Source organism: Bombus pascuorum, unplaced genomic scaffold (assembly GCF_905332965.1).
Source record: "Bombus pascuorum unplaced genomic scaffold, iyBomPasc1.1, whole genome shotgun sequence".
In the NCBI taxonomy this organism is placed as follows: Eukaryota; Metazoa; Arthropoda; class Insecta; order Hymenoptera; family Apidae; genus Bombus; species Bombus pascuorum.
Window position 1 is genome coordinate 1 of NW_026869779.1, and position 56041 is coordinate 56041.

Sequence of the window (56041 nt, forward strand, 5' to 3'; positions counted from 1 at the left end):
GAATATGTGCCGTTTAGTGACGATGCTGTGTCTGAGGAAAGCTAGTGATGAGTGCGTCTAGCGCACGGGACCATCGGATTTGTTAATGATATTTTTGGTTAGGAAAGTGAGGGCAGTAGACATTGTATCTTATGTGTTTCTTAGCAGCCCTCGATAGAAAGTTGATAGTAGGAAGCATCGTACGTGAGAAAAACTAACTTTCCCGTGTTTTCTCGTAGTGATTCATATACCGTAGAAAACGCTTTAGTAAAAAGATCTTTGTTCGGTCTGAAGGACTTTAGCTAGAAAGTTCCTGAGATTTATGGTCGGCTCTTATGACTATTGAAGGTACGAAGTAAGGATGTGTTGACATCTGGATGCCGTCTTGCCCATGGTGAGTGGTCTGGGTTATGTAGAGAGTCTGAACAATACTACTGGCGCAAAAATAAAGCGCTACAGAGACCTCTCGAAACGAATTTCTTTGTGTTTGCTGTTACTTTTCTAGCGATATATTTATTTCAAATCCCGATTGCCGCTCATAGGTTGGAGCACATAATAACCGGAGTACGAGTCTCCCTTGATATCATTCAATTTCTATATGAAACTTCTTCCCCAATTTTTATACGTATAGAAATAATAGCACGTATGTATTTAAAATGGACATATTGTATACGTCATGACTTATGACTGTTTAGTGTAATAATAACGGTATCTACGTGTAGATCTTGCCTCAGAAAACATGACATTTCGAAAAATCGACTTCGATTGCGACGAACCAAGTATCTAACTGAGGTCGGTGATGCGTGTGATGTCGATACCCAATCTTGCAGAGACTCCTCGTAGCGAATCTGTTGACCAACTGAACCCATCTAACATTTGTTACTACCCTTTTCACACCTCAGAAATTGGGGAAAAATTAGTACTGACGAATAGGAAGAAATCGTAGCGTTCGTGAGATTTTCGTTTAAAGGATTTTTTACTTCGCGTTGACCCTAACTTTTCCAGAATCTCAATCGAGCGTACGATCTTTAAATAAATACGAAAGAAAATATGTTGCGCGAACATAAATCTTTCTCTCTTAAATGGGATATCTTTGTATGATGCTTTCACACTCGTAGATCGAACGCGTGGGAAGAAAATATTGAAATGAACTATTGCGCTGTAGCGTGCGCGTTTCTATGTGTTTATGTAGGACTTATCGTTGCATAGGATCTTTTATGTGTGTAAATTTTTGTCGGCTTCGGCTCATTCCTTGAAGAAGATGACCGGATTCTATCGGCTGTGATGTCTTAGCTTAGACAATTGTTGTGTCAATTCTTTACCTACACGACAGACTGTGCAGGGTCACTCACGGAACAAGTCAATTACGATACAGCTTGATTCCGTTCTTGTTTGTTCTTCCAGAACGTCTCTACTTTAGCAATTTCAATCTCCATTTTATTAGTCTTGGTTTGGACTACCATCCGATCTGACTGTCTCTGACTGAGGCAATTTAACAATTTTTTAGCTTTCATTCCTGTGCTGACGAAGAGTAATCTACGACGCTGTTGCCCACATAACACGATATACTTATAACATGAAAATCGTGGTCTAGTACAGGTCTAGTCGGTGGTGAGTGAATATTTTCTAACACATACAGTTACGAACAGCGGAGTATATACCGCAGATATTCCTGCTCGGTTGCTCGATAGTTGCTGTCTGTTTTAAATAAAGTAAATACCGAATATAGTTACCGTAGTATTAGTTGTTTGAATCGTCCATCACGGTTATTTTCAAGGATATGCCAAAACGAGATATCCATGTCGAAAGGAGAGCCACGGTCCATGCTTCCATGTCGGTGATGGGAATGGCTTCGGGCCAACGCGAAAAACGGTCGATACACGTTAGACAATATCGGTATTCTTGCAAATATTGCATCACGATAATGTCTATGTGTATGTGTTCGAATCAGCCTGCTAACTCTTCGAATGTTTCAACGGGCGTGGATAAGTGCCTGATGACCTTACATCGCTGGCACGGGATACATTGCCGTGTCCAGTTTCGATAATCCTTGTTTATCGACGACCAGACGAAACGCGTCGTCACTAGTTTTTGCGTGGCGCGTATCCCTGGATGGGAAAGCCCGTGTAACGAATTAAATACACTGTATCGCAGAGATTTCGGAACATACGGTCGCACAGTTTCACTAGATATATCCCAGTATATTTCTGCGTGTTGGTCGGGAAACTCGGTATCGTTCTCTTGCGCGGCTGCTAAAGTGCGGTGGTCGACTGATTTCCCTATCGCTTCGATCCGGGATAAAGCATCGACTTCATTATTATCTAGCCCCTTTATATACCGAATATCGGTTGCAAATTGATCAATATAGTCTAGGTGTCGAAACTATTGTGGTGAGCCCTTCTCTAGATTTTGGTTGAACGCATATGTCAAGGGCTTGTGATCGGCTCGATCCCCTTATTTCTGTTATGATAATAAGGGTGTTTTGATTGAGGATACACTGAGTTAATACGTATATAATAACGTTTGTTCCACCAGCTTTGTAAAGACGGACAGTTACACCGATGCGTCGGTACAAGTTTAGTAAGACATCGTCCCTAAGTTGACATCGTGTGTTATTATTTCCGCAGATTTCACTCGCGACGTATTTTAATCACAGGCACTCAGTTCAGCGGCGTATCGGTTTTCGCACGCGGACACTGCTTCTTGCGGCGTGTAGCCTTTTCTTTTTATTTTAACATACAAAAAACTAAATTCCGCGTCTTATTGTTTTGTTGATCGCGCATTAAGTCCCGCAGCGTATTGTTTTGTTTTTCGCGCACTAAGTCAAATGGCCGTTTGGTTAGAGACAAGTAATGTGTGCGTTTTAGAGCCCGACTTTTTGGTTAACCGCGTTATACCTGGCGTAAAGAACTCATACTGGCTTCGCATTCAGATGTTCTCATTCGACTCTCATCTCCTTTCCAGCACCCCCCGCCCTGGGAACGGCACGCATAGATGGTCGACGCGCGACTTGGAAAAACCCTGCTCTCTCCTTGCGTGTCATTGCCTGTCAGGCGGCAGCTCGCGTATGCGTGCGTCGCGCCGCGCCGTTACCAGCGGGGGTCACGAGGAGGCGGAGCTGCCAGCATATAGCTCGGTCTCAGCAAGTTGACTCTGCAACCGATTATCCCTGCACTGTCTCGACACCCACTTTGTATGGATACCACCTGCATCGTGTTTTTTCTGTGCTCAGGTTCTTTGTTATTGTTGTTTTCCCGGTTCTATCTTGTCTATTGTTTTATCTTCAATCCATTGTGTTGTTTGTTATGTCCGTTTATTTCTTCGCTGCGATTCTTCATTTAGTTGTTGTTGTTGTTGCCTCCGTTTTTCGATGAAGTCGGTTCCCCTTTGCCCCGCTCAGGTGCCCGTCGCTCCAGCCTTTCACTTCCCCTTAGGGGCTGGCTTGTCCGCTCACCTGGTTGCGTCGATCTTCTTTCTTATTAAGATGTTCTTTGTTTTCCGATTCAGCATGTCGCTCCAGCCGGCTGCGGCGTAAGTGTATTTTCTTCCAGTCGCGGGGAGACGCGATCGCGAGGAAGCACGTCAACTGGAGTCGTAAATTCCCGTTACGATTACAATAATCGACACCACGAACTGGTCGATCCCCTTATTTCTTTTGGGATAATAGGGGTGGTATAACACTGCAATTGACTTATATTAACTTTATTTCCAACAACTTAATACAATCAAATATTACGTCGTTGCGTAAGATATACGTGTTATAGACGATTGTTGGATGGGTGAAGGCCCGGTAGCGTGACACTGACTGTTCTCAAGTCAGAAAATCAGTGTTGAGAAGCGGAATGATCTATGGAGAAGATCGAGTCCGTATGTTGATCTTGCTCGAATGTAGTAGAAGCAGCTGATTGATCCGTCGATGACTTGGTAGTTGTCAACTTGGTTCCGGAGTATTGACTGAACTAAAGTCGTAGAAACAGTTGAGATGACTGGCAATCTGCTCTCATACAATTACGGAGGAAAGCTCAGTGCGGGTGTGTCTTTAAAACTAAGAACGCGGATTCGTTGCTCACACTTTTCGTTAGGAAAGTGAGATAATAGTTAGGTAATGATCCATATGCACCACCCATAAACCGAAAATACTTGCAAGATTAGAAATTACGTTGGAAAGATTCTGTTTATGGTGATTCCTTAAGTTTATCGAGGGTCTGTGTAACCGTTCGTGGGCCTTGGCGGCCAGACCGCGGGGGACGTCGCACGGACCATCTCACGCGACGTAACAGACAATTTATCTTGGAAGAAAAGGGATTTTTCTTTAAAACAATATACTCATAATTTCTGCAAAAAAGATATAAGCGTATTTAATGGGTATAAATTTGACCTATTTTTATTTGATTTAAAATTTGATCTATTAATTTCAGTTGAAATTTCGCAATTGATATTGTTTTGTTGACTTTCAATTTGTACAGACAATATGAATTCCATAAACACATATCAATCATATGGAAGAAATATTTTTTGTATCATTTCCTTCTTTTGCAAGTAGAATTTATAGTGCTGATGACCGTGTCTACAGCACCCATCGATTTATTATAGTCGTGTATACAAGATGATTTCTGTAAAATTTCTTATGCATGATAGTCTTTTGGTACATCCACAAATTCTTTTGTACGTATTGTTGAAATTATGAAAATCTCTTTTTTATCGTGCCATTTTATGGTTAATATATTTGCAGACGAGCGAAGGCACGCTTCTCCTTTTTGTAATTTTTCGTTCATTTCTGGTATTCCTTTTCTCCTCTCTTTTACGGTGCCACACGCGTTTATAAAATTTTTGTTTTAAAAATTATTGATATTTCAATATCATCCAAATCGTAGAGAAATTAGCTTCCAGACAAGTTAGCCAAAATGGTGAATATTCTTAAAATTTCCAACAATTCATGTACTTTCACGAGGATCCATCAGACTGCATATAACGAAGTGCAGGTGTTCTCAGTAGCATATAAAAATACATTATAGTTGCAGTCGTAAATTCTTTATCATTGTTTATGCATGTGCGCAGTTTTATTGAAATATTAATCCTGAAAAGGGAAATAGATGGCGCATACTCTACTTTGAATTCATTTAAAAAAATAATACAAGTAATGATTTGGATCTAATGAATCTCCACCAAAGTTGATCGACGATTAGACCTACTTTGACTCTATGATTCTTCGCTAATTCTAACATAAACAGGTCAACTGAGAGTCCATGGCACTCTCATCGCGTCCTACAGATACAAGAGATTTAAAAGCTATGTGCAACTTGTATATAGTATATAAAATTATGTAAAATATTTGTATTGGTATGTAAAATAGCTCGTGCGATACAGCCCCATGCAATGCCCCGGACATTACCGTTTGAAACGCCTGAGCTGGTCCATCTGACTCGTTGTAACATTTAGCCAAATCGGACAGGCATAAGTCGGGATAGGATTATTGCCAGCAATTTGTACAATAGAAGACTACACTTCGCACAGAGATGCTTCGAGAAGAACGAAACATTCTTTGCAATAAAAGTCTTTTCTGACTTATTTTACATTTGCGTCTTAATGTGCCGTGTAATCTGTAATTTGCAATACAAATATGTACCGAGATATTTGACCATCTTCTTAGGCGGAACGGATAGGGGCTATTGTCGATGATACGATATCAGAGTGAATGTCGGGTCACATCACGGTTGAAATTAAAATGTCTAGACATGCACAGCCCGAAAGGGATAGACTCCCACTTTGTAGTATTTATACGGAACTTTCAGTTACCACAGTAAACCATAGTTCGATCGAAAACTTTCTGTAGCGTGGAATTAATTTTTGACGAATACATTTAAGCCGTGAAAATTAGGTCATCAGCAAATACCAACGCGCAAAGGTTAAGGTCGCTATTGAGATGGAAGAGGTTCAAAGCATGACTAAAATACAAATTAAACAGAATGGAGGTGTTGAATGTTCCCTGTTGCACCCATCATTCACCCCGAAGACGACATTCGAGCTTGCGCCATCGTATGAAACGCCTTCCGGAGATTATGGACAAAATCATCGGAACTACATGTTTAAGGAAACCGTATCGTATCAGCTGTTATAGCAAACCGCTGCATCGAAACATGTCAAAAGCTCTTTCCAGGTCTATAAAGAGAGTTTTGCTACTAGCAGATGTCTGACACGAATTCTATTGTTGCGTGGACCTTACTGTATTTAATCCGGAAGTCAAATTGTTGATGGGGAAGAATGGAAGCCTCTTTAAAAAGAAACAGTATGAGTCTCTGTATCAGCCTCTCTAAAACCTTATTAATGGATATTCTGCATACAGCAAACTCATTGATCCGTACTTGGCTGGATTTGGTTTATTCTTATCCTTCCCCAGCAAGAGAACTACTTTCCCATCTTCCATATCTTAGAAAAGTATGCAAGTTCAAGAGATCATTGAAGATTAAGGTGAAGAGGAATGTGTACCTTTGCGGGAGCTATATTGGAACTGCGTTGAAAATATCGAAGTCAGATTACCTTGTGGCGACACATGAGTCATAGGACGAGGCGAAGCGAGAGCGATGCATGTTGTGCCTCGAATCACGGGTAGCGCTTCGACACACGAAATCTAGCCAAAAACATTGTCGCCGTTGAGGGCAACCTTCGTTCCAAACCGCATCTAAATCATCTGACTCCTCCCGACCAGTATAAATAAGCGGATACGATCGCGAACGAGATAATTGTCGAGCGATTACCAAGTTCTTTTCCGAGTTGCACGAATTATTATTAGAGAGCTATTATCGAGTCATCCTCGAGGTCCATTCTATCTTGGGGAATACGTTGTACGAATGTCTATTGACGGTATCAATTATACTCATATTTAAATTATTTATGCTAAATAAACTTGACAGTTGCAGCAGAAATCATTCTCGTATTAGAGATATCGATCCATTCCTCATCTGCCATAATCTTTTCTCATTCAGAAACTTAAATTGAATCGTTAATGAATCTACCGATGTGAAATAATTTTCTGAGAGATCGGAGCCGAAGCGGTTACTAGCAGCGATTACTACTGTTTCCTCGGGTGAAGATACAGACCTTGTTTCAGCGGCCCCGACTTAACGAAGATCCGAATTTTCCAGGTTATGAAATTTGGAAATCTTAGAAGACCATCATACACATTTTGGTGTACAATTCCAAAATTTGCTCCTAGTAGTCTTGTGGGATTCACGAAGTTTATCGCGCGGTAGAAAGGAGATCGGACAAACAATACCTCGCTACATACAAATAATAGGTGCTAAGTAATAGAAGTAACGAGCGATAGAAGTTTAATAAATTTAAAGTGATAAAATAGCACGCGAGCACAATAGTAATTAAAGACCTGTTCGAAGAACAGTTTATAACTTGAAAGGAAGTCACGGCACACGATCGTGAGTAACAGAAGCACGTGTTGCGTAAACGTTTATTCTTGGCATGTAATCGCATTACTAGTAAGTTCTGGGGAGCCGGCAGCACCGGAGACCGCACGATCTTGACTCATTTGTCAGTTTGGTACCAATAACGACGCATCCTCTGCTTTGTCAAACTAAGTTATTCAACTGTGAAAGACGGTAAGAATCGTCTGAAGAAAATTTGAGGGCGCCGATCAAGAGGTTAGCCCTGTTGCCTAGCACTCGTCTAACTTGCGGAAACATGCTTTTGGAATCTTTAATTCTCTGGATCCAGAGAACTCAGGGATCTATCAGAATCCTTTCTGATACGTCTTTTTATGGTTGCATAGCACTTGTCGTGTTCAGTGAATGATGGGATACAGTAACATAGTTTGCCGAAGCGCTTCTTCAGAGATTTGGTGTTTGTCTTGTAGCAAACCTCCGAAGTGAGAATCCAGATATCTCTCAACGTAATTGAAATCCCATGCGAGAGCTGAAATGGAGGCTCCTAGGACCGAAAGAATTTTATTATTTGTGGTCTGTAGGACGATCTCTATTTTGTGACTGTTGTCTCAGTGTTTTTATCCTCGTGGACAAAGGTATCAAATTCTGACAGCTCGGTGCAGAAAAACATCCATCTTTTCCGCGGGTACCAAATCCAAGAACGACTGCGCCTTGACAAATCAAATACCATCAAAATCAGTGTCAGTGAACTGGAGGACCATGTCCATCTATTACTCGTTACATCCATGTCACAGGTTCTCGTTTCTGTTATTATTTAACTTGCTGCTCCAGGGAACGTGTCTCGCGTTATAATCACCACCAAGCATGAAAAAATTTTATCGCACAGATAGAGTTTTTCGAAAAGCGTGTCTCATTCCGCGGCAAAGACGTAATAAGACATGTAATAAGACACAAGCTTAAGAGCCTGCAACGTAAATAGAGTAAACATAATATATGAAAAGCCGCGTTTTGTTTGCTAGGTTTATCGTGACAACTGAAAGATCCATTTTCCCTTTGTCTGTATGACTAGTGATTATTACTTCAAAGTTAAATGATATCGAAATGAATTAAATGATAAAGCGGTTCCGTCCCCGAACTTCGAGTTCAGATGGTCACATTCTTTCGAAATGAAAACCCTTGAACTGCACCTTATGCCTCTCCGTAATCTTAGTTTTTGCCAGCAGGGCCACCTCAAACGAGTGAGCTTGCAAGGGCTGCAGCAGTAGTAACCTACGATTATTATATTACGAGACAATTAGTTTCAGCGCTTAGGGTCTGGCTACTGGCCGACCGTGCCATACCTAGAGTGGAAACTCATACTGGCGGCGCGTCCGGATGTTAGCGACTGTTTACTACTTTCAAGCGTCCATCGCCTCGGGTACGGCGCGCTGATGGTCTGCGCGCGGCTTGGAAAAACCCTGCCCTCCCCTTGCGGGACACTGGACAAGTTGAACCAACCCTTTCGGGCGACAGCTCGCTTAGCCGGCGCTTCGCGACGCGTGCAGACGGCAACGTTGGAAGACCAGAAAAATAAAGCTCTTCTGTATCACAAAAGAAAGATACGTACATATGTGTTTCCTTATTCTTTCAAATTTTGGCGCTGCTGCGCCAATTTACGGCTATTAAAATATGGAGAGGACTTGGAGAGGTATTATAAGGAACTTTATTCTAATATTCACGTAATTGCTCGCCACGTGTGATACTCGCCAGAGATCTAGGGCATAAGATTTTCACACTGCGCTTCTCTCTTTTCTCTCAACGGTGTCCTAGGCCATCGTACGACGCTCGCATACATACTACCAAGGGGATACATACTTGTGTGTGGTTGTGCTATACGTTACCTCCCTCTCGCGCGTACAATACAAATGTACCATATGCCGCTCTTAGTTTGAAAAACCTGACTATGAAGTGGGAAAGGTGATAAATGATGAACTTTTGACAATACTGATAACGAGTCAACAGTTCAGTACTTTCCTCAGAATCTTGAGGGAGAAAAATTACCTAGAGAAAATAATAACAAATTTGTTAAGTTTATTAATATATTCACATCGTAGACCGTAGGCGATACATTGTATGTCCCATGAGACATGCGACATGCCGCGAGACCAAGCGCCGATTTTCAAATTTTATAGTTGGACATGGATACACAACTATCTTGCGACTATACTATTATTATCAGTACCAGAAATGCGTTCGGTTGCCGTCGATCGTTTGGTAGTCGACATATTATCTTTGAAGAGAACGCTTTGTATATAGTAAGTATCTATACTATTAAATTACATGTATGCCTTTAACATTATTATTTTGTATAGTGCTTCTCCCTATAATATATATTAATATATAATATAAAATTTAAAATTTATTTCTGGTGACTTAAAGGACATAAGTATAACTTGTATGACTTGTGTATGGCTGTGCATTACGTTATTTGCAAATTAATTGACAACAGTAATTAATTTAAGTTTCTAGTATTATCGTAATATTAAATGATTATTCTTAGGAAGAAAATTACTCTGTACGTGCACATATCTTAAGTTGCTAAAAGTTAAATTACAACAAGACATGTAATGGATTAATAGTGTACGATAATTAAAAAGAGTGTCATTTTTTATAAATTACGAAAAAGTTACTTATATCTGAACTAAGAATTGTCATAAATATCATAAAACGGAAGCAGAAGAAATAAAATTGAAAGAGAGAATGAGAAAGTGTAATATTTTAAACGTGAAGGTTAGGTGTTAAATTCTACTCAAATCAAATAAAATATTTAATTAAATATGAAAAAAAGTTAAAGTATTTACTTAGTTATGTTTATTCCAAATTGTTTGTTTCGATATAATTTTTTCAAATTATTAAAGAATATATACTTATGTAAATAAGAATATTACTTTCAAAGTCGAAACAATCATATAAACATTGATGTACGTGCATTATAAATTCATAATTTTATTTTATATACTTTGTTTCAGATAGAGAAATGAATATTTTTTTGCTCATTAGCAGTTGGTAGATAATGATGTTAAATCATGTGACGTAATTTGATATGCTAGTTCCCTTAGATGGGAACACTATCATGCATGTATACAACTTTCCAGTGAAGCAAATAAGAAGAGAAACCTTTGTTTGAGTTAATGAATTAAAAACTATTTGAAAGTGGTCTGTAGAACAGTATAAATCAGAGAGATAAGGACCGAAGTTACATAGTCACAAGCTTTCGAAAACTTAAAAGAATTATTTGATAACGTGGGTAATTTGAAACCATGACCGGAAATTGAATAACTACGAGATTCAACTGATTATGTGTACAGTGGTTTAGAAATAAGCGCAGAAAGAACGCAGTTAGAAAAATTGGATAGAGAAGTACATCCGAAAACGTTGCTTCGTCATGATATGAAAGGTGGCTGCCTAGAAGACAGGTAATAGAAATCGCTATATTTATTAATTCATATATTATGCATAATATACCCGTGATTTTTCAGATTTATATATGGATCAGAATCTTATGATTCTTACCTATTTTATCACTGGAGTGTTATTGACACGTTTGTGTATTTTAGTCATCATTTCATAACTGCGCCACCTTTTGGATGGATTAATGTAGCACATAATCATGGTGTAAAAGTTCTTGGTACTGTAATTACGGAAAGAGAAGGTACCTGGGATGTAATACTTGAATCTCAGGAAGAAGTAAGAAGACTTGCAGATGCACTAATACTTGTTGCAAAATTTTATAAATTCGATGGCTGGTTATTAAATATTGAAAATACCATTAAAAGTGAGCAAGTTAATAATTTAATTTATTTTGTAAAATATCTAACAGAAAATATTCATGAAGCAATTAGAAATTCTGAAATTATATGGTACGACGGCGTAACCAATGAAGGAAAATTAAATTGGCAAAATGAGCTTAATTACAATTGTTTCTGTTTGTAAATTTTATTTAATGTTCTGAATACAATGTTTCAGAGATTTCTTTTTAAACTGCGATGGCATTTACTTGAATTATAACTGGACGAAATCAAAATTGGAAAACGGTTTGGCACTTGCAAAAAATCACAGCAGAGATATTCATGATATTTATGTAGGACTTGATATTTGGGGAAGATGTTGTCCTGGTGGTGGTGGATTTAATTCAACATATGTAATTACAATATTACTTATTTTATTGTAGCGTATAGTCATTTAATATTTCATTAAACCGTTATAATCTACAGGCTTTACAAAAAATATGACACTAAGGACTTTCTGTTGCGCTTTTTGGTCCAGGTTGGACTCACGAATTTTTCGTATCTAAGACATTCCAAGAAATAGAAGATCTATTTTGGGCACAGTTGTTTCCTTATTTATATGTTCATGTACCTATCTACGAAGAAGAAGTATTCAAAACATCATTTTGCCGTGGCAGTGGTAGCTTGTATTATCGCTGTGGTCAGGTATATTAAATATCTCACATTATTTTTAACAAACTGAATTTATCATAAAAGATATAACTTAGAAAACACGAAGTTGGCACCCTGCTGGGGGTAGCCACCCACACGCTATGTTTATTTTTATTTTATTTTTTTTATTACCGATGAGATATAACACTTTACCAAATGTCCTTCAGGACAAATTGTAAAAACCAAAATAAACTATATATATATAAATTTCATATATATATATATATATGTCGGGGTGACGTTAGGGGCGTTTAATGAATCTTCACCAGTGTTGTTCATGGTTGTCGCACAGATATTTATTACACAAGTATGGCTGATACAAGATTGACAATCGGACGCGGTAGCTGGACGCTAATGACAATGGCCCTAGGTTCGATATAGCGAATCCACGGTCAACGGGATAAAGAATATACTTTGCTTCAAAGTCTAAGTCGGACTCAACTTACTACTCGTGATACTAGGAACGCTTGATTGACTCTTAGCTAATCGGATTGCCAGAAAAGAATGACTTTCCGTCGCGACGACGCTGCAGAGGAAAACTATGACGGGGTGTGCCTAAGGGCACGAGATCATCGGATTCGTCAAAGAAAGCCTCCACTCGGAGGGTGAGGGAAATAAGCGCTGCTGTTAATTGGTCAATTTCTATGTTGGCGGTTAGAAAAGGATGCTAGCCGCCCTAGAGAGAGAGTTCCTAGCAGGCAACGTCGTACGTGACCAAATCAGGCTTTCCCATAACTTCCCGCAATAGGTGACAGATTTACAGGCTGATAGAATAAAGACTGTTTGTCAATCTGAAGGACTTTAGTTAACTAAGTCCTAAGATTTGTAACGGTTCCTCAGGTTATCTGAACATAAACTGTAAACGATGCATCGGCATCTGGCGATCATCTGGCCCAAAGAATGGGGTCTGTGTGTGGCGAGCTGCGGGGCTGTTGGAATGTCTTATTGTCAAGTGTCTGTACTGCCAATTCTTTAAAGGAAAGCTATGTTACTTTATATCTCTGTTAGGTGGAATGTTTATCCCGTGACCGTGGTTACGCTCGGCGACCGGTTGTCGCCTCGAGCCTAAGCTCATTGTCTCAAGTTTCGAATGACTGTGTCTGGGTTATTTCGTAAATGCTACAGTATTCGGGCTTTTCCAAATAATTCCAACGGGGGGGGGGGCCCGGTGTCCTTTCATCTCCGACATATATATATATAAACTGAATTTATTACATGAATATATTATAACTGAAATGCACATATTTTATGCAGGCACTATATGAAAAGGATGGGAAAAGATTTAAACACAAACCATTTTACAATTTATCCTTGCAAAATCCACAAATATCAGTACCTATACCGCACATGAAATTTACATCATCGCCTCAACTTCCAGAACCGAAAAGTGAAAACGATCGAAATGAGTGTTCAAGAGAACCGATACAATATGTTTATGAAACGAGGAAGAATGTTATTCGAGTATTAAAAAATGTTGTAAATATTGAAAATAAAATGCCAATACATCGAACTGTCAGAATTTGATATCTTTGTCCACGGGGATAGGACCACTGAGACAACAGTAACAAAATAGAGATCGTCTTCCAGACCATAAATAATAATCTTTAAAATTGCTACAAGACAAACACCGAATCTTCCGCACTTTAAATCGGCTGAAGAAGCGCTTCGGCGCTCTATGTTACTGTATCCCATAGGTCATCGAACACGACAAGGGATATAGAACCATAAAAATGCTTATCAGTAAGGCCTCTGATAGATCCCGAGTTCTCTGCACTCAGAGAATTAAAGATTCCAAAACCACGTTTCCGCAAGTAAGACGAATGCTATACCTCTTGATCGGCGCCCTCAAATTTTCTTCGGACGATTCTCACCGTCTTCCATAGTTGAATAACCTCCTCGTATGACAGAACAGAAGATACATCGTTACTGGTACCAAGTCGACAAATGAGTCCACTTCGTGACGTCTCCGGTACCGCCGGCTTCCCGGAACTTACTAGTAACGCGATGACATGCCAAGAATAAGAATAAACGTCTACGCAACACGTGCTTCTGTTATTCACGATCTTGTGTCGTTTCTTCCTTTCAAGTTATAAACTGTTCTTTGTACAGGTCTTTAATTAGTATTGTGCTTGCGTGCTATTTCATCACTTCAAACTTGTTAAACTTTTATCACTCGTTCCAACAGCATTTGTTATTTGTATGTAGCGAAGCATTCTTTATCCGGTCTCCTTTCTACCGCGCGAAAAGTTTCGTGAATCCCACAAGACTACTGGGGACAAATTTTGGAAGGGTGCGCCGAAATGTGTATGATGATCTTCTCAGATTCCCAAATTTCATAATCTTGAAAATGCAGATTTTCGTTGAGCCGCTGGAACAGGGTCTGTACCTTCACCTGAGGAAACAGGACTAGTAACCGCTCCGGCTCCGATGTCTCAGAGAATTATTTCACATCGGTAGATTCGTTAACGATTCAATTTAAGTTGCTGAATGGGATAGGTTATCAGGCTTCGATATCTTTAACGCAGTACCAATATAGCTATAGCTCCCGCAAAGATGCACATTCTTCTTCTCCTTGATGCTCAATGATCTCTTGTACCAGCATACTTTTCTAAGATATGGAAGATGGGGAAAGTAGACTAAAAGACCAAAAGACTATCATGCATAAGAAATTTTACAGAAATCATCTTGTATACACGACTATAATAAATCGATGGGTGCTGTAGACACGGTCATCAGCACTATAAATTCTACTTGCAAAAGAAGGAAATGATACAAAAAATATTTCTTCCATATGATTGATATGTGTTTATGGAATTCATATTGTCTGTACAAATTGAAAGTCAACAAAACAATATCAATTGCGAAATTTCAACTGAAATTAATAGATCAAATTTTAAATCAAATAAAAATAGGTCAAATTTATACCCATTAAATACGCTTATATCTTTTATGCAGAAATTATGAGTATATTGTTTTAAAGAAAAATCCCTTTTCTTCCAAGATAAATTGTCTGTTACGTCGCGTGAGATGGTCCGTGCGACGTCCCCCGCGGTCTGGCCGCCAAGGCCCACGAACGGTTACACAGACCCTCGATAAACTTAAGGAATCACCATAAACAGAATCTTTCCAACGTAATTTCTAATCTTGCAAGTATTTTCGGTTTATGGGTGGTGCATATGGATCATTACCTAACTATTATCTCACTTTCCTAACGAAAAGTGTGAGCAACGAATCCGCGTTCTTAGTTTTAAAGACACACCCGCACTGAGCTTTCCTCCGTAATTGTATGAGAGCAGATTGCCAGTCATCTCAACTGTTTCTACGACTTTAGTTCAGTCAATACTCCGGAACCAAGTTGACAACTACCAAGTCATCGACGGATCAATCAGCTGCTTCTACTACATTCGAGCAAGATCAACATACGGACTCGATCTTCTCCATAGATCATTCCGCTTCTCAACACTGATTTTCTGACTTGAGAACAGTCAGTGTCACGCTACCGGGCCTTCACCCATCCAACAATCGTCTATAACACGTATATCTTACGCAACGACGTAATATTTGATTGTATTAAGTTGTTGGAAATAAAGTTAATATAAGTCAATTGCAGTGTTATACCACCCCTATTATCCCAAAAGAAATAAGGGGATCGACCAGTTCGTGGTGTCGATTATTGTAATCGTAACGGGAATTTACGACTCCAGTTGACGTGCTTCCTCGCGATCGCGTCTCCCCGCGACTGGAAGAAAATACACTTACGCCGCAGCCGGCTGGAGCGACATGCTGAATCGGAAAACAAAGAACATCTTAATAAGAAAGAAGATCGACGCAACCAGGTGAGCGGACAAGCCAGCCCCTAAGGGGAAGTGAAAGGCTGGAGCGACGGGCACCTGAGCGGGGCAAAGGGGAACCGACTTCATCGAAAAACGGAGGCAACAACAACAACAACTAAATGAAGAATCGCAGCGAAGAAATAAACGGACATAACAAACAACACAATGGATTGAAGATAAAACAATAGACAAGATAGAACCGGGAAAACAACAATAACAAAGAACCTGAGCACAGAAAAAACACGATGCAGGTGGTATCCATACAAAGTGGGTGTCGAGACAGTGCAGGGATAATCGGTTGCAGAGTCAACTTGCTGAGACCGAGCTATATGCTGGCAGCTCCGCCTCCTCGTGACCCCCGCTGGTAACGGCGCGGCGCGACGCACGCATACGCGAGCTGCCGCCTGACAGGCAATGACACGCAAGGAGAGAGCAGGGTTTTTCCAAGTCGCGCGTCGACCATCTATGCGTGCCGTTCCCAGGGCGGGGGGTGCTGGAAAGGAGATGAGAGTCGAATGAGAACATCTGAATGCGAAGCCAGTATGAGTTCTTTACGCCAGGTATAACGCGGTTAACCAAAAAGTCGGGCTCTAAAACGCACACATTACTTGTCTCTAACCAAACGGCCATTTGACTTAGTGCGCGAAAAACAAAACAATACGCTGCGGGACTTAATGCGCGATCAACAAAACAATAAGACGCGGAATTTAGTTTTTTGTATGTTAAAATAAAAAGAAAAGGCTACACGCCGCAAGAAGCAGTGTCCGCGTGCGAAAACCGATACGCCGCTGAACTGAGTGCCTGTGATTAAAATACGTCGCGAGTGAAATCTGCGGAAATAATAACACACGATGTCAACTTAGGGACGATGTCTTACTAAACTTGTACCGACGCATCGGTGTAACTGTCCGTCTTTACAAAGCTGGTGGAACAAACGTTATTATATACGTATTAACTCAGTGTATCCTCAATCAAAACACCCTTATTATCATAACAGAAATAAGGGGATCGAGCCGATCACAAGCCCTTGACATATGCGTTCAACCAAAATCTAGAGAAGGGCTCACCACAATAGTTTCGACACCTAGACTATATTGATCAATTTGCAACCGATATTCGGTATATAAAGGGGCTAGATAATAATGAAGTCGATGCTTTATCCCGGATCGAAGCGATAGGGAAATCAGTCGACCACCGCACTTTAGCAGCCGCGCAAGAGAACGATACCGAGTTTCCCGACCAACACGCAGAAATATACTGGGATATATCTAGTGAAACTGTGCGACCGTATGTTCCGAAATCTCTGCGATACAGTGTATTTAATTCGTTACACGGGCTTTCCCATCCAGGGATACGCGCCACGCAAAAACTAGTGACGACGCGTTTCGTCTGGTCGTCGATAAACAAGGATTATCGAAACTGGACACGGCAATGTATCCCGTGCCAGCGATGTAAGGTCATCAGGCACTTATCCACGCCCGTTGAAACATTCGAAGAGTTAGCAGGCTGATTCGAACACATACACATAGACATTATCGTGATGCAATATTTGCAAGAATACCGATATTGTCTAACGTGTATCGACCGTTTTTCGCGTTGGCCCGAAGCCATTCCCATCACCGACATGGAAGCATGGACCGTGGCTCTCCTTTCGACATGGATATCTCGTTTTGGCATATCCTTGAAAATAACCGTGATGGACGATTCAAACAACTAATACTACGGTAACTATATTCGGTATTTACTTTATTTAAAACAGACAGCAACTATCGAGCAACCGAGCAGGAATATCTGCGGTATATACTCCGCTGTTCGTAACTGTATGTGTTAGAAAATATTCACTCACCACCGACTAGACCTGTACTAGACCACGATTTTCATGTTATAAGTATATCGTGTTATGTGGGCAACAGCGTCGTAGATTACTCTTCGTCAGCACAGGAATGAAAGCTAAAAAATTGTTAAATTGCCTCAGTCAGAGACAGTCAGATCGGATGGTAGTCCAAACCAAGACTAATAAAATGGAGATTGAAATTGCTAAAGTAGAGACGTTCTGGAAGAACAAACAAGAACGGAATCAAGCTGTATCGTAATTGACTTGTTCCGTGAGTGACCCTGCACAGTCTGTCGTGTAGGTAAAGAATTGACACAACAATTGTCTAAGCTAAGACATCACAGCCGATAGAATCCGGTCATCTTCTTCAAGGAATGAGCCGAAGCCGACAAAAATTTACACACATAAAAGATCCTATGCAACGATAAGTCCTACATAAACACATAGAAACGCGCACGCTACAGCGCAATAGTTCATTTCAATATTTTCTTCCCACGCGTTCGATCTACGAGTGTGAAAGCATCATACAAAGATATCCCATTTAAGAGAGAAAGATTTATGTTCGCGCAACATATTTTCTTTCGTATTTATTTAAAGATCGTACGCTCGATTGAGATTCTGGAAAAGTTAGGGTCAACGCGAAGTAAAAATCCTTTAAACGAAAATCTCACGAACGCTACGATTTCTTCCTATTCGTCAGTACTAATTTTTCCCCAATTTCTGAGGTGTGAAAAGGGTAGTAACAAATGTTAGATGGGTTCAGTTGGTCAACAGATTCGCTACGAGGAGTCTCTGCAAGATTGGGTATCGACATCACACGCATCACCGACCTCAGTTAGATACTTGGTTCGTCGCAATCGAAGTCGATTTTTCGAAATGTCATGTTTTCTGAGGTAGAGTCTACACGTAGATACCGTTATTATTACACTAAACAGTCATAAGTCATGACGTATACAATATGTCCATTTTAAATACATACGTGCTATTATTTCTATACGTATAAAAATTGGGGAAGAAGTTTCATATAGAAATTGAATGATATCAAGGGAGACTCGTACTCCGGTTATTATGTGCTCCAACCTATGAGCGGCAATCGGGATTTGAAATAAATATATCGCTAGAAAAGTAACAGCAAACACAAAGAAATTCGTTTCGAGAGGTCTCTGTAGCGCTTTATTTTTGCGCCAGTAGTATTGTTCAGACTCTCTACATAACCCAGACCACTCACCATGGGCAAGACGGCATCCAGATGTCAACACATCCTTACTTCGTACCTTCAATAGTCATAAGAGCCGACCATAAATCTCAGGAACTTTCTAGCTAAAGTCCTTCAGACCGAACAAAGATCTTTTTACTAAAGCGTTTTCTACGGTATATGAATCACTACGAGAAAACACGGGAAAGTTAGTTTTTCTCACGTACGATGCTTCCTACTATCAACTTTCTATCGAGGGCTGCTAAGAAACACATAAGATACAATGTCTACTGCCCTCACTTTCCTAACCAAAAATATCATTAACAAATCCGATGGTCCCGTGCGCTAGACGCACTCATCACTAGCTTTCCTCAGACACAGCATCGTCACTAAACGGCACATATTCTTCATCGTTAGAAAAGTCAACATGTCAGTAACGAATCAATCACTTACTATCTATCACTTACTACAACAGCGTTACCATCATCTTTCACAAAGTTGTTGGAATAAACATTATTTTACACGTGTTAATTCAGTTAACTCAATTAAACCACCCCTATTATCGTAATAGAAATAAGGGGATTGATCACTTCGTGCCGTAGATTATCTAATCGTAACGAGTCGACCACGAACCTCCGAGCTAGACCGACCTCTCAGCCCAAAAAAAGGGACTTCTGGCTTAAGAAATTTTGGGGTTAGTTTCAAGGATGGATGTTTGGGTTCCTTACAAGCTAAAGGAAACTGACTTGATTCGATGCACCATCATCTGCATGGCACGATTGAAACGGGGAGAGAATAATGCACATTTGGGGCAAATCGGAATGAGATATGAGAAATTCACTGTTTGCACAAATATTAAACGTTGCTATTTTATCGTTTGTTTGCAAAGGTGTATCTGAAATGACTGGCATTTCCTTGAGTCCAATTCGCGTTAGCTTTTCCTTCTGACATGCATCGCAATTTTTGATACAAGTCTCTACCCTTTCCATTAATCCTGGTATTTTCTATTTTTCTTTAATTCTTTGATAAGTTTTTTGTACTCCCAGGTGTCCTATAGTTTCGTTATGGTTTTCACATAGAATTGTATCTACTTCTTCTTCTGTCGACTCTTTTATTGGTTCCCATGCAAAACTTAATCTTTTGTATGTATCATTGAAATAAAGAATTATGAGTTTCAACTGAATTTTTACAATATACCGACCAAGCCGTACAAATATACTGTGATATAGCTTGTGAAACTGTGTGACCGTATGTTCCGAAATTTCTGCGATACAATGTATTTGATTCGTTACACGGGCTTTCCCATCCAGGGATACGCACCACGCAAAATTTCGTGACGACGCGTTTCGTTTGGCCGTCGATAAACAAGCATTGTCGAAACAGGGCATGGCAATGTATCCCCTGCCAGCGATGTAAGGTCACCAGGCACATATCCACGCCCGTTGTAACATTCAAAAAACATATTAACCAATCAACAATATACACAGAGACATTATCGTGATGCAATACCACGTTTTGGCGTACCCTCGAAAATAAGAACCGATCAAGGACGTCAATGTGAATCAAAACTATTCGACGAATTATGCAAGCTGTTCGGCATCAAATACCATTGTAATGGTTTTCTACTGCTTTCCTTTTCAATAATGAATATCATCTATTCCTTTTGAAAAGGTTAAACTGTTAATATGACTTCAAACATGGTATACCTTGCTCCACATCACATTGATATAAAGAAATATATAGCAATATAAAAAAATTGAGAGATTTTAGATAATTTTGTTCTTATAACACTTGGTATAGTATTAACATCATGCACAATACTGAACACAATAGAATCTAGTTAATTAATATAAATACTGAAGTATTTATATATAAAATTCAACAAGCATGAAATTTGTCTTTTGCATTTGAAATTTGTAAATAATAATTAGGAAAGGCAATGAATAAATGGAATTCATCACCTTCTTTAAATGGAATGGCGCATCCTATAATTAAGAGTGGATAAAAGAAACGGACTTACCGTGGCAGCATGGCGAAGAATTTATGAAGTCTTGACTTGCTCAGAAATCAGTTTCAATCAGCAGACTCTTCAAATAATTTCCTAAAATATTATAGTCAATTAGAAGAACGAAGTAACTGTCGAAGTAAGAGCTTGAGGAAAACTAATATTAAAAGAAACAGAAATAAGGGAAGATTTGCATGCGAAAGGATGCGTAAGTGTTCATTGACAAAAATCAAATTAACTGATAATATAATTAAAAAGTGAGAAAAAAATATCGTCCCGTTCATGTCAGGGGCATAAATGCGGGATTTTTCATCTAATTGTTTCTGTATGAACTGAAGTATCCATTGAATGTCTCCCTTTCCTCTTAATTTTATGTGACGATGACATATATAAAGTCGATTACAAAGATGTTGGGTCACCAGCATAATTTTGTCTTTTAAGCTCTATATTTTGAGTAAGTGTGCAATTATATAGAAAAATGTATTGAAGTATGTTAGAGTATAATATAGAAAATCTATGAATACCAAAACGACTGATTTATTACATATGTTTCAAGAAACATCAGAAAAATGCAAAATTTTATATCACAAAAATTTGAGGCATTTTATTACTTTGTTACAAAGTAAAAGTTATGCCTCCGGTATAATTCTTTAGTATTTCGTTAGATATTCTTTATTTTTAATTATTTCTCTTAAACGATTGGTATGTATAAGTTACTTTTGTGTGTGTGTGTGTGTGCGCGCGCGCGCGCGTGTAATTGTGTGTGTAAAAATATACTATAAACAAAAGATAAGAGTTAGATTTCATTTGAATCATTGTACCTGTCGCTATAAGGCTGCCGGCAATTAATTCCGACGCGTACGTTGTCACAGACGCACAATTATAGGCAGAATTCACTGAAGCGGTCTCGACAACTTTTTGCGCATATTGGGGAAACTATGGCCAAACGGCAATTATATATATAGACAAAAGTTATACAAAAAGTTAATTTCTATAACATATTCAGAAATCATCGAAATCAGTAAAGTGGAAATCTTTGAAGGTAGTTTCCGAAATATTATTAAAAATACTTTCGATAGTGTACATTGAACTTTGCCTATATAAACGTTACTAATATAACCGTCTTAAAGCAATATTACGATACGTTAAACACTGTATGTAATTAAATAAACAAAACAGTGTACCGCCTAAATCTTTCTCACGTTAAACTAAACTTTAGTAACTACTAACTAGTAACTAAACTTTATGCAAGTTATGTCAGACTTCAAAAATATACAACCAATGCATGCTTTTGAACCAATGGATTCCTAAACATAAAATCGTTATATTTCGTCTTTATCCATCGAGTACTACCAAAAAACACAAAAAATGTTTGCAAGAAGGCGATGTTCTGAAAGCGATATTGCACTGCACGCTACCAAGTGTAAATCTGTATAATACGGAAGTAGAATCTAAAACACTCCTTAAGTGAGCAATGTTTCAATAACCGATTTTACGTAGGATATCCTGTAGTAACGAAACCAATATCGCTATTGTGTTATATTCGTCGTTAAGTATAAATAGTACGAATATAACCCCTTTCTGTTTTTGGTTCTTTTTAATATGTGGACTTTTCAAAATGGCTTTTAACACTGTTAAGCTCGAATTATAGTTTTACTCAACGAATACTTAAATCTTTAATGGAAAATACGAAGAGAATAATCTTGCAACTCTTGAATACAGTCCTACAGAAGGAAGAGATACTTTTAAGCTATTAACCAAGTATAGTGGTATAACATTCTAGAAGTGTATAACAATATACTGCCAGAGGATCAAGCATGATTCGAAACTAACAAATTCTGCGACTACAATATTTCTAGTGCCGGAGATTAATATAACAGGAATAATGGTGAAAGGAAAGCACACTATTATTGGACTCAATACTTTATAGATGTGTATTTTGCAGACAATGTAATGAGAAGGTCAGGAAACTTAATACATTTACATGGTAAAGGCGGCATATTTTAAAGTTATTGTATGCAAAACCTCCTTGAAAAGATAGATAAGCTAAAAATATTAATATAGAGCAAAAAGGAAGAAAATAGAGAAATAAGAATGAAATAAATGAAATTCAATGAAGATATATCTAGGACGTAGCTATATTTACAAAAACAGACACATTCCAAGTAATAACAAAGTAAATCACATACACACATATACAGGACATATATATCTATGGACATATAGCTAGGATTAGGAGAAAGTAAATTTTTCTTTAAAGGAAAGATGGTTATGTATATGAAAATCAACAATGTATTGAAAATACAAAAAACAAAAGAAGAAAACTGTATTTGTTATTACGACTTACTTTTACATGTAGAATAATTTCCTATCCGGTTACTGTACTACCCCATTCATCCTGGAACAAATTTTTAGGTTAAAATTATTTATACAAAACTAATATGTATACGAATCTTTTCATTTTATAAAATTGTATGTACAAAATATTTACCTTCGCTAAATCTCTTTATATAGAAACTTTGCAGCTCAAGTTTCTAATCAAATTCAATTATCCACTTAATACTCATTACCAAGTAATGCTTGGTAAATTAACAAGTTATAACGTTCAGTAAATTTTTATACCATGTACATTCTACCTTGACTCGAATACGAAAGACGATTGAACAGCACCGATGTCTATAATATCAGTGAAGACAAAGGAGTGGTGCTGCTTGCTGATTGGCTACGCTTTAGGACTACCGGTGGAATATGTACACAATCATTGCGCAGAAGTCACCTTGTGGCACACTTGTAAAATCTAGATGTGATTCTTTTGTTAATTTTCCATGGTTGTATTTCAATTTGAAGATTAATTAAATAAATGTTTAATAACGATTTTAATACCGAAAATAACGATTATTATACTCCGAATTTTTATATGGTTATAGTATAGCAAAATATATGAAATACATGTATGTGTTATGTACAACGGCACACGAAGGTATTTGAAAGCTCGCTACTGAAATATTAAAGACATATATGTGTGTGTGTCTGATGCTCTTGATATTTCAAAGTATTCTCATAACTACAGTAAGATACAGATATCAACATTATGCGTGTAAAATTTGAATTGGATAATATTTGTAAAAGTTAGAGAATACTCGTTACAGTAACACGCAAAAACAGAGTTATAAAAGTTTCTCTATTTCTATTTCTTACCTCATTTTAATATTTAGTTCGATCGCTTTTGCCTCGAATAACATCTCTAGGACATTGTGACATTTATGTCAATGTTATTCCATATTTAAGTAATTATCTGTTTTCATATCGTTTCCTTACTTATTTTACAATTATTTAGTCTTCTACCTATTCCATCCCATAAATATCATATTGGGTTTATATATTGGCTCTGTGATGGCGTGTGTTGCACATTTTTTTTTTTTTTTTTTTATTTTATTTTGGTTATTTTACAATTTGTCCTTGCGGACAAAAATTAAACAACAGATATTACAATATTTATTTCTTCCTTATGTAATTCTGTACTTATTTAAATAATAATGTAACCTGTAGTTTATTTAAATATGAACAGTTTATTACATACAATCACAAAAGATCTATATTTTTATCAAGCCTAGGACTTTGGTTATCCGAATTGATCACGATCTGCTGTCGAATTGAATTTTTCCGAAATATTATCTATTCCATATATTTCATCACTTTTTCTTATTTTAAATAAAAGACAGAAGGTAATTTAGTTTGAACTATTTTATAAATATTAGTATTAAGGAGCGCCAAAGCTTTTCAATAAGAATGTAATAATTTCTTTAACATTCTGTTCTTGTTTCTCAATGTCTTTCAATGTTTCTCAAATCTTTTCTTGCAAGGGAGCATCTTTAAATTTTTGATTACTTGATGTTCTGATCATCGAGTCCGTAATAATATTAGAAAACATTTACTTACGATAAGAAAGGAAAAATAATTTTGAAATTATCACATAGTACATGAACAAGTAACACGAGCATGCTTAGTATCTTGATTGGTTTGGATTTCTATACATGAAAAATACACGAATTCCATTGACCGGCCGAGCATACATTTCTCCAAACTGCATAGAAATCGGCGTAAAAGTGAAAACATTTCACTTAGAAGGTCATACTTGTGTAACTCTTTCCGCGGGTTTGCAAACCGTAGAGAATTGCAGCGCTGCAATTCAATGTTATTCGATGTTTTCTGGCGACACTCTAATGAATACAATTATTTCAATGTTCATGTGTACTCTGTTATTTGTATAAGAGACAAAAGTGAGTCTCATTGTAGAATAAGAGAGTTCTTAAACCAATTTCATATATTTTAAGAAGACACACGTTTTATCTTTCACATTGCATTGTGAATCATAATTGATTTAAAAATGTTTCAAAAAGTTGATTACTATGTTTTAGAAGGATTAAGTTCTAAAGTGAAAGTAAACTAAGATAACCATGTATATGTATAATTCTTTGCAATAAAAGGTTTCCCAAGCTTTTTAAATATCCTAATAATATAGATTGCTTTCTAATTTTGAAGACTGTTTAAAATTTTACACATTTAAAAAATTAAAGAAAATTTTCAAATCAGAGTATCTCATATACTTCGTGCTTTTTAATTGGTATTTTAAACTTAAGTAATTGTAATCTTATCATACTTATATAACTCTATATACGATTTACATTTATATATTAAAACTTAATTGAATCATATTTTAATTGTTATCATGCTAAAACACATTATAATATAAATCGATTTTAATGTTTCTCAGGTTTGATTACCTTGGTATTCGTCGTTCTACTGTCGCCCTTCAAGTCTCTCGGCCAAGGTTTGCAGATGTGCGTAGGCGTAGTTGCCAGTTTCACAGGACTTGCTGGTATTTTTGATGCGTTGTGGACGCCGCGCAACAAATTTTCCGGATTTACCATTGCTTTCCTGGTATTCGACCTCGTTAGCTTTGCCCTTTCGCTAACATCTTTATTTGTGATCGTCGTTCACATTTACACAAACGTACGTATTGTCTGTACTTTCACCGGTACTGTCCTTTCCTATTTCTTTTTCTCTGCTGAACACTATGTTGCACTACTCAAATGTTAATTACTATTTTTCTACGTTACTTTTGTTTTCTTTTCCTTCAGTTAAATTCTTCATTATTTAATAATCTATATAAAATAAATCTATAAATTTTAATATGTCATCTCCATAGACGATAGCACAATAAAATAAAATAAATATAGCATGTGGGTGGCCACCCCCAGCGGGGTGCCAGCCTCGTGTTTTCCAAGTTATATCTTTTATGAAGATAGACATTTATACTAATGTGTTTTTAAATACTAATACATTAGTTAAATTACATATTCCATAAACAAATGTAATCGTACGTGTAATAAAACTATTTATTATTTATCTGTTGAAAGATATATAATAAACGTAAACATATTGAGTAATAAATATATAATTTTATTATACCATATAATAAAAATTATTCTATATTAATTATTACAATAAATTATTCCATATTTTATATTCTAGTGATAATAAAGATTATATACCTATAAATCGTAAATATATATTTTACAATATAATATGCACTAAAATTCCTTGTTGAAGATAATTACCATATTTAAAGTCGAAAAAGGTTCATAAAATGCCAAAATTTATAGAAAGTCTAAGGTGATTAATAACCCAGATTAATGTAAATAATCAAATGTAATTGTCGCTAATGACCTCGTAATTAAAGTAACATCAATCATTAATAAAATGAAAGTACCTTATGCCATTACAAATTGCAAAGACCATCATTTATAATATACTTCTAGTATGTTATAATTTTTTGTTTTTGTTTATGATTGTCCAATGAATCTTCTTTTTCTCCTTTTTCTCCTTTTTCAATCTATTTAAGAATAATCGTGATATATCTTTGTTCTCTAACACTAATATCTTCTTTCTAATTCTTCCGAGAATTTTACGCAGTTTACATGTCTTTTACATCTCTTGTTATTTATCAAAATTGTTAAATGACAAATTGATAAATGATAAATTGATAAATGACTACGAACCATTGTCTTTTTACAGAATACAGACTCTGGAAGCTATAGCTGGTTCGTGTTAATCCTTAGCATCAGTGAGGTATTGGCAGACTTCATCCTGGTACTGTTTAGCTGCCACTTTTATGTAACTTTGCATCGGAGGGTGCACAGCTGTTTCCAAATGGAGACAATCGACGACGTAGTAAACAATGACGAAATCGAGATGCATGACGTGGTCCAGCACAGCGAGATGCCGGGTATTCAACCGCCTTGGTTGGTGTAGCCGCTTATGCAGGTGAGGCCGAATCCTCTCCCACGACCCTTCTCGGCTACTTACGGCTCGACCTTACTTAAATCGACGCTCATCGCTGAACCGACGCCCAGCGATGATCTGACGCCCAGCGATGAACTGACGTCCAGCGATGAACCGATGCCCATGGCTCGACCATCTCGTAGAACTTCCGCTATTATATCACGAAGCTGGCAATACCCTCATCCATTGCACGAAGTAGGTATTTCATTCGTCATCCTTCACGCTAGAAGATAAGTATCGCCGTGTAAAAATAGCCATCAGTATCTTTGACATCGATTTCTGCCGTTTCCCTTTCCATATATAATTATATGCGTAACCACGGAAAAAATTCTTGAACCGTTCTTGTCGCTCCTAATTGCTCTTTCGAAATCTTTTTTGGCAAATTTCAATATTTGTGAAAGCGAAACGTAGCGAATTCTATTTCTTAAGATTCCTTTTGTACTTGATTTGATACGTAAGTGTTCTTAAGATTGTTGAAATTCCATGGAAAATGGTTAATCCCCTACTTACTGTGGCTATTTCATACGACTCGTATGTCATTTAAACGTTTCATTTAAAAATGAGAGTATGTGTCAATACTTGTCATGGCCATTGTATTTATTTGAATTCATTGAGAAAATAATTGTCATATAATTAAACCATCAGATTTAATAGAGGTGAAATTCATTTAAGAGATATGTCACTTCAAAATTTTTCTTGTATCTTCTTCGAAACTACAATGCTCTCTGATCCAGCTATCGCGAAATTTCTAGAACTATACATCAAATTTTCATCAAATTTTATTCTGCATAATTTACTATTATTTTTGCAATTTAAAGCTTTATATCTTCGGAAGAAATTCAAAACCAATAATGTAATGGCACAAACTCTCCTATCCTACCATACTACCATTATATTTATTATTTCTTAAAAACAGACCAATGAAAATAACATACAAAATTGTTGTATTTTCATTACTGCAAGGAATAAGAATAGGCACATAGAATTGTCATTTACAAATCAATTCAGTTAATCAGTTAACTATTTAGTATTTTTTGATCTTTTAAATAATTAAATATAAAAACAAAAATATATGTGGAATGAATATAAGTTTTGGAAATATACTTATTATACACATATATTTACAGAAAAAATTTCTTTAAAAGAAAATTAATTTAGATAGAATATCATTTCATATATTATCATTTATATTCTTTAACGATAGTTAAAGGAATAATGAATAATGGTATTTAATTTTACATTCGACCCAAACAGAGATTTCAACAACGTACCAGACGGCCGATAATGAGAATGCCGACTATCGGCGAAGAAGAGGAGCACCATATACACTTGTATAATGGTATCGACGGTACAGCGGCAGAAGACTTTGTGCTGATATTGATTGCACCCGGCCGACAGTGGGACAAATAATTTCCGACAATGAAATGTATTTAAAACATTAAAACTAATTGATTTTCAAAATTCTTCTTTCATTAACGTATCTAAATTTGGTTGATCTAGTATTAAAAGTAGAAAGTTTTTATCATTTCAATTATCAACGCTTTGAAAATTTGTTAGACAATTGTTGTTGTTACACATAGATACATAGAATAGATATATAGATACATGTCGTGTTACTCGATGTATAGATATGATTATATTTAATAAGTAAGATTTAAAAGTTAGTAAATTTATATATATTTTCTGTTGTTTATCATGTAGCTCTGTGTATTTGTTGTGAAATAAATTCCAAATATAAACTATAATTGTGATATTTCTCGCCAGTCACTATAGGTTCTTACAAGTAATAGCATTTCTTTGTTTAATTAATGAATATATTATGATTTATTTCTTTGCAATATCATAAACGGCATAAGTTAACTTAAGGAAATTGTATTTTCGTCCAGTCGCGGGGAGACGCGTTCGCTTTGAGACGCGTCAACGGGAGTCGTAAATTCCCGTTACGATGTACGAATCGACACCGCGAGCAGGGCGATCCACTGATTTCAGTTACGATAATAGGGGTGATTGTGTTGTAATAACTGTAGTCTACAGTTATCTAGTATATATTTATTTATCACCATTAACAACACGTGAGACTTACAGAAATTATTTTTACACCTTACCCGATCTAACCCAGCAAAAGAAGAAAAATTACAACAAACGCAAATACTAGGAGGGCTGCAGAAACAGAAAGTAAGCAGTGGCTCCAAGAAATCTCACTACAAAACCCCTTCAGCATACTACCACAAGAGAAGGAACCAGAAACAACGGAAAAACCAAAACACAACGCCAAACCACCACCAATATACATCGATGGGCAAGTAATAGACCCCCTCCTCGAACTGCTAAACAATACGGCAGGCAAAGAAAACTACTCAATAAAACAATTAAAACTGGACCAGGTAAAAGTGCTAATCAACGCCCCAGAAACATACAGAAAAGTGATAAAAGTGCTAAAAGAAAAAAACGCCGGGTACCACACCTACCAGCTCAAAACTGACAAAAGCTATAAAGCAGTTATCAGAGGGCTACACCCAAGAACAAACACAAGCAACATATGCGACGAACTAGTCAAAATCGGACACCAGGTAAGGGCAATAAACAACATAACGAGATTTGGTACCAAACAACCACTACCGCTGTTCCTAATAGAACTAGAACCGAACAAAAACAACAAGGAAATCTATGACATTAAACAAATCTTAAACACAATAATCACAGTTGAACCACCCAGACAAAAAAAAAGACATACCTCAATGCATGCGGTGCCAACAATATGGGCACACAAAAAATTACTGCAACAGAAACCCGGTGTGCGTCAAATACGCAGAAAAGCACCTGACAACTTACTGCCCATATACGGGAAAAATAAACGAGGTAAAGTGCTACAACTGCAACGGAAACCACCCAGCCAGCTACAAAGGCTGCCCAGCCAGAAAAATACTCCAACGTAAATTGTTTCCGCCGCTTAGAAGCAGGACATATAACTACCACCACACACAACAAGACAGGGCAGAATCTGAGACACCAATTAAAGTACAGTACGTAATGAACAACAACCACAACAATATTAACACCACTGGCAGTCGAAGCTACGCGCAAGCAACCAAGGAAGTAACACCCGTAGCCAACCAAAACCACAACAACAACACCAACGACGCTACAGAAATAAAAGAACTATTAAAACAATCCATCAAAAGCACCGACATGTTAACAAGAACGAGAAGCGAACTAAACGAAACATTCAAACAGCAATCATTACAAATCACAGCTATGATACAACTGATAACAAACATGCTAAGCAAAAAGTAAAAACGGACATACTAAAAATAGCTGCCTGGAACTCTAACGGCCTACAACAAAGGGCCATTGAAACCAAAGCATTCCTATACCACAACAACATAGACATACTACTCGTATCAGAGACGCATTTCACAACAAAAAGCTACACAAAAATACCGCACTATACCATATACGATACCAAGCACCCCTCAGGAAAAGCACACGGAGGAACCGCAGTGATAATAAGAAACGACATTAAACACCACCTACACAGCCAAGTTAGTAAAGAACACATACAAGCAACTACCGTTACCGTACAAACTAGCAGCAACCGTCTACAGCTGTCAGCAGTATATGCACCACCGCGACACAAAATTACAGCACAAATGTGGGAAGAATACTTCCAACAACTAGGCGACAAGTTTATCGCAGCAGGAGACTACAACTCAAAGCACGCAACATGGGGATCAAGAATCACTACACCTCGAGGCAGAACCCTGGAAAAACACATCAGGAAAAACAATCTCAATATATTATCCACAGGAAGACCGACATACTGGCCGACAGACCTGAGCAAAATCCCTGACCTACTCGACTTTGCAGTCACAAAGGGATTAAACGGAAATAAAATAAATATAGCATCCAGGCTCGAGCTTAGCTCCGACCATACACCCATAATAATAACATACAGAAACAAGCCAATACTCTACAACAACTCAGAGACGCTATGCAACAAATCCACTAATTGGCAAACCTTCAAAGAAATAATTGAAAGCAAAATCAACTGCAACATCCCACTGAAAACGCCCCAACACATCGAACAAGCTGTAACAACACTTACAAAAACTATACAAGAGGCAGCACGGGCAACCACAAAACCAGCAACTACCACTAGACAAACAAAACAAATCCCATCAGACATCCTCGAAAAAATTAGAGATAAAAGAAAAGCGAAAGCAAAATGGCAAAAACATAGAACAAAAGAAAACAAAAAACACCTAAACAAACTCGCAAAGGAAATAAAAAAACGAAATAAAAGAGCACAACAACAACGAATTCACAACGTTCATAGAGTCACTATCTGCACACGAGAACTACAACTACTTATTATGGAAAGCCACAAAAAAAAAATAAAGAAGGCGATAAAACCAGCCCCAGCAATCAGAAAAGCAGACAACACATGGGCAAGAAGTAACGAAGAGCAAGCCGAAGAATTTTCCATCCACCTATGCAACACATTTACACCACACAACATCAATAACAGCAACCACAATAGCCATACGGACGACTACGCGATAGCCACTAGCACTGCAATCGACAAGCAATACACCATACCCAAAACAACAGCACAAGAAATAAGAAACATAATAGAAAAAACAAAAAACAACAAAGCACCAGGAATCGATCTAATCAATGGCAAAATATTGAAAAACCTCCCTCCAAAAGCGATACGGCTCATTACAATAATATTCAATGCAATACTAAGAATACAATATTATCCTACATTATGGAAACAGGCACAAATCATAATGTTACCCAAACCAGGCAAAGACCCACATGAAGCAACATCCTACGGACCAATATCACTACTCCCCGTGCTCTCCAAAATACTAGAAAAAGTAATATACGCCCGACTGAAACCAATAATAGAGAAGGAAAAACTAATACCAGACCATCAATTTGGATTCAGAAATAAACACTCCACCATAGAACAAATGCACAGGCTTGTCAACGAAATAATACACACAATAGAAAACAAACAATATTGTACAGCCCTATTCATGGACATAGAGAAAGCTTTCGACAAAATAAACCACGAAAGCCTAATACAAACAATCAAGAAACAATTCCCGGAAAAAATATACCAAATAATAAAATCATACATAAGCAACAGAACCTTCACAGTAAAAATCAAGGACGCACACTCCGAAGCAAAAGACATCAAAGCAGGTGTTCCACAAGGAAGCGTCCTAGGACCCATACTATACACACTATACACGGCCAACATTCCAACAACTACCAATAGCAAAATACTGACATTCGCGGACGACACAGCCGTGCTAGTCAGGCACACTAACCCTGTAACAGCAGCCACAATACTACAAGAGCACATCACAAAAATAGAAAAGTGGCTACAGGACAAACAAATTAAAGCTAACCCTGACAAATGCAACCACATTACATTCACATTGAGAAAACAGATAACACCAAACATCTTCCTGAACGGCACGCAAATAACACAAACAAGGCAAGTCAAATACCTCGGACTTCACATAGATACACACTTCACATGGAAACAGCACATCAAATCAATAATAGACAAGATACAGATAGCAAGGAGACAAATGCACTGGCTAACAAGCCGAAAATCCAAACTAAGCACAGAAAACAAACTGTAAATATACAAAATAATCATAAAGCCAATCTGGACATACGGAATTCCACTATGGGGAACAGCAGCAATGAGCCACATAAATAAAATAGAAACAATCCAAGCCAAAATCCTTAGAACAATGGTAAACGCTCCGTGGTACGTTAGAAACGAGGACATAAGGAAAGACCTCGGAATATCAACGGTCAAGGAGGAGATTACCAGATTCGTAACAAGATACAGAACAAGAATATAAACACACCCGAACCAGCTGGCAGCTGAAACGTGCAACACAACAAACATCGCAAGAAGACTAAAAAGGAAACACCCAATAGACCTCATAAAAGTATAACTTAGAAAAAACGAAGCTGGCACCCCGCTGGGGGTAGCCGCCCACATGCTATATTATTTTTTATTTATATTTTTTTTTCTTCACCAATAAGATATAACACTTTACCAAATGTCCGCAAGGACAAATTGTAAAATAACCAAAATAAAATAAAAAAAAAAAAGAAAAAAGACTGACTCGAGATGCTACAACGGACTGTTTTAGCGCTGGTTAGGAAGGTACTTCTACCGAGGGTCTAGTCCCTTTGGAAGGGCCTTTTTAGTTATTGTTTCAACAGACGTGGCATGCAGGGTGTTCGATCTATCTGGTTACTGAGCGAATGGTTTCCTTGAGTGTGTGACACATGCAACGTGCATGGAATGCTGTGTTCTCCTTCGCTGTTCTAAAAAAGAGATATATTTTAAATAGAGATCGCTTTATACATGTAACGCATACATGTAACACCGTTTGACTTGTATAGATCATGCGCGGTAAATATTTTTAAGAGTTTTGACTGAAACTTATTTGGATTAGATTTAAATTTATTTTTTGTTACGATACCGGAGAACGTAAGAACACTTTCTCGTAGAAACAAGGAAATATTGAGTAACATTAATTGAAAGATCTGAGAGAAAGATCTTCTAGGTATATAGGTATTATCTTTTCACCGACTTTCCCTTTTTTCATTTTTTAAGCAGATTCAGATTTGTATGCAATTTAATATTATCACGTATAAGTATCAATCACCTACTAATCTATGTATCACAACTCACTAATCAATTCACTTACGAAACCTCCATACTAATAATAATTTTCTAATTATAAAACCTGCTTATTCCGCGTTTTTATAACGTTATGTCTTCTTTTTAATTATTTAATTTTTTGCGTTTGTTCCAACATTTTTTCTAATATATATCAAGCACTTTGATAACAATCTAATTTTTTTAATTTCCTGTTTTGTTTGATTGTTCAATTTATTTGATTTCCTGGAAAAAAAAGTTACACTTTTGCATTAGAAATCACTTCCTGTTACATCTGCTACAGACTGTTTAGAACCGAAAGTTAGGAAAATAAATTGAAAGGCTAAAATTAAAGTTTTAAGTTATAGTTTTGCTTATCCAAAACTTATTATCTGCGTATATAATGCTTATAGAAATTCTATAAGTTATTAGCTCTGGAAAACGTAATAGGAAATTTTATTAACGATATTTTATTTTATCTATTAATTTCTAATTATCTGTTTATCATACAATTTTATCAGTTTTACGGATTCAGCACCTTAACGCACCCGTTTATTTTAATAAAAGTATGAGAGATCGTCCGCGAAAAAATGTTTGATACATATTTTTTTTATTAATAACATGCAAAACATCTTAAAAACCAGAAGATACAAGAATAAATTTCCTTTAAATCTCATATTGTTGAATAAGGATCCAAAAATTTTAAAAACAAAATTCTCCAAGCAATCATTTATATATGTAATTATATATGTAATATGAATTATTCAGATAATTTTTCTAAATGTTAATCCACTTTCGCGTAAATTTTTGTATGTGGACGTGTATTTTTCGAATGTGCCATATTGTAGATTTTTACTGCTGTAGATAGATACTGCTCACCTGTAAAATACTTTAGTCGCAACCTGTATACAAATAAATCAGGAACAAAATAAAAATACAAGTAAAATATTTAGCAGATAATATAAATATAAATTTATATTCATAAAGTTCGAGAAAGATTTCAGAACAAATTTTCTTATTTTTATTACATTACATTTTATCTGATTCACACTAAATTCAGCAATCGTCTTCAAAAATAAGTGACATACGTGTGTAAGGACCCTAATTTCAACGCTATTTAATATACTATACAAATTAATTCAAATGATTATTAATATTAAGAATATTGTATATAATTATAAATAAATAAAAATAATTATATTATTTCATAAATACCCAATTATACTAACACATAAATAAATGAGCACATAAACATGTAAATAAATATATATTAAACAAATTCAAAGAAGCGGAAACTAAACTATCGCTGCAACGATGCATCGTTAGAAACGCGATTTCTAATATCGCAGAATGACTCGAGAAATTTCTCCGGCTGGATACTTTTTTATGTAAACAAGAAATTGTCGCCATTTCGAAGACGATTACAAGGGACAAAGCGTGGAAAGCATGTAATTGGAGTTGGTGGTGGCTATGAACTCGGCAACGACTTGACCATCTGGTCACACCTGAAATGTTTTCCAGGTCGGAAGATGTAGTCCTTACCTAGCAGCGGATTATTGCAGATGATTTTATCCGTTCAAATGCAATTGCCGCGACAGGATAGCAATTTGAGACGCCAGTGAAAGCCTAGATCGATGCGAACTGCATTCTACTAGATTGTTTCTGAAGTATCCTCTTCAGTAATGTAATATAACACATTTTATTATCTTAATACCAGGGTATTCTTCTTCCGTCTTTGATCGATGGAAGCTTGTGAGTAGAATCGAGTTTATCGATAGAAATAAAGAGGGTTATTTTCTGTATATTCGTTCTTGTCGATTCTAGTCTTTTATTTGTTGTATCGTGCATTACTACAATGTAGTTGTTTCAAAACTTGAAATTTCATGAGATCATTTTCTTCCACATTTAGATAAAGGCAAATTTGTCTCGTCGGTGGAAATAATTGTTCTTCGTATTATGGAAGTTTCAATTTGAGGGCATTAGACTCTATCTAACGATTTTGCCAATTTATGATTTTAAATCACTGTAATAAAAAACTGTGTTTTAATGGAATACTAATATAGGAATACTAATATTTACAAGAAAAGGAAATCGGGCGTTTTATTTAAATTGAATTAAAATACTGATAGGATACTAATATATTAATATATAGCTATCGTCATATTTTTTGCTTCTCAAATCACTTTCTCTTTCGTTAGTAATTACAATATTCGTATTTAATTACGATTACCACACTCACAGATATTAAATTTAGGTACTTTTAATTAGCAATAATCGAGCATACAAATAAATTAATAATTTAACATTATTACCCAAGTGATTGAAAAAATACATCAATTTCTATAACAATGTTAAAAAAATTACTTAAATAACAATAAAAGTAATACATAAAATAAGTCTAAAAGTATGCAAAGTGCATTAATAAAAAAGTTCCGCTAATCTACATTTTCGAAAAAGCTGATATTTCAATGAAAAACTTGATCTTTTATATATATACTTGATTTTATACACGTATGTATGCATTAAATCAAATATCAATAACTCACTGAAGATATTATTATACACAAATAACGGTGCTTTTAAATTGTCGAGAAATACAATTTCTGAATCACTTTCTATCATTCGAAAGATATCAAGTTCAAATTTTTCACACGTTCTCTGATTGCAGGTGATGGTATACCCGGAACAATTGTTGTTCGTGTGGGAAACAATCGGCCGGACTTGGGAACGAATCCAATTTGCAATCGTTTCACCGGTCCCCTCGAAGAAGGGCAACCTCTTTTTTTACCCTGTAATCCGCCTATGCCTGGAACTTTCGTTTCCGTACACTTGGAAGCAAATACACCGGCACTAGTTCCAGTGCAACTTTCATTGTGCGAGTCCTTCGTGTACACTGATCAGGTACGATCAATTTGCTCTACCTGTTTCAAACAAATAAAATTATCCAAGTATCATAAATAGCTTTGTTGTAAGTTATATAATCTATACAATATATACAATATGCAAAAGATATACAAAAACTACGTATAATGCTTGTTATAATATTTAGCAGGTGCAACAAATCTCCACGTAAGTTCAATTTTTTAAATTGTGTTTATAAAAATATAAACTTTCACGAAACTTCCCCTTAGTTACCTTCATAAATTTTGAATCCATGAATGTGAATTATGTTTACTACAGAAGGGACTAATTAATGTGAATTTCAATTGTTAAAAATGGATAATCAAGTTTTAAAAAATATCACATTTCAAAAGACTCTTTATATATACCTTATTTATCATTTCTTATATATATTTTGATAATGTAATTCATTTTGTAGATATAATCAGTATTTTAACACTTTCTACTAATTAAAATGTACCAGGGTTATTAGAAAAACTTGAGTTTTAGGGTTTTTATACTGACTTTTACACCGATTATTCTTTTCTTATGTGTATATTCTTCTTTATGTAAGGTTTTTCCTTTTTATAATTTAAAGAAACGTGATTACTTTTTTATATAGGCTCTTCCCATCGAGAGGTGTCCACAATTTAGAGATCAGCCACCAGGTTCGACAGCAACCTACAATGGAAAATGTTACATATTCTACAATCGCCAACCGATGATATTCCGAGAAGCATTGGCACTCTGTCGTGCACGAGGTGGTACTTTAGTGGATGAAAGTAATCCTGCGTTACAAGGGTTTATTTCGTGGGAACTATGGAGGAGGCACAGGTACCGAATTCATTAATTGTCCACCTCTACGCTTCGCTATCTACTTTCAACTCTTTTCTGTAACATATAACTAGTTCAATTTAATCAAAATCAGACTGATCTATCTAGTTCGTTACAATAGACAATTTATTATATCTAATACTAATAGCAACTTTCATCAAACTGTTATTTTCATATTTAATAGTTAATAAAAATGCTACAGGAAAGGTACAGATATTATTCTATACGGTAGTAATAAAATTTTAAAATAAACACTTTAGCTTCAAAACAAGTCAATTTTCCTATTGTACCATTTGTACCTTGTAATTTGAAATTACTTCTATTACTACCATGAAATAAACTAAACCTACCTTCTGACGTAAATTGTTTACAGTGGCGAGTATAAAAATAGGATAACTTGTACTCATAAATACAAATAATATTAGAGTGAAAACTTTCGTTTATATTCTTCTTCTTTTATATAGAATTCAAAAATACATCTCTTGTAAAATATTAAATAAATTTTAATCAATATGTAGCAGTTAAATACGAGCAATAACAAATACAAATAATTAGATTAGAATCTTAGATTCTGATACATAGATAATTTAATAAATTATTATAGAAATAGTTTAAGCGAAAGGTAAATTACCATAAAGAGAGTTATTATCATAAACGAAAAAATGTTCAATGTTCATTGTGTAATAAGTGTGTTTTCAACAAGCATTTCTAAAAAGATATACCTTATCTTTATTAAGGAGTGATACTTCGAGTCAATATTGGATAGGTGCAGTAAGAGATCAAAAGGATCGTACGGTTAGGAGGTGGACAGGAAGCGGCGACGAAGTTTCTGTTTCTTTCTGGAGTCTACCTCAAGGCAGCGAAGAAGACTGCGCCCGATATGATGGTAGTAGAGGATGGCTTTGGTCTGATACTCCTTGCACAGCTCGATTAAATTTCATCTGTCAACACCGTGAGTAACAAGTATTTTCTCATTACTATCGAATTACTATCGAATGTCATCTATATAAATGTCATCTTCATTACTATAGAAATATATATATATGTCGGAGATGAAAGGACACCGCCCCCCCCCCCGTTGGAATTATTTGGAAAAGCCTCAATACTGTAGCATTTACGAAATAACCCAGACACAGTCATTCGAAACTTGAGACAATGAGTTTAGGCTCGAGGCGACAACCGGTCGCCGAGCGTAACCACGGTCACGGGATAAACATTCCACCTAACAGAGATATAAAGTAACATAGCTTTCCTTTAAAGAATTGGCAGTACAGACACTTGACAATAAGACATTCCAACAGCCCCGCAGCTCGCCACACACAGACCCCATTCTTTGGGCCAGATGATCGCCAGATGCCGATGCATCGTTTACAGTTTATGTTCAGATAACCTGAGGAACCGTTACAAATCTTAGGACTTAGTTAACTAAAGTCCTTCAGATTGACAAACAGTCTTTATTCTATCAGCCTGTAAATCTGTCGCCTATTGCGGGAAGATATGGGAAAGCCTGATTTGGTCACGTACGACGTTGCCTGCTAGGAACTCTCTCTCTAGGGCGGCTAGCATCCTTTTCTAACCGCCAACATAGAAATTGACCAATTAACAGCAGCGTCTATTTCCCTCACCCTCCGAGTGGAGGCTTTCTTTGACGAATCCGATGATCTCGTGCCCTTAGGCACACCCCATCATAGTTTTCCTCTGCAGCGTCGTCGCGACGGAAAGTCATTCTTTTCTGGTAACCTGATTAGCTAAGAGTCATTCAAGCGTTCCTAGTATCACGAGTAGTAAGTTGAGTCCGACTTAGACTTTGAAGCGAAGTATATTCGTTATCCCGTTGACCGTGGATTCGCTATATCGAACCTAGGGCCATTGTCATTAGCGTCCAGCTACCGCGTCCGATTGTCAATCTTGTATCAGCCATACTTGTGTAATAAATATCTGTGCGACAACCATGAACAACACTGGTGAAGATTCATTATACGCCACTACCGTCAACCCGACATATATATACTTAATTCTTCATAGATATCTTAATACGTACATGATGACACATTGCACAAAACAATTAGAGGACCTTTTCTCATATCACTTTGTCTTTTATATTCGCTTCTTGTGTTTGTACATTGTTTTTTAATTACCATTCAAAATCAATTTTTAGAATACATCATGATATCGTACGAATAGCATGTTGATATATTAGGTTTATAGAACTTCTCCGCTTTTATTTACTTGATTGGTGCGATAATATAGTCAATCCGTTTACTTTTTTTTAGCAACGCGTAAAGAATAGAAAGATATTAAATAAAGGGTGAAAAATATTATGCGAGCCTCTCAAAAGCTAAACTGAACAACTTGGCTTATTGTTCATTTCGTAATTTCATTACACAAGTACACGATTAACGTTCAACTCTCAAGACACGAATGATTTCCTTCCATCAGTTCATTTATCGCAAAATGATGACACTAATGATAGTAAATTCTGTGATAGTAGATTTAAAAAATAATGTTTATATCATCATCAACTTGTTGTATTTTAGAATTTATGGAATTGATCAATATGGTTGCTGAAAAGCTTATGTATAAAAAATGAAGTTCTTATCTCTCTCTTCTGAAAAAGATAGATAGAAAAAGATAGAGAAAAGTAAGCAAATGTATGGAATATCATCTTGTTTTTTAAACGTTACTCATATAAAATCAGTCACATAAAATACAAGATTTTTGTAGGTATTCAATCATACATTTACACTCAATTTAAGAGCAGTCCCATATTCCTAACGTTACGAGCAATCTTCAGTATTGAACTAACATTTAAAAACGCATAAATTATATCTAATAAGAAACAGGTACTCAACTACTGGAAGCTTAACATCAGGTACAATATTTTCATGGAAAACAAACAAAGAGTATTCTTTTTATTAATTATTCTCCTTATTAATTAAGAAGCTACTTTGCTTATAAAATTTTTAAAAAATTACATACCCAAGTATCAAACTCTCGACCAATACGTTCGTCATGTGCACAATGTCCGCGCTATTTTTCTCCGTCAGAGTATCGCGAGAGAAGTTATTGGAAAAATAAACGGTGCCAAGTGAGGCAGTGAGAGAGCCTCATGACGTTTCACAGATAAGTCACCTGTCAGATTCGATTCGTACAATTTATTTATCGGATTTTTACAAATGTCTCTATTCTATATTAGATAGATACTATTCCATACTTGGTCAAACAATCTGAGACAACAAGTAAAACCAAGGAATTCTTTGTTTGCTCTTAGAACCACGAGCGTGTGGTCGACCAGAACAGCCTCCGAATTCCACGATGACGGTGACCACAACAACAGATCGGAATTCCGGAAGCGCATATGAAGTTGGCGCGACGGTGGATTACACTTGTAACGCCGGCAGCCTTCTTATAGGACCGTCGACTCGTACATGCCTCGATACTGGCTTCTACAACGAGTTTCCACCGGTGTGCAAAAGTAAGAGAGCAAGAATTAGACACAGAGGCCACTCGGTGAACCATACACGATCGTCCTATCGATGTTAAATTCAACATTCTGCTCGTTTCAGGCATCGAGTGCGGTTATCCAGCGAACATAAAACACGGAGGTTACACACTTATCAACAATACCGTTAGTTATCTCAGTCAGGTGCTTTATTCCTGCGATGAAGGATACGAGATGACTGGTAAGAATTTATCGTGGCGTTAGCCATTATTTCTCATTGATAAATGGCTATCGTTTGTGGGTAATATCGTTTGATACCTGTGTTGAAACGCTTCGCCAACGAGCATTTTGAAGGAAATTGGTAAGAATATTAGTTGGTGTTGGATCCTGATGACATCATCTTTCTGATTGTTTATTGATCCTCTCGTTGCGGCTTGATTTTGTTCCTGATTCTAGAATCGTTTAAATTGGTTTATCATTTTTAGAGATTTATGGTAGAGATTGAAATTAATCTGATTGAAGATAAGCTTTGAATGCGTGCATAATTTTTGTTAAGAATTGTGGAATTTTGGTGCCGAAATAATGTTGAAGGAACATTGACTATACACTAGGATGTAATATTTAAATAATAATATATTTATTACTAGAAGGATTTCTCACATATTCTTCGATACATACTTGGACGCGTCTCCTCACTTTCTCTACACTCGACGACTACTAACCGACTCTTCTGGACGCTTCTTCACAACTGCCGATCGTCCTTTGTCTCAACTCAGGCCTGGACGCGCTCTGACGCTACACACACATGTATCCACACACTGATACTCATATACAAGTAACTCTACGCGCATTTAACCCAGTCCAGCACGAAAGATTATACATATCTCAACACACCTCCTTAATTTTTCGTGCTGTATATTCATTTCCCTTTTATAAGTCAATCAAACCATTCTTAAAATTAATCTAAAATTTTCAAATTTATTTCTTCCTAGAGCCTTACTACTTTATCTCCAGCCCAATCAGCGTCAACAAAGCAATCAATAACTTCAGCATTCAAATTTCTTTTATAAGTTAGTTTTAATTTCCTAGTCAAATATAAGTATTTCAAAATTCTCAATGCATACTTGTAGTGGGTCTCGTTATAATTGTTTTGAAATCGACTTGAATAGTTTACACTATAGCTAACGTCTAATCTTGTTCCAGTACTAATACATAATAAAGCTCCTATGAGATTTCTATATCTTATATCGTCTGAGGCTGATTGTGCGGGTTCTAAACTTAAGTTTTGTTCCATTGGTGTGGAATATAGTTTACCATTTTCTATATTATAATTTTTCGCTAATGACTCTATGTAACTACTTTGATCTAATTTCATCTCACCCTTCTCATTATCGTGCTCAATGTTTATTCCTAAATAAGTCTTTACTTCACCTAAGTCCTTCATCGCAAATTTGTTTGACAATTTGTTCTTAATTTCATCGATTTTTGTTTTGTTTCTTCCACATATTAATAAGTCATCTACAAATAGAATTAGATATATGATATCATCGCTCTCATACTTCGTATATAGACAATAATCGCTTTTACTTCTTTGAAATCCTTATTTTCTTATATACTCGTCGAAACATTCATACCAAGCTCTTGAACTTTCACGCAATCCATACAATGCTTTTGATAATTTACATATTTTCCCGCTTTTATCGTCGTAACCTATAGGTTGTTTTACAAATACTTCTGATTTTATAGTTCCGTTTAGGAACGCTGTTTCTACATCCATTTGCATGATCGTCAAACCATATTGACAACAATAGGATAGTAATAACTTCAACGTTTGCATTTTTGCCACTGGAGAGTATAAATCTTCTAGTATTTCCTTTTGTTGGAAGCCTCGAACAACTAGTCGCGCTTTCTTACGGTTATCAGATTTGTTTGTATATATCCATTTTAGGTCTAATACCCTTTTGTCTTTTGGTTTCTCCACTAATTGCCAGGTCTCATTTTTGATTAAACTATCCATCTCTCGATCCATTGCTTCTTTCCATAAAACGCCGTCATCTCCACTTAAAGCTTCTTCATAGGTTTGGGGACTGTCTGCGCTAACTACGTTCACATAAATGAAATATGAGCTCGTTTGGCCATATCTTTGAGGTTTCTTTCTTTCACGCCCTGACCTTCTCAAATTTTTTCCTGCGTCCTCAAGTTCTCTTTCTGATCCGTTATTTAAATTTCTCTCCTCTTTTATTGTAACCTGCTCGACTTCTTCGTCATTTGTTTCATTTTCATGAACCTCGTTTGAATTCTTTTCTATTTCATTGTCTGGTCCATCTTCTCCTTGAAATCCTACTAAGTTATCATCTACATCTACAAATTCTACGTGTCTTGCAATTATAATTTTATTATTAACTAGGATCCTATATCCATTGTTTTCATAACCTACGAGTATCCCAGTGTCTGCTTTTTTGTCCCATTTCGAATTTCTTTTAATTTCAGGTATTCTTACGAAAACTCTACTTCCGTATAATTTTAAATTATTTATATTCGGTTTCCTCTTAAAAAATATCTCAAATGGTGTTTTGTTTTCATATGTGTTTGTAATGGTTCTATTTTTTAAGTGCGCCGCGGCTCTAACTATTTCCGGCCAATACTTAATATTCAGCTTTGAATCATATAATAAGCATCTAGCGGAATTCATGATTGTTCTATTGTAACGCTCAGCTGTTCCATTTAACTCGTGAACATAAGGTGGACATGGTTCTACGACAATTCCCTTTTCTCTAGTTAAATTATACATGTTTCTGTTTATATACTCTTTTCCATTATCGCATCTTAATCTCTTTATCTTTTTACCAGTGAGATTTTCAACTTTATTTATATAATCAAGGAAACAATTGTAAACTTCATCTTTTGATTTCAAAGTATAAATCAATGCACATTTACTATAGTCGTCTATAAATGTTAAGAAATATTTAGATCCATCAAACCCAGTATTTTTATGAGGTCCATTTAAATCGGTATGTACTAATTCTAAAATCTCGCGTGCTCTATTACGGTTATTTTGGAATGGTAAATTATGCATTTTATTTTGGATACATGTACCACATTTTATTTTTACTTGCTCAAAATTTTCTGGCATTCCCTCAACTAGTTTTTTTTTACACATTGTATCTAAATAATTAAAGTTTACATGCCCTAAGATCCTATGAAAGTTTTCCTTATCTGTCATTCTTCCTACATTTTTAGCGTGAGATTCTTGCCTTTCAATGTAACTACTTATTTTATATAAGCCATGGTCTTTGAATGCGATCCCTATCAACTTTCCGTATTTGTTATATATTTTTGAAGTATTTCCTGCTGAGACTATCTTATTTTCATTCGTTACTCTCGCATAGCTAATCAAGTTATTATCCATTTCTTTCACATAAAATACATTAGACATTATGATTTTAATCCTCCTTTTGTTTACTTCGAAGTAAGTTATAATTTTTCCGACTTTTGTTCCTTTTAGAATTCTACCATCTCCTAACTTTACATTTATCGGATTTTTTAAATTTTCGTATTCAACAAAATAAGAGTCGTTATTTACAATGTAATCTGAACATCCACTATCTAATATCCAATCTATTTTTCGCGTATCGCTAGTATATACCGTAATTTCATTCTTACTATTTTCTCGCTCTATTCTCGTTAGGAAAGATCCAATTTCATGGTTGTCGTAGCCTTCATTGTGTGAATAATTTGCGTCGTGTTGACTTGCCCCATTGTAGCGTTGTTGCCAGCCTCTGCCTTGTCCTCGTTGACCATATTCCCTCGTGCTGGCTGTTGATTGACGACGGATATTTCCACGTCCCCTGCTCGTGTTGCTTCTGTTTTCTTTTCCACTGCTGCGACCACGTGTTGACCCACGCCAATAGCTGTTACTGCTTCCCGCTTGGACGCCATTTTGACACTCTCTCGCAAAGTGTCCTTCTCTTCCGCATCTGAAGCATCCTTCCCTTTTTGCAGAAAAGGCGTTGGTTTGCATTCCTCCTCGATTGGGTTTTCTTTTCTTCTCTGCTATTTCGATTTTATTTTTCACATATGCTACCGTTTGATTTTCTTCTTTCAATGCATCTATTATGTCCGCTATGTAGCTATATTCTTCGGGTAACGTATTCAGCATGTAATTTAGCTTTTCCTTCTCACTTACTTGTGCGCCCGCACCCTTTAATTCATTTATTAAATTTTCGAAGTCGCTAAAGAACGATGCTGAATTACTATAGTCCTCAAGTCTTATCCTTTCCAATCTCCTTCTGCATACGAGCTGTAGTGCCGTCGACTCTTTCAAGTACATTTCGTCGAGCTTTTTCACTATTCCATATGCCGTTTTTTCTTCCCTGATATATTCCAATTGTCTATTTGTGATGGCACTGTAAATTATATTTACTGCCTTCAGATCCCTTTTGTCCCAATCTTCATTATCTGTTTCGGTCTTCACTCTAGTTATAACAATCTCGCATTCTTTATACCTCAGAAGCATCGTGATTCTTTGTTTCCACATACTATAATCCTCACCATCGAATATGGGTATCGTGATTTCCGATCTCTCCATTTTGATTGATTCCTTATCACTTACTCAAGCGTTCCTACGTGCTCGAAGTATATTTTCCTCCCTTTTTTTTTTTTTTTTTGAACGTTTCTTCCCTTACTAACACTTATTCAAACTGTTTCGCAAGATTGATGAACCACGCTCTGCTACCATGTTAAGAATTGTGGAATTTTGGTGCCGAAATAATGTTGAAGGAACATTGACTATACACTAGGATGTAATATTTAAATAATAATATATTTATTACTAGAAGGATTTCTCACATATTCTTCGATACATACTTGGACGCGTCTCCTCACTTTCTCTACACTCGACGACTACTAACCGACTCTTCTGGACGCTTCTTCACAACTGCCGATCGTCCTTTGTCTCAACTCAGGCCTGGACGCGCTCTGACGCTACACACACATGTATCCACACACTGATACTCATATACAAGTAACTCTACGCGCATTTAACCCAGTCCAGCACGAAAGATTATACATATCTCAACAATTTTAATATGAGAATTTTTATGTTGCACAACTGACAAATTCCTGTGTCAGTTGCACTGTGTAGTGTTTATTCATGAAAATGAATAAATAGTGTAATAACGTAATGCAATGAATCTTTTCCTTTTTTTCTCTCCATGTTGCGAATCATCTACACAAGCGTTTCATGCGACCGTAAGCGATAAAAGTAAAAAGAAAATCATGGAGTACATTCAGTTTAAGCAGATATAAATATAAATATGTACGCATGTACATTTTCCAAGATACTCATCGATACATTATAATAATATATTATGATCAGATTTTTATACTTTCTCTCTAAGATTTCTAATTTGAGATTAAAACAAAATATTTTCGATTTTTATGAGACATTAAATGCTACAATATTTATTAATGAAACTCCGATATAGTAGTAATAAAGCCAAAATGTTGTATAAAACAATTTTATAAAACGGTTTTATAAAAAATAATATAGAAGGATATGTATAACTTATATAAATAGACTTTTCATTTTTAGTTTAACGCTACATAGACATTGTTTACAGCTTATTAATAAATTATAATGGATTAGTAATTTGCAGAAGAAACAATTTGTTCCGATTACAGGTCGTGCAAGACTGACATGCGATATCGATGAGCGCTGGAACGGACCGCCACCACGTTGCGAGCCAATTCTGTGCGATCCTCCTGCTCCTGTTCCACATAGTTATATTCAAATCGATGAAGTCGACGAGACCGAGACAGTACCATCGAAAACGAACTTCAGTCGAAGTCTTCTCGTAGGCAGTATCGTTACATATACTTGCGAGAAGGGTTATAGACTTTCTGGCTTCCGACAAATATTATGCTTGCCTACTGGCTTATATGATCATGTCGCACCCACTTGTACGGGTATGTGATTTAATTATTTTTATGGAATAAATACAAATTTAATTATTTCTTTAGAAAGAGAAGCAAGTCATTTTTCGTGATAGTGTTTGCAATCTTCAAATACGAGGATAATTTAATTTCATAATTAATTATTGAATCTTTATTAATGTAAATGATATAATATGAGAATATTCAAAGGTTGTTTTTCAATCCAATTCATGAGATATTTATTTTATACTTGGAACTTAAATTCATTTATGCATATAACTGTTATGCGCGTAGCAACTCAAAGAATTAATAAGTAATTCATAATTGTTTTAATATATACATATATAAATTTCAAAATGAATTCTGATTTACAACAGTATTGTTTTCAACCAAATTCTACTTAACTATTGTGTACCTTCTGTACCTGACTGTTATATGTGTGTGTCCGTGCGTGTGTGTGTATAAAAATAGTATAATACATATACTATTAATATAATATAAATGCTTATATATTAAAATATTATTTTAAACTAAATCACATATAATACGTATGAAATCTGTATTATAATATATCTGCAATAACTGTAGTTGCAATAATTGTAATAATTAATTTCAGTAATTTCAATAACGATATATGTAGATTATCATTTACATTTAATTTTTTGTTGAAATCGCAAACAATAATCTTTTGTCGTATTGACCTCTTAAGGACTCTTGACCTCTTACTCTACAAAATTCAATCAAAAATGTACTCAATTTTTTCGTTATCAATTTAAAACTATATTAATACGCTAATATATCATAATTAGAATTACAAAAAGGCTCTTTTCACTTAAACCAATACAGGAGGTCTAAGATAACTTGGGATAAAAGAAATTTTACATATGATTGGAAACTGGGAATCTATATATTCCTAAGGGATTATGTGAATACATAATAATAATAATCATTAAATTTTCTTTAACAGAACCTATGTGAATGATTAGAATTACAAGAGAATCAACGTCTCCAAAATTCCTTTATTACAGAAGAACCACGTACCACCGTGACTGTGTCTTCCCGAACAACCGTGCGACCAACGACCAGCAGAACCCGACACACATTCCTACCACCTCGAGTTCGAACCACAACAATCTCGACGACCACAACCACAACCACCTCTGTGCCACCACGAAGAGTGGCTAGCACCGCCGAATTACCCGCGACGGTTCGGGAAACCATAGCAAGGAAACCAAATATTGGTCTTCAGAGACCAGCACCGCCTCCGTCGCCACCTTTGAACGACGACACCAACGATCATCCTCAGGACAATGAAATTTCTGGCAGTGGAGTGGACAATGCTCAGGCTGGCATTGGAACTGGTGTTCCTGAACCTTCTGGACCTTTCAGGGTGGACAACGCCGACCAGTCGAGTAACACTCATCAAGCAAAATTAAATCTAGACGCGGTGATCGCCTTGGGTGTCTTCGGTGGTTTCGTATTCCTTGCTGCTGTAATCACCACCGTTGTAATACTCATACGCAGGTAAAAGCAAATCACTCACCTAAATCCGCGAATCGCGTGTAGAATGATGGCATTATCGAGTTGTTGTCGGTTCTTTTGATTTCTGTGATTTGGTTGCACCAAAAGTAACGCCTGTTTTGTGATGTCAGATTATATTCATCTTTGTTTTTATTTGTTTGTTACGTTTTGCTCGTTTTCTAGCGCGTTGTTTATTCGTTTCTCATTCGTTGCTGAGAGCAATTTGAGGATTATTTTATTATGAGTAAGGATAATTAATTAAATTAATTAAATAATATTTTTCATATATTTCATAGGTAATTTCAATTCTATATTTTGAAACGAAATAATTTGCGTGTGTTTAAATGGAAATATGAATGTTTGATAGAGATTAACATTCAATTTCTAATCGTTGAATTTCAAAATTAGGAGAGAAATTTAAATATTTTTCATTGCATTAATTGGAAAATTAAATGGAAAAAAAAGAACTTGATTTGAAACTTTTACTGATACTGATACTGAAAAAGTTTATTTCGTGGCAAAATACATTTGTTTTAATCTTTGGGATTTGTTTAATTTCGTTCAATTTCTAATATCTCTACTTTAAATTAAACTTCCTAAAATTAGAAATATCCTGATATTTTCACATACTATCAGTTATGGGAATTAAACAAATTTCGTATCACTTCAAATGAATAGAAATCTTAAGATATAAATGGTGGAAGCTAATAAAATTACTCTTATACATATACTACTTCCTTTTATCGTATTACTCTATTAGAAGGAGGAAATTTCTTACTAATTCTCTAATGGCTCGATGGCAACCTACTTATTTAAAAGACTGGTTTTCTCATCCTTACCATTGACTGACTATCAATTACCGTAAATATTCAAATATACGTAGCGTAGATGCATGTTACATTGTTCCCATTTTGACTTTTAGATTCTTGTGTCATGAAACATGTTATATTGGTAATCATCTGATTCTCTTGTTATCTGCAATTTAAAAATTGTATTGCCTTCGACTTCTCTAACAGGCATTATTTCTTGGACAGACTATGCATAACTATAGCTTCTATATACATACAATACATTCGCTCTTTGACCCTACGTGTATATATTGTATCGCTTACTCTACATTTGTTTAAACTTTCTTTATTCTTTCATCTGTCTTCTTGCCTATTTTCTTCTTATCTAAACTCGCGTTTCGTAGCTCCCTCGAAATATTGTAATTTGTAATTCATTCCGGGTGTTGTAATTAGTGTAACAAAGAGTTGTTACGTAAACAGTCTTTGCAGAAGAAAACGTGTAAGAATCAATAACCTCCGAGCCCTCTTAATTTCGATTATATTTTTGTTTTTAATATTGTCGACTGATAATATTATAAATGTTGTTTCTATGCAGCATGCTGTAAAACATTACATTTTAAGTGAAAAAATACAACGTTACTAGACCAAGATATCTTCTGGAAAATTTCCATCTATATCTAAAATACGCTTTTACGATGTGCATTGTGAATTATTTTGGATGCAGATTAAAAGTTTACAACGAACTACGCTCCAGGTTTTGGTTGATAAAAGAAATATTGTAGAATCTTTGTTATTCGAAAGATTGGAAATTTTTGAATTCATGGAAACGCAATATATTTGTTCTCTTAGTTTCATACATTTTAGAAACATAGGAATCGCAATTTCTTTTTGAATGCAGTTTTAATCCAAACGTTAGTTTTTATAGACATTGAAATCATTGAAATTTCGAATCTGCATAACATTATAATATAGAACATTATATTACCATTGAATTCGTGTAAAGTAATCTGGTTTTGAAAAAAAAAGGAAAGAAAAAGAGCAAAAAATGCGTTATAAAAAAATTACGTACCTTATAGAATGATTTAACACGAATTCTTAACAGAAATTCAAATGAGAGGTTCTATTGCATCTTTTATCAAAACATGAATTATTTTGTTTGATTAAAAAATTGACATAAGACGTACATATGATTTTTGCGTTAGAAAATGTAGAACAAGATTTTTGTAAATTTTTGTTATAAGAGAATACAATTATAAGAAACGGCAAAATGATCGACCCTTTCGAAGGTGATTAACACTTTCTAAATTGAAAGTCCATGTTTGTTAATCAAACCATACATGTTCCTAATTATATTCATTACAATTCTTTAAAATTGATATTACTAACATGATCTATTCTTTTCAAAAAGCATAATAATTTAAAAAGTTCTCTGCATCTTTCATTACGTCGAAGATAATTTATTAATGAGATTGCGTACGATATTCTTTTTTTCTCAAGAGAACAAATTATTGTAGATTATTTTCCGTGACGAAAGGGTTAGAAATTTAAAATTAGACAAACTTGTCTACATGGGACATTCAAACTAATCCTTTCATTGCTGTTAATTACCTATTTACCTACACGATATACATATAAAAAAATTATAATTAACTATAACATCGAAAATTACAAATTTTAAAGTATAATATAACATTTACCTCAATATTTACATTGTATAATTTAAAAAGTTAACAAATCCATTTATACACTGCGTTTCATAATTATAAAACCATCCAAAAACTTTCAATTTTTATGTGTCATATTATAATTTTTATATTTCGTCATAATGTCATATTTCAATAAGCTTAATTGTTCGATTTTGAACTTTCGAATATAATTCTAATTTATTTGTATAAGAATTGAAGAGTTTAGAATGGTTTTATAGTTATGGGACGCAGTGTATATAGTGTCTAAAATACTCACTTTTCTTTAACAATATATTTGCCATGAAGATTCAATTATTACATACATTAACAGATGAAGATTTACATTTAAAAATTATCTCAGCAACGAAAGGGTTAATCCAAACAATCATAATAAAACAATCATTCAAGGGAAGAGAAAAAATATCAGCATTAACCCTTTGTGGTCGTATGTTTATTCTCAGCTACCAAAAAGAAAAAGAACCGTTCTAATTGTATAATAATATTAACTTTTCATATTGACAACATATTTCATTTCGAAGATACACCCTAATAGGATTCTGCAAAATAATACAATTAAATATTTTCTTATCTTGAATTATTTGACAAAGGATGCTCCAAAATGCTCCAAATGCAAAAAGAAAACTGAATGATATAATATATATATATATATATATATATATATATATATATATATATATATATATATATATAGTATATATATATATATATACAGTAAACTGCGAATTTTTATGCAAATGCATATTTTGCATATATTTTTTACATATATCAATATAATTAAAAAGAAATAAAATCAAGACAGATATTTGTTTCATCTATTAAGTGTTATAATGAGCACAGTATTTGGATTATTTTTTATATATTTTCGCACATTATTTCGCACATTCTATAAATTTTTACGCCCTCGAAATTGCAATTTAATTACCAGTATCTGTTCAATGAAAATTAATTCCAACTAGCACGGTGCCCATATCTCGGCTGAATAAGATCGCAAAGGGTTAAAAAAGAAATAGTAACGTCCGCAAAAAAAGAAATAATTTTAAAAAGTGGAAAAAATAAAAGAAAAAAAAAAGAAAAAAAGGAAAAGATTGATCGGAGGAAACTAGGTAACGATCAAGAAATAACAATTAACACTGAGCCCATTTGCGTTGCGGTGGCTAGCGGCAGTGGCAGCGTCAGAGGAAGGCGTCGCAGGGGGCTTGGCGGGATTGGTGCGTTGAGGGGTGGCGGTAGTGGTGGCCTTGGAAGGGGTGACACCGGGATGCCCTCGCGTTGGTATACGCTACTGGCGCTGCCCTTCCCCGACCAGCACCTGGGGCGCCGCGACTTGACGGCTCGCCGCGGCACCGATCATCCTTATTCCTTCGGCCTCTCGGCGGCCCATCGCGCTGGATACTTTTCCAACCCTGTCCTTTAAGATTATCAAACAATTACTTCCTATATAGTCTATATATATACATATATAGTCCACCATTATCGCCTTCACCCTCCACGCAACCACCGCCCACCACTACATCAACCATCACCACGTACCACTACAACCGCCATGCGCCACCCTCGCGAGTGATTACTAGTCAAGGTAAACGAGCAACGTTTATAATGAGCACCCATATATAGCGATAGCTCGTTCACCACCGCTCACCACGATTACCACGTATTTTTAAAGCTTCTCCTCTTCTTCCGGACGCACACAGGTCAATGCAGCGTTCACGCACTTTCTTCCCCCCAAGTAGCTTCGTCTATGTGTACTGTTCTCTTAGCACATCGTTTAAATAGGATTGGGCACTATCCTTTTCGTTAATGGAAGAGATTCGATTTAAGGGAAGAATATACGTATAGTGAGAAGTTTAGAGTTTGATGGGATGAAGTGTTCTATGAAAAAATTTGCTCAGTTTCTGAAAATTATTTGTCTCTGAATTAAGATAACTTGCCCATCGATTAATAATGGTTCGTGATTTAAATAAATAAAGGAAAAGTAATTGCTAGATAGCTTAATAAGACGAAGTAATCGCAAATAAACGAGTAATTAGCGGAAGAAATATAATAATATTTTGTTGACTGTTAAACATAACTCAATTCGCATGAAAAGTTGTTCTAAACTGATATTCGCACTGATTTTTTATTAACTCTTTAACGTTCAAATCTTGTTGTCGAGGGACGTTATACACCATCGCTCAAAAGTCATAAAACAGTTATTATATTAGCTCAAAATTGGAAAAAATTAAATATATAATAAAGACATCAAGAAATAGTATTTGTACAGTGAAGAAATTATACACTACTAATATACATAATGATTTTATTAAAACAGGCTTGTAATTGAAAATTCATGATCTATACCAAATACCAACATTTTATTAAAAATACGAGATGTCCTAACACTTTTGAACAAGGGCGTTCAAGAGATAGTTTCGATTCGATAATATCAATGTTTAAATCAAATAAACCGGCACGTGATCAACCTATTGACTCCATTCGTGAATTATACGGACTTGAGCAAACTGGATGTTTCTACTTGCTTGCTGGTTTATGTTATAGGTTTGCACAAACTAGATATTTCCACTATATGCCAATTTATGCAATATAGAAATATATATCTTCTGTTTCCTTTTTTGTTTTTAATTTAATTTTAAATAGAATTTGTCGTTACATTTAAATTAGATTATATATTTTGTTAGTGTATTAATACCTCATTCTAAGGTTTTAACTTTTCAACTTGAAATGTCGCTGTACTTCCATATTTTATTTCCCACTATGTTCCCTCTGTTCAATACATGTGAATTGTTTCAACAATTTAGTACTAATGCACATATTCAACTGTTTTCGAACTTTCATTTAATTATTTGTATTTCGATATTTCATTGGTCGTAAAAATACTTCCTGTTGTTATATTTGATATAACTCTTCTATTACTTCGGGTTAAAAACGTGGAGCATCATTAAATTGTCAGATAACTTTAATTAACTGATATTTATAGGCTTAAATAATAAGAAATAATAGCATGATATAATTATGACTGAATACGATAAAACTGAATGTATAAAATTCCAGCGACATTCAAAATTACCATACCCATTGAGACTGAATAACCTTTTTAAAATTGGACCAAATGATTTGGATTTTTTTTTTAAATTAGGAAGATTATTTTACTAGATCAAGTATAAAAAAATTTTTTGAAAAAACTACAACTGGTCGGAATCGCCAAGAAAGAAAGTAAACATTATATTTTCCGCAACTTCTTTGTCTGAGCTTGTAATGAAAATTGAAACGATACATTTTAGACATTTATATCAGTTACATACATGCTGAAAATTTCATCGAAATCGGTTAACGTTGCTATGAGCTGCAAACGTTTAAAGATGGTGAAAAATGGCCTAAAATTTACGTCTTTCGGTGCCTGTCGCTTGTTTTCGCGACAACCAATTTTAATAAAATTTTCGGCATATATGTACATGTATAACTGATAGAAATGTTCGAAATGTTGTTTAAAGTTTCATTACAATTCCAAGAAAAAATTTCGGGAAATGCGATCCTTACTTTTTTTCTTGACGATTCCAACCAATTGCAATTTTTTTAGAACTTTTTTTATACGTCATCTAGTAAACTAATCCTCCTAACTTATCAAAAATATTCAAACCGCGCGGTCCTATTTTTAAGCAGTTATTCAGTTTTAAAGAGTGTTACAACAATTTTGGAAGTTACTGTAAATATAGAACTTTAAATTGACAACTAAACATATTTGTATAATCTCAACAAATTAAAATTTACTATCTCTGTATTCACAATTATATCTGTGAATATTAAAATTTATTTAATAGCATAGTTTGATAATGTTTCATAAAGTTTCTGGTTGTACAATAAGCTATGCTGAAGAAAAAATGCGATGATTACTAGAAAATGGCTCACTATATATAGTAAAATAATTTTAATAAAAATCACAAGAGATTTAAATTATAATAAACTCCTAATATATCTATATCTAACTATTTGGTGCTCCTTCCATCTTCAAATTGGTGATGGTATTGCTAATGATTTCACTACAAATTGCTTCAATTACACTTCGCTAAATTATGTTTCCCAAACAAACATACATAATACAAAATGAAACAATCGATTTGGCTTCAGTTTCTCAACTAAAGTGTTATAATAAAAACCAGAAATATTTGAATAAGAATTTTCTATAAGGAACAATCTAAATATCTGAAAGCCAAATCGACAATACAACAAACCGCATATATATCTTGCTTACTGTATATATATGTTCCTAAGAAGAAAGAAGGAAGATCGTAAATTATTAATTAGAAATACACTATGGGTCTAAAGCGAATGAAATCAGCGAGATTCTAAATTCAAAATAAAAATAACAAAATTACATCGAAGCATTTATTTTCGAAAAAATGTATATGTGTTACTTTTCAAGTACATATATATTTGCTTCATTCCCAGCTATACAGGAATAAATAATCGACAAGAGACTATTTTACGTATAAAAATGTAAAATAGAAATTTTTCGTTTGAAGCTTCCTTTTGAAGAAAATAAAGTTTGATCCTATTCGGTCAAGAAATCGCATATTCAACAAACTTTCAAATTTTATTTTCTTGAAAATTAAACTCTAAGCGAATAAATCTTATTCTATATTTTCGGGTCGAAAAAATTTAATTTATTTTCGTATGTAGAATAACATCCTGTCAATTCCTTACTCCTACCCAGTCGAAAATCAATCAAATACATGAATACCTATGTGATAAGTTTCCAAACACGATTTTCTATAAAATGAAATCTTCGACGCAATTTTATCTTTTTATTTTCGTGTTATTTTGAACTAGAGAATCTCTCCTGACTTCATTTATGCTATAAATTTAGATCCAAGGTGTATAAATTAAACACAACAATAATATTGTATTGTTTTCAAGTTAGAAAAATAAAACAGTAATATAAAATATTACTTGGCCCCTCTTGCACAATACAACTAATGTTATTAGTGAAATTTTACATATTACAAATTATAAGTTACCTTCTATACATTAGTTTTCTAGAAAACTACTTCTGTACATCAATTTAACAAATTACCATTCAATAGTCTTATTCGACTAATGTTCTATATAAAATAGAAAAATTGTACAACTTATCATTTTGTCAACCTACAGATATTACCAGTAAATCATTATGCAT

The 56041-nt window shown here is 35.4% G+C and overlaps 1 protein-coding gene across 1 annotated transcript; it reads left to right on the forward strand.

The window, feature by feature from the left end:
* Positions 1–27039: 27039 nt before the first annotated feature.
* LOC132915993 (uncharacterized) lies at positions 27040–48629 on the forward strand. The gene is made up of 8 exons (XM_060975742.1): positions 27040–27262; positions 36435–36667; positions 37269–37480; positions 38218–38432; positions 40752–40955; positions 41047–41163; positions 46605–46889; positions 47885–48629. The coding sequence occupies exons 1-8, from the start codon at positions 27040–27042 to the stop codon at positions 48382–48384; spliced, it is 1989 nt and encodes a 662-aa protein (XP_060831725.1). The 3' UTR covers positions 48385–48629.
* Positions 48630–56041: the final 7412 nt, after the last annotated feature.

Coding starts and splice junctions, on each gene's coding strand:
- LOC132915993 (XM_060975742.1), top strand. CDS start 27,040: ATGCAGGTGAGGCCGAATCCTCTCCCACGACCCTTCTCGGCTACTTAC. Junction 27,263..36,434: donor TCATCCATTGCACGAAGTAG/GTATTTCATTCG, acceptor CTCTGATTGCAG/GTGATGGTATACCCGGAACA. Junction 38,433..40,751: donor AAATTTCATCTGTCAACACC/GTGAGTAACAAG, acceptor GTTTGCTCTTAG/AACCACGAGCGTGTGGTCGA.